Source organism: Rhea pennata, chromosome Z, assembly GCF_028389875.1.
Source record: "Rhea pennata isolate bPtePen1 chromosome Z, bPtePen1.pri, whole genome shotgun sequence".
Classification (NCBI taxonomy): domain Eukaryota; kingdom Metazoa; phylum Chordata; class Aves; order Rheiformes; family Rheidae; genus Rhea; species Rhea pennata.
Window position 1 is genome coordinate 67,352,191 of NC_084702.1, and position 72,089 is coordinate 67,424,279.

Here is a 72,089-nt window from a genome sequence, read left to right on the forward strand (position 1 = left end):
AAAATATAAAGAATATGGCATCAGAATATGCTGAAATGGGAATTTTGGTTTGTGTCAAAATTAGAGTATATTATTTTCCCTTCATTGCAGTTTTGCTGTCTAGTATATACACTATTTTCTTAAAAAACTCTGAATCCTGCTGTTCTCAGTAGGAGTTGCATATTATGGCAGTGCTGTTGGAAATCTTACTTAGAATGACTAAAATGTTTTTGCAGGGTGTCAGCTTCCAAGTCATCATTAATGTTTACAGTCTCAATAGCAGCTTGTATTGCTATAGTAACCCTTAAAGGAACATTCCTAACAGAAAACTAAAATAAAAGGAAGACACATTTTTACCAAACATTCCTAACACAGGGATTGTTCTTGGGCTATTTTAGTAATTTATATTTTAAACAAAGGCGCCCTAAAGAAAAAGAGGGTCTTTTATACTAGCAAATCAGTTTTATATACTGCTGGCTGATGGGATGTGACAGAACTTGGATAGATGCCCCTTTTAAAAAAATATAACTTCTGTCAGCTCAGATTGAAACAAGTATGAGAATGGGGTTAAGGAAAGTGAAGTTTCTTGCCAGCAAACTTTTTTTGTGAGGAATTGCATGGCTATTAATACCAAAAATAAGTCTACTATGATCTTTTTGTATTTACCTCTAGGCCAAGTTGTAGAAAAGAAAGATATCTTCTAACTATTTAGTGCTGTGCATTTGAAAGAGATCACTGATATAGTAGTCTATGTTTTACAGCCTAGTTTCCTCAGCCTTAGCCACAGTATATGTGGTAATCTTTTTCCCAAGCATAAACAAACTGTTTAAAAATTAATATTTTTATAGTCAGATTTATATAGATGAATCTGTTCCATGTTTCTCTATTTTTTGTCAAAAATCCGGATTTATTTCATAAAGTAGTACCCTGGCAACTTTCATTTGCTAGGAAAATCCTGAATCCATTTTCCAAACCACTCGTCTGCTAGTAACAGCAGTAAGTTCTTATCTTCCAGGCTGTTGGAATGTTGCAGCCAGGGAAGGTTGACCAGCTCTGAGCATTTTCAGATTTGTCAAATCATAAGCATTTTTTCATGTTGCGTATGTCTTTCTTTTAACAGTATTTGACATCAGTTAAGACAAAGGGAAGCACAAAATCTAATTTGCTTTGTAAAATATCAAACTTTTTGAAAAGCAACAAGAGGAAGCTTTTTATGAAAAAAACCTCCAGCAAAAGGAAGCCTAGAGGAATGAGCATGGTCCGAGAAATAAGAGTCAAATCCTGATTCTCACTGATCTTACAAGCATCCTACAAACTTTATACAGTTTGAACTCATAAGATGTCTCTGCCCTAGCTTTCCTAACAGTCTGAGTAAAGCAAAGTTAAATGACATGGTCAAAGTCACAAAGCAAGCGAGCATCAGAACTTCAAGAACTCGGGTGTCTAAGATGAAAACACCTCGAATGAAACCGGAATCATTTTAGGCTGTTAAAGCTCAGTGCCCTGAAGACTTGCCCAAACATGCCTGTTTATTTCGACTTTCAGATTGACTTAAATCTTCTCCCTAAATCATGTATTACTTGATTGGCATATGAATATCCTAAAAGTAATATTAATTTTCTACTAGTTACCATCTTTGTTACCTCAAGGATAATGTGATCATGAGTATGGAAGAATATGATTTTCCCAAGGCTCTCTTAGCAAATGAGTGAAATTTACTGCTTAAGCAGATTGATTTCAGAGTTTGTATAAAAAACCTGAGCTCTAAACCCAGTTTGGATGTGAAGTTATTTGTAGTATAGACTATACCTTTGAGCCCTAGTTTCTCTCTCTAAAGTGCATGCAATAAAAGCAATTTACATATGAAGGAATCTGTGACTACAGAATACAAATTTGATGTTCTATGTTAGGATGGAATTGGAGCTCATCACTTTACAGAAAGTAATTAGTATGTACTTCACTGTGTTATATTATGTCTTTTTGACTAAAAGTACAAGGTACACATGATAGAAGAAAGGGGAAGATGAACAGATAAACCAAACTGTTTAAACCAAAATTCCCCACAGGACTACATTGCATATTTTCACCCTCCATTTTTTTTTAAGTATTTATGCTTCCTCATGAGTATTCTTATATAAAAATGCCAGACCTTGCCCTTAAAAGTGAATTACTTCTCTAGGATGTAATAAGTGAACCAGGATGACTTAACATAGGCAGGAAACACCATTGAGGAAGATGTCTGAAAGTACATGAACACAGAAAGGCTGTAACCAAAGCAGCTTTCTTTGCAGACAGTAGAAGAAATAATTGTGTGCATTTCTTCTCCTGGATGACTGAGCCCAAGAGCATAGTTTCCTGGCTCTGACTATTTCTGAGCTAAATACAAATCTGATGTAAGGAGCTCAAGTAGATGTACCTAACACCTTTTTCAGGCACTAGTGTACACTTGTTTAAGCTTCTTAGACACCTACTCAGCTACCTGGCCAAATTCAGAGGTGAGGCTGAATTCTTAGTATTTGGATAAACTTACTCTATCTCAGATTTCCTCCTGCTTAATCTAGTAAATAACTACAGAGCCACCATTTCAAATGCAATATAATCCATATTAGCAAGAATGCATATGCTTGATTATGTTACATCTGTAGATTTTACTACCTTATTCTAGATTTGCTTAGATCCAAATCAATGTGAGAACTCCAATTTACATAACATGAGGGTTAAGAACAAGTTGTAAGGTGGATACATAAATGTAGGGAGTTGTAAAGTGTGCCAAAGACATGTTTTAATAACCAGAAAAGCAGTTGGACCATGTTTATAAAGCTATTTAGACAACTAAAACACCAAGGTTTATCTAGTGGGATTTGCAAACGGAGTAAGCAGGTCTACTGTCAAACTCCAGCTGACAATCCATGTAAGTCAGGAACGATGGGCCAGACCCCAATAGAAGTTCATATATTCGCATGCTAAGCGTTATGAAGTCCAGAAGTCACACATTAACTGTGGACTCAAAAACCTTAGCCAGAATATATTATACACACAAACAGAAGAAGCTACAGCCAGCAAACAGGAAACACTGACAAGAGGGATGCACTTGAAATTCTCCCTTTCTTCCGGCAATAGCACCTCTGCAAGAAAGAAACGCACCGCCCAAACGTCCTTTCCTGTATGTAGGAATATGTGCATGTACACATTCTCATCCTGGCCACGGACAACGGCCACTCCTCTTTTAAGACAAAGAGAGGTCACTGCTCTCCTTCTACAGAGAAGCTTCACAGTTAGAGAAGTTGGCCTGGATATGGGCATTTCTTCATCCCAAGTGTTGTCAAACATGGTACAGTATGTATTTATTTGACAAGGGTGAGGGTATAGTACTCTTTCTCATGAGACGCTATTGCCTACCAGCATATTTTTCACACAGAATTCATGATTATTGTTTGACCATAGCAGTGCAAGCACTGAGTTAGAGCAATCGAAACATCATTGCTGCTTCGGCCAGAATCTGCCGGACCCTGAGCTGAGCAGAGTGCAGCAGAGTCATGCTACGAACAGAGGAGCCATGTAAGCTGTGCGCCTTGCCCAGGTTACGTGATGTAAGGACATACCTACCCGCCATACCGGCACACATCCACACCCAGTCCTGAGGCAAACTGGAACTGTAGGCGAGGGGTGAGAGGGAGATATGAAAAACTGCTGAGCAGCCCCCAATGCATTCCTTATTCTAGAAGCCTGCATGGGCTGATGACTATGTGAGTAGAAACTCAGGGCTGGAGAGCTGCTGCGCTATGATGGCAGTGCATGAGCTTCCAGGGCTAAAATTCCCCTTTTCTTCCCAAATATCTCTGTCTGAAACACGGCAGAGGTTAAAGCAGCATGGGAATTCAGCACTTCTCAGCCAGACATTATCAGTCATCATTTGGGAATTTGGAGAGGTTAACTTAAATTGTCATCATGTATTACTGAAGGCAATTTAAAATAATTGGTTTTACCTTGCATTGCAACCGGTTAAGGGCACATACACAGTGAGTGGTTGTGCCACAGCTGAGGAGCAATAGCTCTTACCTTTCTAAATGGCTGAGCATATTTCCCGCTCAAATTCCTGTGACAGTCTGAGTCTGAGAGGACCAAACTTGGGCCTCAAAAACAGGCTTTAGATTAAATAATTATTGAAGTCTGTTCTTGATTGCAGGTATAACTATTTCCAAGACAGTGATGAGGTCCATTGATGACCCAGTGTTTGCATACTAAGGCTCTACCTGTGGACTTCATTTCCCAGAGCTTTACGGCTAGAGATACAGTAATACAAACTGTAGATTTTAATGATTTTAAATTAGCAAGGATGCTTATTGCTTCAGATATTCAGTGGACTTTATCTTTAACTGAATTTATAAAAAGAAGTGGTTAGCAAGTCCAAGTCACATGAGAAACTTGGCTGAGAAGTCCAAAGGCTAAAGTACAAATTCTTCCTTCATGTTTCCTTTGACATACTTTGCCTTTTCTCAGTTGACAGCAATGAAACTTCACTGAAAATGTACCCTCTAGGCCAGTTTTCCATTAATTTCTATTCCCATATACTTCAAAGTGTGAATTCTCTAAGGACAACCCAAGCATTTGAATAACTATTTAGTTCTTTTCAGCCTTTTTTTACACTGAGACACAATTTGCAAGTCCTTTAATATTCAGTCACTTATTGTGCGTCTGCAACATCTGTAACAGAGCATTGAAGCTTCCAGGAGCAGACGGTTTACCTTATGGCAAATTCCAAGGCAGTATTTAAAGTTCAAATGAAATTCCAGCATTCAAAGTGGGAGGTTTAAGAAAAAAAAAAGTCCCAAGTCTGTCAGTGAAAAGTTTAATTATGGACAAGATGACACACACACAGTAAAGCCCATAAAGGCAGCAACACCGCTGTGGAAGCACATTCCAATAAAATCTTAAAAGATTACTTTAATAATAAACCATGCATTCTTGAGCAAGCCATCGCAGGATTAGCTACCACATTGCTTTGCTGCAAGCAGATTTTTCACAAACTGTTATTGATATTGCTTTCAAGGGACTCATGTTTCTAAAGTTAAAGTTGATGTCTTCTGAAGGTCTCTGCACTTTGGTGTTTTTATTTCATTCTGCTACCCCAGCTTCCACCCAGACTGGAATCCCAGTGATCTTAGTGACTGTGGTTTCAGCAGAGTTAACATCCGGAAAAGCAATAGAAAAACTCACTGAGGTGAAGCTTTCCAGCTGCAACAGTGAGATAATTTTAGACCTGCTGAAAAATGACTTCTGTTTGTGAAGCGCTAAGGCCAATACTGTTCCGTACAATAACTGGTTAACCTTAAAAAAAAAAAATCCTTGGGTAGGGCACTGAACCTATGCCAGCAATAGTAAGATCAGACACAACAAATTTGAGAAAAAAAATCATCATCCTGGAAAACATAGCACTCTCTCTGCTGTAATCTTTTAATAGCCAGGCTTAAAGTCATAACAGCCACTGTCAATTTGATTTTGCTTTTACTGCAGTGAAGTAAAAATGCTTTTACTTTTCATAAAACATAAAGTATCCTCTTTAATTCTTTCAGTGCAGATAGAAGAAATAACTGAATTCCTGTGGGGCTTTCTGCCTAGATTCCTCCTACATTTAGAAAACAATCCTATTACATATGTTTAATGTAACATTTCTGAATTTTAGCATTTAGCCCAAAAATGTGGGACATCAGGGGAGCTGTTCAGAGTTGAATTACAAAATAGATAGTGCAGCTCTTTAAGGCTTTTACTCTCTAATAAAGCTGTAACTTTCTCCAGTTAGTTATTAACCATTTATCAGTCAGTAATATTTTTTTTCTGTAGAATATTAGTAATATCTTGATTGCTGGTAGACAGTGAAGGGCCTCTTGGAATTTCTATACTAAATGTAATTTTCATTGTATATCCACAGGGCTGTTAAACTCTTCTCTCCTGGCAAGTGAAAAGCATTTTTCAACTTTTCTAAATTTAACTACAAATAGTATAAATCATATCTGTAACCATCAATAGTCAAAGTACTTCAATGAAAAGTGCCTAGGCTTTGTGTTAGGCAAGGCACAATATTAATTGTGGTTATGCCAGCAATGGGGTGGGCTGCTTTGAAACTGCTTTGTTACTACATCATGCTTCAACTAGACACAGTCTTATCCTTTACTTTAGGCAATCTGTTTAACTCACTTCCCCAAAGTATGCTGAGCAAGGTATTATTCCTTAAAATGTATCCTGCCCCAGAACCGAGCCCTGCTGACAGGTCTTTAGTGCAAGGTATACAAAACAATGCGTAGTGCACTGCAAGTTGTACAAAACCAAAATTGTTAATCATGAATACAACAGTGTTACAAATTATTTGGATCTAATCCTGCAAATACTGGCATGTGCTTAGCCAGCAATCTGTTAATTGCAGCAAATACCTCTGTACCTATGTAGCATGTACTTCCTTCTGTGTCTACTAGGCTGGTGGGTAAAAATGTCTCTCGTGAAGCCATTTTGGTTAAATTTAGCGCTTCTGAAATGAAAGATTGATACAAGCAAATAAGTCATGACTATTAGCTTTTGCAACTATCAGCTTTTAGTCACCTCAGGAGCAAGGTTCTTACTACATTTGCTATTTCAGGCCTGAGCAGCCTGTTACAAAAGAAGTGTATCACACCATACGAAGAGAACTGTCATGTCATTCGGTAGGTTTGGGTGTGAACAATCACCAAATGCACCCAACAATTTTGAACCTGCAATTTTTTTGGAGTAAAATCATTTTGTATTAAATACTTTCTCCTTACATAAATGCTTAAAAATACACATCATCTGTATTACAACTGTAGGAAAAACATTTCTCTTGTGTCTCCTTTTATATTAGGTATTGCTGTAGGGAGCAATATCTCAGTTTTGAACAGAAATATTTTGGACTGTTATGAGAAAATAAATGTTAGGCTAAGTTTACAGCCTTGAAAAATAAGAAGTTCTCCTACAAGGACAAAAATGTGATTTTTTATCAGAGGCTCTTTCATACAAGTTGGAAAACAGCGGTACAGCACTGGGAAACAAAACATGATAGATGCCTGAATAAAGACGAGTGGGAAGTACAAAGGTCAGGTCTGGATGTGACCCAGAACCTGAACTGCACTGACCCAATACTTTGCTTCAGCCAGCCACGGATTTGGGGGGGGGGGTAGTATTTTGGTTCTGATGTTTTTGCAAAAACCAGCTCTTGGTCTGGGCTTGGATTTTTTATCACCAGCACCACCACGGCCGCGCTGATACAGGCGCAGCCACGCACCCTGAGCGCGCGTTTCAGGCCCCTCTGCGCTGAAGACGCGCAGCCACCTGCGCGCCGGCGCGCTGCGGGCGCCGCCGCCCGGCCCCCGCCTCCCCGCGCAGCGGGGCGCGGGCGCGGGGCGGCCGCCGAGGGGGCTCTGCCCGAGCCGCCCCCGCGCGGGAGCAGCCCGAGCCGCGGCTCGGAAGGGGTTAAGGCTGTGAGCACCGACACGTTGAGGGGGAGTAGCCAAGACCAAGCAGCAAAAACATCATAGCACATTCCTGGGTAGTCCTCAGCTGCCAGCATCTGATTAAAACCATATCTCTCGCTGTGAGTGGCTAACTAATCTGCAGGCGAGAGTACAACCGAATATTTAACCGGGCCCTCGCTCCCAGCCAGGCTACCGGCTGCAGTCGTCGGATCATGCACGCAGTGGCACGGATCTAGCCCGTAAGTAGCTTTGCAAGCGGGGCTCGGATCTTGCAAAGCCCCCGGGGGCTCCGGGGCGGGCTGTCACCGGGGCAAGGCGAAGGCGGCCCGGGGGCCGGGGAGGCGCCTTTCCCCGGGGACGTGACGCGGGCCGCGGGGCCGGCTCGCAGCGGCGGGGGCTCCTGGCGCTCCCCGCGGCAGCCCTGCGCCCAAGGCCCCGCTTAGGCTGCGCCTCGCTCTTCCTAAGCAGTAAGATCTGCGGCGTTGGCAGTGCGGAGCCGGGGAGGGGGGGGGCAGGAGGTGCTCGGAGCCCGCTGCTGACTGGCAGCCCGGCTGCCCTGGCCGCTGTGCCGTGGGCTCCGCCGCGTCCCGGCTGCGGGAGACGGAAGGGGATGGAGAGAGCAGTAGTGCTCTCCGGGCCGGCGCAGGCAACGTGTCCGGGCTAAGATGGGGTGGAAGCTGCCTGCATCCTGCCCTGGACTCTAACAGCGCCAGCTCCCTGAGGAAGCTTGAGCCCAAAGCAAAATAAACGTGTTTTCGTGTGTGTGAAGAGGAGGGGTTTAAGACAAGAAAATTATGTTTATAAACACTAAACTTTACATAAACATTTGAGATTAAAGAACCTCTCCTCCAGAAGAAGAGGAAGCGGTTAAGATGCAGTGAAGCATGTTGTTTTTTGATAGAGCATCCCTGCCTGAGACACCTTTACCTGCTGGTGAATCTCAAGATATGACTTTTGTTCATAGTAAACAGGTACAGCTAAAGAGTTCCAGGATTAATGGCAGCAAGTCCTCTCTTTTGTCAAAGAAGCTCAAGAGCTTCTCAGCTGGTGAGATTTCAAGCCTCTAATGCTCATCTTATGATGACACTTCAGCTGGGTGTTGTTCCAAGGCAGTGCCTTTGCTCTGAGGAAAAATGCAGGTGTTGTCAGTACAGCTGGACTTCTCGAACAGAGCTTCTCCAGAGGTTGGGTCTAAGATCTCTGCTCCTCAGTGCTCAAGTAATCTCAGCATGCCTTAATAGGGAAGTATAAAAACTTACTGTAAGGTAGGATTAGCTTGAGTATACTTCTGGGGGGAGAGGAGGAAGGGAAGGATTAGCTTGAGTACTTCTTTTTTGGGAGGGGGGAGAAAGGGGTAAGAAATCCTTTTCATTTTCTCTCGATGAGGTTTGTCTTAAAAGGCTGTATTTTAACTCAAAATTCTCCTGTAATTTCTACAAGGGAAGAAAAACAATGTTGCACAAAATGGATCAGCTCTGAGCACATGTAAGCCTAAGGACTTGCATATTACAGCAAGAAATGAGCATAGGTATGCTTAGGGATTGAAACTCCTGTGTAGACAGGCAAAAATCAGATACAGATTCAAGTGAAATAAGGTAATTACAAAGTTATGTATTCTAGCTGGCTGGGAAGTCCTGTCATGCATCAGTAACTTGAAAATATTCTGTGGTATCTGATAAGTCTTCAGATCTGCTTCCATCAGGTGATCACAGGACCTTTTCAGGAGGAATACAAGGCAATAGGTGGCTGACTGGAGGGTCAAAGTAGAGTTCAAAACACATCTCACCTGGCTGTGAAGGGAATTGTCTGGAGGTGTCCTCCATCATGTCTGTTTAAAGAATTTCTGCAGTTGTCTTCAACTCAAATGGCTCTTGATGCATAGTTGAGCTTCTAAAGCTCTCAGGACACTTGGGGAATTTGGTCCAGTCTAAAGCAGTAATTTCTATTAACAGAAACTTACAAGTGTTTGCATCTGAGGGTGGAGATCTAAGTGATGAGTATGATGCAAGTGTTAAATGAGCTTCAGGTGACACCTCAAAGTAGAAGCTTAACTAGCAAGCCTCATGACTTGGAGAGTAGGAAGGTTCAGAGTCAAGTGGAGCTAATTGACAGGTGCTCTGAGCCTTAAATAGAAGAGTTAGTTCTGATAGGGGAACTCTAACAGTGTCTTTCTGTGTAGTCTCACTCCAGATAGTAAGACTGGGAGAATGACAAGTGCTACTCTGCTAGCCTTGTGAGTCATGATAATGCTCTCCTCTCTTGTGCTTTTACTTCAGACGATGCTATTGGCCAAGCACCAGCAGTTGTGCACAGCACCAGCAGTTGGAAGGATGGGCCAGATGCCAAAAATCTGGCATTGGTTTCCTTCTGGGAAGGTAGAGATGGTTATCCACTCTAATATGTGCCTTCTGCTAAGTTTCTAAGTATTGCTATACATCCTGAATATACATCCCACTTCCTCAGTGAGAAGAGTACTGCTTGTTAAAGTACCTGGATAGCTCAATTACTGGAACCAATGAACCAGTGGCTGCTACGATTGTACTTGTGTAAGGCTTTTACTTCATGATTGGATATGGTAAGAAGCATTCTAAATAGATGAATATGATATTAATTGTAGAGGGTGGCAAAAAAAGGCTTTATCTTTATGGGAAAAGCAATTAAATGTACTTAGCCCCAGGGTGAGGGTAATCATGGGCTAGTGTCTGACCAGAATGTTTAGAATTAAAGCTGCAGCCTGAGATGTGTAGTAAATAGTGCATCATATGCCATAGTCATTTCAGGGTTTTTTTCCCTCCTCTCTGTTGAGGCTGTTCTCATCTGCTGAATATCATACTACTGGGACAGCTGGGTGGCCTGTTAGGTTAACCCGGTTCTTGGGAATGCTTGTGGATGGTATTCAGCATAGCTAGTAACATGTAAGCACTTCAAAAGCACAAACTTCCTTTTACAACTAAAGGATAAATTCTGTATCCAGATAAAGTCAGTTTGTTCTGGGAACAGTACTGACAGAGCAATTCTACTTACTTTCTAGGTTCTGTCAAAAGAAATAATGAGGAGATAGAAGGATTATTAGGAGAACCAAGACTCCTGTATATGCAGGGAGGAATGCTAAGAGATCTTAAGCTTCTACTGTGCAACACAAATTGGCAGTAAGCTGCTACTCTCTACCTTATGGCTGATGGACTCTACAGGAATGCAACTTGGAGTTGTTAAAGGATTGGGTAGAATATGGTATCTGAGTACCAGTAAGTGGGCAAAACAAACTGACTAGGAAACTGGTTTTGAGGCTGTACCTGGGTTCAAGGGTCTAAGGGTTATAAAGAAGCTAGATGAAGTATAGCTTACTAGTGGCAGACCTAGTCAATAAACAAGATGTACCAGTTTAAACTGGATTAGCTTGTTCATACAAGCTGGCCAGCTGAGTGCTGAACAAAGCATCTTCCCCTGTCTAATTCTTGTCAGCCTAGGTCAATGGGGGCATAGACCATTCCAGTTTCAGCTTTACTGAAGGGTTGTGCCTTGCATATGCTATGGCAGGCTTGAGGGTTAAGTTCCTCAGTTGCAATGTCCTGCAGACTTTTTTTATTTATTTTTTTAAAAAAAAAACTTATAATAAAGCACTGTAGCTGGTGTATGTCACCTTAAATCACAAAGCTTTCCCAACGCTGAGGGCAGTTAAGGACAACTTGTTGGCCCTGGAGCTGAATTTCCTGCCTCTGCTAGTTCATGTTGCATCCTTAAGCATTGAGATGGGGGGGGGGGGGAAGTGAAATATTTGAGGATTATCTCTTTAAGAGAGCAACTAGGTCAGGGAGACAGGATACCAGACCTTTACCTTTACCCTGGTGTTCAGGAGGCTTTGACATTGTCAACTGGCAACTTGCTCCTCTAGCAGAGTATACTGAACTCTTAATGCCAAGTCTCTTCCTGCGAAAATTCCATAACACTCCTCTCTTGTAGCTTAAACACATAAAGATGAGGCTTCCTCCCTGGAGAGGAACAGGATGAGTAGTGAACACTGAGGATATAGCATTAATGTTGCACATCTAGCTTGCAGAGTAACTTTCGTGCTCCTACTAAACAGGAATATTTGTGCTTTAAAGGAGGGCACAAACACTGCTATGGAAGTAACTTTCTAGCACTTTAAATGCTAGATCTATATGCAGACATCCAGCCTGGCCTGTGAAAAGGTGAACTCCAGAGCAGGATGGAAGGCTGACATCTGGTCTTGTCCTTGCACCTTCTGATGGCAATCAGACATCTTATAATCTGACACGAAGATCTCCATTCATCTGAAGAACTGGAAAGTTAGGGGAAGCCTTTTGAGAATTACTTCAGAATTTGGGTTTAGGAGCAATGTAAATTTCCTGTAGTGTAAATCAGAAAGGCATGTGTATGTACAGCTACCTACAGGCAAACTGACTGCAAAATAGTCATTTTGCAGTAGAGACCTGCCTACCAGTTCAGTAAGACAGCTACTGAACAAGCTGCTGTGTAGTCTTGAACATTGCATGTTTAGGTTTTTTTAACCTCTAGTGTAGATCTTTCTGCACATCCTGCATAGATTCCATAGAATCAGTAAGGTTGGAAGGGACCTCTGGAGATCATCTAGTCCAACCTGCCTGCTCAGCAGGGTCACCTAAAGCATGTTAGACAGGGCTGCATCCAGGCAGGCCTTGAAGATCTCCAGAGAAGGAGACTCCACAACCTCTCTGGGCAACCTGTGCCAGGGCTCCGTCACTCTCACAGGGAAGAAATTCCCCCTCACGGTCAGGCAGAACTTCCTGTGCTTCAATTTCTGCCCATTGCCTCTTGTCCCGTCACACAGGACAACTGAAAAGATCCCCCCTCGGTCTTCTCTTCCCCAGGCTGAACAGGCCCAGCTCTCATAGCCTGAGCATAGGTCTCTCTGAATGGCAGCACACCTCTTGCTTAGTTATCCATTGCCTCTTTTGTTGCATACACAAGTGAGGCTTGTAATGACTAATCTCTTGAAGGTAAGAGTAACCCTTGTAACAAGCAGTGTGCTTCATACTAATGAACTGAGGACTCATACTACTAAACTGAGCACTGAATCTTCTGTGGAATTTACCTTTATAAGGCACAGACTCATCTGTCTTTCAATAGTGTGCCAGGAACACAACTCACACTTGCTGCATGAGTCAGTCATCACTCTTGTGTCCAATGACTGCTACAACAGCTCACGTAACCAAAGGTTAGCAGTAGCCGGGGGGAGGTTTTATTTGAAATATCACTGAAATTAACGCTTAAGGACAGGTTTCTGGCAGTTCGTGGGATCATCAGGCTGGGTAAGCACTTTCTGGATAAAAAGATTGCAGTAGTTGACCCTATGGTGATGACTGATCTTAAGCTGCATGAACTGAAAAATACAAGTAATTCCTGTTTCTCATGCAGATACACTTGTGAACAGGTAGAGAGAACACTTATAATTCAACATAAACTATGCAGAGCATGTGCAATCTCTCCCAGTTCAGCTTGCACACACCCAAACTGCAAAGAGGGATAACTCTGCCAGCACTGGACAGTTAACAACATGCAGCTGAAATAACCTATGATAACAGCTTCAATGTGTCAAGCTTCTGCCCTGAAGACGGAGATGAAGAGCACAGCTATTGGCAAGAGTCCTTGGCCGTGCTAATTAGTAAGAAGATCAGAAACAGTCCTCCTAGGCAGGAAAGCTAGGAGTACAGTTGGAATTGTGGTGTTCATTGCTGCATTGGTCAAAAACTTTTGCTTCTGGGTTGCTTGGTATGTCCAGTGAGTCTTGACAAATAGTATTGATAGAAAAACTGAGTGGTAAGCACTAGAGGCACCTAGGCTGAGATTCCCCTCCTTGTGAGTAGACAGGTGATGCTTTCCTGAGTAATAGTTTGAATAGACAACTGAATCCTGTCTCGGTAGTCTGACTTGCAGGGCTTCAGCACTGGAAACTGAGATTAGTAGCATAAAGGAGTGCTGCTCACATATTGAAAAGCATGCACTTTCTCTAGAAGATTGATATGAGGAAACTTGTTGTGGAAGCTTTCTTGTAGGAACTGCAGAAGAAGGCTAGTGGACCTCGTGTAAGTGTATGATGTAAGAATAAGCAATAATTATCAACAAAATAGATCTGTAAGAAAAGAGTTCAATCTTTCCAAAAGAAGAGTCTAGTTAACTTAATGGCATTGCTGATATTAAGAGTGAGGGGTTTGTTAATCTGTGGAATGGACTAATAGGTTAGGACACTAAATGCTGAGCATGGGGGTTGGGAAGATTACAGTATGAACTGTGGCAAGATATTGCAGGGTTCCCAGAACAAGTCTTCAGCTATCTCAGCTGAAGACTTTTTGTCTAAACTTCAATGCCCAAGGATGTCCAGAGACCCAGCAAGCCTGTCTAAAGGATTATGACAGTGCTAGTTCTCTCCATCTTGAGATGAAGTTTTCTGTGGGCCAGAGGGCAATAGCTTATGAAGAACACTCTAAAAGAAGCAAGAAAAGTACAGTCCTTACCAAGTTATACCACAGCAAATTGTTAATCAAATATGTCTCAGTATCTGGTCATGAGTCCCACTGATACTTCTACATCTATTCTAGGTATACTAGTACACTGGTCCTGTAGCAATTGGAAAAGAAACCCAATAGAGCCTACTACTATGGTAGCTGGATTAAGAAGTCACCAACTATCTGATCAGTAGTGATGTTCTCAGATATGGTACTATGGCAAAAAGTACCAGTCTGATTGCATCACTTGAACTGAAGTGGTTGCTCAGTTCCGGCTGCTAACTTAGTATTTTCTTCACTGTAATTCTAGTGATCCAAGTATGGAGAAGATGGTTCTCGGAATTTTAAGTTTTTAGGTTCTTGCTTAAAACTATACAGTACAGGAGGCTAATGCACTGATACCATGAGAACAGACTATTCTGTTCAGCTGTTGAAATATCATTTCAGTGTATCTGCCAGTTGTTAAGATGTCTGGGTAGAGGTTCACAGGCAAGATCCTGCACCAACAGTGGTGCTTGCTAATGTGTGTAGCTGACATGCCTCATTAGCTTATTAAAAATCTTATCTACCTTGCAGTAAGAGCTGGAGGGAAGGGAGCAGCATGAGGAAGGTATTCCCTGAGACATCTATTACCACACTTCTGTCCCACTAAGCAGATGAACTATCAGTAATAAGAAAGAGGGAAGGCAATATTCAACAGCCTTGATCACATACAGCTTGTCCAATTCTGCAGTAAGTACAGCTGTAGCTGTAGCTTATTCTACAAGGGAACTGTTGGTAAAAGAGCCCTTGACACAGGGCTGTCTTAACACCTCTGTAAAGTATTGATCTGTTCTCCTCTAAGTGAGATGACACAACATTGAACAGGGCTTAAAGCATGCTGCATGAAAGAAGCAGGAAATATAATGGATAGGGGAAGGAAAGGAATATCTGAGCAGGTACCTAAGTCAAGTCTTATTAATCTATAAATACTCTAGGTTAGGCCAGACAGTTGTCCTGTTGGTGTTGGGGCCTAGCCAAGCAAATAAATTTGTTCTTAAAAGAAAAAATCAAGTACCTATGGTCAAAACTAAGCAGCTGAACAGATTTTTGATTTTTAGACTAAAACCACTGACCTTGGCCTCCCTCCTTGCAAAGAACTGCAGAAGAAACTGAATAGTGGGTATGTTGCAAGTCTAGACCTTATTCTGAGGGGATGATTGATAGCTTCCCCTGTCAGACAAGCTAGGCTAATGTCCCTTGCTCTCTTACAAGACTAAATGTAAGGCACTTGAGTTAGACTTGGCAGCACAGGAGCCTGTATTTTGTTAATCTTCTGGCAAGTGATGCCATTCTTGCATTCCAGACATGGCATAACTGTAGAGAAATAGTACCCAAGCTGTCTATGAACTCTCTTCAAGCAGATACTTGTTACTTCTCAATGTGAACAATACATAATGAATATAACCCTACCTGGGTATGGTTAGGCTAATAGCTTTCATCTGTGTTACCTGTTGGCTAGGCTAGATCCTAACAGACTAATCTGGTTGTTTTCAGCAGAGAAAGCAAACTAATAGTACTGTTTGCATTAGATAGGAAATTCTAGTTACTTGCTATCTAAATCATAGTAACCTTGTGTTTAATATATTAGACTTATTCATAGGCTCTTGTATACTGTTAGATGGTGTAGAGTTATGGCTGTTTTTGTAATGGAACAAAACATATTTTAAGTGTTTTAATAGTGCCACTCAGGGCACTACCAGCACAGCAAGAGCAAAGCAGAATGTGATACATCCATATCTAACAAATGGGAGGAGTGGCTGATACACCTGAGGGCTGTGCTGCCATTCGGAGAGACCTGGGCAGGCTGGAGAGCTGGGCAGAGAGGAACCTCATGAGGTTCAACAAGGGCAAGAGCCGAGTCCTGCACCTAGGGAGAAATAACCACAGGCACCAGTACAAGCTGGGGGCTGACCTTCTGGAGAACAGCTCTGCAGAGAAGGGCCTGGGAGTGCTGGTGGGTGACAAGTGGACCATGAGCCAGCAATGTGCCCTTGTGGCCAGGAAGGCCAATGGTCTCCTGGGGCGCATTAGGAAGACTGTTGCCAGCAGGTGATCCTGCAAGGGAGGTGATCCTGCCCCTCTCCTCAGCCCTGGGGAGGTCACACCTTGAGGACTGTGTCCAGTTCTGGGCTCCCCAGTACTGGGGAGCCAGGGAGCTACTGGAGGGAGTCCAGCATAGGGCTATAAAGATGATCAGAGGGCTGGAGCACCTGCCCTATGAGGAACGGCTGCGAGCGCTGGGCCTCTTCAGCCTGGGCAAGAGAAGGCTGAGGGGGGATCTTATCAATGTGTACAAGTACCTGAAGGGAGGGTGTCCAGGGGACAGGGACAAACTCTTTTTGATTGTCCTGTGTGACGGGACAAGAGGCAATGGGCAGAAACTGAAGCACAGGAAGTTCTGCCTGACCGTGAGGGGGAATTTCTTCCCTGTGAGAGTGACGGAGCCCTGGCACAGGTTGCCCAGAGAGGCTGTGGAGTCTCCTTCTCTGGAGATCTTCAAGGCCTGCCTGGATGCAACCCTGTCTACCATGCTTTTGGTGACCCTGCTGAGCAGGGAGGTTGGACTAGATGATCTCTGGAGGTCCCTTCCAACCTTACTGAATCTATGATTCTATGAAATCTCTGTGCATAGCTGTGACTATAGGTCCGTCATACAGGGGCTCACATGAATGCACTATTTTTCTTTAACAAGTAGAATCCTGCTAGGCAGGATTGTCCATTATTGGTAAATATATCTGGCTTCTAGCTTTGACTCTTGCTATGCATTTTTGTGTATTGCTGTCAGCCTGCATAGTCTTATCTCCTGTGTGCAAAATTGAAGTCTTGAAATATGCTCACTTGAGTGGAGAGCTTGTTTATCAACCTCCTGAAGACAATTCTTCTGTTGAATTTAATGGCTAGAGATGTTTCCTGGGATGCATTCTGCAAGTCCTGATACAAGCTTCTAGTTAGAAGAACATGACTAACCCTTCAAAGGAAGGGGAAAAGAAAAATGGGCTGGGGGAAGTGTGTTCAACAGTGTTGTTGCTATGCTTCCGGTTACTACTTATTCCCAACAGGATATATTGGATTTGGCAGTAAAAGCTACTCTTATCCTCTCCTGGCCTCTCAGATTCTAATTTGAGGTTAATATTTACATGCAATAACTCTTTAAGCTGAATCATGTACTTGCAGTATCAAGGGACAAAGAAGGAGCACAAGCTGTGAAAAGGACAAAGTATTGGACTGCTGAGCAGATGTTTAGTTTATCATCTCTCTTGGCTCTGACTTCTCAGTGTTTCTAACCTCTTCTCACACAAGCTTTCATCAATATTAAGGCAGTTATTTTTGTCTGCTGTGACAGATGAGGAAAAAGCATTTCTGTTGGGAGAAGATTGTCTAGCTTTTAAATCTCATAACAGATTACAGCCATAATGAAGATTCTCAATCCCTTTTGCAACTACACAGAACTAAAATCTGACTATTGGGGTAGGCAACACTCTGGTGCATTTGCCTCAAATGAGGGAGATCAAATGCTATTCAGCTCAACTATGTGGAATGTGCTTCAGTCCTTTGTAAGAAACTGGTATTTCAAGGATGTCTTGTCACTGGCAATAGCCTTCCTTGTAGGGAGTTTACAGAATTCTTAAGCATCAAAAGCAGAGTCTGCCTGAAGTGTTAAGACCAACTTTCCAAGGGTAAATGTGTGGAAACTTCCACGCTAATACTTGAATGAACTGTTGCCTGACTGAAAAGAATAGATTATTTCAAGCCCTCTACATAAAGGCCTTCAACTATGAAGTTGTTACTTTCTTAAGGACTGACGAGTGCTCGCTCTTCACAAAATTATGCCTATAGGAAAGAAGGAAGGTGGCCAACAATGGTCTGTTAACAATACCTTTCTGGAGTAAAATGAAATATAAATGGGTGAGCAAAATATGGTGCATATCTACTGATAGACTATTCTCCCAGGATAGTAACATCAAGGGGAAACCTGCAGTTTAAGACTTCAGAGATAATGCGTTTAGCCTAGTGATTAAAATGGACCATACAACTGTGGAGTGAGTAGTGGACTAATAAAGGTAGACTTATCTGTATGGAGAAGATTCAAAAGATATTACGTAGCAGTTTAAAGACATAATTGCTGTGGGAAAGATCTTGCTTTTGGCTATCCCAGTATTAACTGAAGGCAGAACTGTCTTTGAGCTAAAGCACTTGCATACAGTGCTGGCTGGCTTTCTTTACAGATACACCCAAATTCTGAGTTTAACAGAAAAGTTCTGGTCTCATTTCCTTACTTGGACTGTGGGAATAAGGTAGCACTAAGAGACTGAGTACTGCAAAAGGAAGCCTCCAAACAAGAATGAGAACTGTAAACATAAATTTGGCTTATGTGGTCTACATGTTATTTATATGCATCTATGCAAGTAACCAAAATGAAGTTGTGTGTGGCAAAAACCTTGTGCTCTAACATGCTGTAACTTAGACCTAAGGCATAAATCTAGTTTTAGTTGTAGCTGAGGCTCCAGTAGTCCAAAGCAGACTAGATTACTGCTCACTCAAGCTACAGGGATTTTTTTAAGTGAAAATTTAAAGCAAAGCCTGAGGGGATCATATGCTAGTCTTGACTACTTCTTACATCTTAACTAAACGGTCACTTAAAATATTAACATGGATTAAAGCAGCTTTTGCCTATCCCAGCATTCTTATACCTTTGGGGCAAGGGGCTTACCTGCTAGACTGATTCTTAAAGCTATTGAGCCCCTCAAAGGTATAAGACCTGTTAGGCCACAACAGTCATTTATCAGGAGAGATGAGCTTTGCTAGATCTAAGATTTAAAAAATAGGAAGGAGTGTGTCCTGTAAACAAACTGGCTAGAAGATTTTCAGGTTTTCTCAGATGGAAGTATTAATGTGAGAATAGTTGAATCCTTGCAAATACTCCCTGTCTAGCTGTGGAGAAGCTGACACTTCTGTGTATCCCTGCCACTGTCTTTCACCTCAGTTCTGTGCTGTGTGGTTCCAAGCAAATAAATAAATGGTCTGGATTCCGCAGATACAAGTGAATAGAGTTTAAAGATGGCAACCTGAAGTTCTGCTGCTTCAGTTGTCGAGGTGAGGTCCTGCTTGTGCATATTTGGCCCTTTCAAGGATATCTGTTTGTATTTAAAGTAAAACTGAGATGCACTCATCTCGTTGTATATAGTCACAGTAAGTAACTCCCTCATCTACATCATCGAAGCAGGATCACTTGCAGGCAGAGCTTAAGATGTCGTTGTTGCTGCTGCTTTCCAGAATGAAGCTGGACAGAACACCTTGGAGAACATGTTTTAGCTCCATTTGTGTCCAGTCCATCTGCATCCATTTTCCTAAAGAAGTAACCTTTCAGATGGGAGTAGGTAAACAACTACTAAATCAGCCATAATTCTGCTTTTTCTTCCTCTCTATTTCTAAATAAATGCAGTGAAGAGGAGTCATAGTAGTCCACTATGCCTTTTAACTTAGTGAGGTGTGTTTGGGATTTTCTTTTTTGGGGGGGAAGAGAGGGAAATTGAAAGACTTTTAAGATTATTTTGGATCACTTGTTCAAAACAGTTGAATTTCTTTCCTGGAATAGATTTCTGGCTTGCAGCCTAAGGTATTTCTCTGCTTTTACATATTTAGAGTTCTTACTTTCCATTATTTACAGAAGCATGAATAAGACTTAATGGTTTCTTTACAGTATTCTGGTATCATCTTCATGAGTGTTTTAGAATGGATCCTAGCAAATGTTTCTTGCATTCTTCATCATACTGAGTCACTGCTGGCAATGCTGAAGGAGAATATAGCAAAATTCCTGAGGGGCCATAAATACTTTAAAGGGTTAAAAATAAAAGCTTGACAGATTTGAACACAATAATGCAAGTACAGCCTGTAGATGTAGGTCAGTGATCTACTGATAAAGTATTACTGAGTGAGGGTTCATCACCTAGTGGCCATAACATCATGGTCTTTGTAGCATGAGAAGAATGATCATTGATTCACTCTTTCTATATGATCTACTGCTAAAACTTTCAGGCTTCAGTAGGCTTCATTACTCAGCAAAAATGGACTAACAGGTCTAACAACTTTTTTTTTAAGGTTAAAATATTATGCCTGCCTACTGATTGCTATTTGGATTTAAACCACAGCAAGCATAGCTGACCACCATTTCACCATGTCTACTGAAGCTGAAACTACTGCTATTAGCAGCCAGCCTGAGCAGCAGGCTCCACTAAAAGCACAACCCTCAAAGAAGGAAAAGAAGAAAGGTAAGGAACCTGTTTAAGGAGATCTTTACTAGAAGAATTATTCTTCCTGCACTTGCCTAAAACTGTCTCATTATATAGTGAAAATAACCCTGAGGTTTCAAGCTGACTGAAGGAATGAGTAAACAAGCTAGTAAAATCTAACTGGAAGACAGGCTTTAACCTTGAAAGCTTTTCCTAGGTTTTAGTTCTCAAGATTCTTGTGGTAGTAGTCCTGCTCAGTGAATGAGTCATTAACAAGCCATTGAGATGGAGAAAATGAAAGGTTTCTGATAAGGCTCCTCCTCTCCCAAGACCATCCAGGTAGTTATTGGTCTGAACCTATGTTCAGAGACTCTTGCCCTTTCTCCCCAAGAGGGAGTGAGGTGGGCCATGCTGCACATAAATTTGAATGTATGTTCAGAGAAGCTAGAGAACTCAGTTGATGAGACTGAAGATCAGATGGTAGATTTCAGATAGCTTAGGTCATGTAAACATCTCAGTACAGAAAATGTAGGTATGCCGTCTGAATGCAGTGAGTATACAGAGATGAAAATGAAGCAATTCTGAAAGGTAGAAAGAACATGGGAATTGCAAATAAAGCTAAAATCCTGAGTGATTGAGATGGAGATGCTGAACTTGTAGAGCTTACAACTTGATGGAAAATTTTAGCATAGGGATTAGCTAAATTGATACAGGCTAAGAAGAGATGTGACCAAACTAGAGCAACTAGATGATCAGTAGATGTGACCAACTAGAGACTGACATCTGAAAGATTTATTCAACATTCAGTACAGGCATAAGAAGTACTACTTTTGATTAGTGTTGTTACCTAGTGATCATACCTACTTGACTGTTCTCTATAAAAACAAGTCTTCTGCCCATCATGTGACAAATGCTTGTCCTAAAGTCCCCAAATATTAAGCACTGGACTCCACTCTGAACAGAGGCTGAATTCTGTAAGAGCATTGTGACTTTAAAGGATTAAAAAAAATTACCTCAGTGCGTACGCACTGTTGGAAGCTCTAAGATTAGGGTAAGTTATGGTCGAGATACAGTTTTAAATACATACTAATAGCTGGTGGTTTGAGTTTTTTTTTTCTTTTTATAAAAACAAAAAACACTTCTCAAAGCCACAACATAAACTTCTTTTTAAATTTTTCTCTATCTCCAGGGTCAGAAAAGACAGATGAATCTCTCTTGGCTAGATTCAAAGGTGATGGTGTAAGATACAAAGCTAAACTAATTGGCATTGATGATGTCCCAGAAGCAAGAGGAGACAAAATGAGTCAGGATTCAATGATGAAACTAAAGGTAAAGGCTTGAGCTGGTAATGCAGGGAACACGTTCTGTTCAGCCTCCAGAAATCAGATCAAATGGTCACTTTGCCAAAACTGCAAATATGGTTTAACGGTAACAGCAGGAAATAACAGCACTACCCTAAAAAGAAGCTGTTTCCAAATCTGTAACCCCTTGCTCAAAGGACAGTGGCCTTAGAGAGGCATGATGAGCTTTATTTACTATCTTGGAAATGCTCCATAATGACAGATCTCTTGTTATCCTTCATACTGGATGTCAAAGTGTGGACTTGATCACACTTGGATTTTTACATGGGGGAATGGAGAAATCTCTGCAATTTCATAGAAGAACACAAAGCACAAGCTGATATACTGTGGCAATGGTGACACTTGGTGATAAATCGTAAATCACAGCAATGAAAATTATACTTTTGGAAAGCAAGATTCTCGCAAAGCTTCAATCAGGTCAGGAAGCTGCACTGACCAGGTAAGGATGCTGCTACTGCAGCAGTTTTGTGAACTGAGATAGGGAACTTTTAAAGCTCTTAAACGTTAACAAAGGAAAATGAAAATCTGGTTCTTCTAACCCAGTCAGGCCTGTTGCAAGAGTAACGTTATTCTAATGGCAGTCATGCAGGGGTACTGGAATAGCACTAATACACAGTATGAGTTCATGAGAAATGCTAAGGAAGCAAGCTAAAGCACAAAATCTAATAGAACTCTCATCAGTACTTCAATGTTGGTTCTCCTCAGGGAATGGCAGTGGCAGCCCGTTCCCAAGGTCAACACAAACAGAAGATCTGGGTGAACATCTCTCTGTCTGGTATCAAGATAATAGATGAGAAAACTGGGGTAAGAAATGACTCCATTATCTTAATGTGCCTTACAAAGTGAGAAACTTCAGAGTTAGACCAATCTGAACTAGACTGCCTAATGGCATCATGGAGGCCAGCCCTCTATAAGACTCTGCAAGTGGAATAGGCTGTAATGTGACTGTCTTTCTGGCAGGAGACTCCAACATCATATTGTGGTTTGTCAAAAACTGAAAATTTAGTCTTAAACTGGAAGCATTCGATAATCTTTTTTATCTCTACTATAGAGAAGGGCAGTTAGTGTTTTCTGCAGTTCAGGCGGATTTTTTTTTTTTTTTTCCTGATTGTAGGTCATAGAGCACGAGCATCCAGTGAACAAGATCTCCTTTATTGCTCGAGATGTAACAGACAATCGTGCCTTTGGCTATATTTGTGGAGGAGAAGGCCAACACCAGTTTTTTGCCATAAAAACAGCACAACAGGTATGAACCTAAGGCCCTTCTCATTTGCTGTAGCACAAACGCTTAACATCTGATAAGTGTCTAGAATTTTAATGGTAGCCCTACAAGACATAGAGTATCAGCACAGATAGATCAGTCCTTTCTCTAGAGAAGGACAACAGGCATTGACTGTACAGCAGTGGCTTTCACCTTGTTCAGCTTAATCTTTGTAGTCCGGAATAAAAACACTTAGGTGGCCTTGCTTTTTCTGATTAATCTTGCTGAACTTGTCCATCTACCATAGAAGTCATTAGTGGAACTACTGTCATGGCTTCCTGTGGCCTGGTGTAGTCAATGAGAATGCTAATTCCCAAGTCAAACATCAACACATTCATTCAACATTTATAGGAGGGAGCACTGGTGGTAACTCTGCTAACGTAGGTTTCATGATGCTTTTTCTCTGGCAACAATGAAAATCAATGCTAACTCCACTGCAGTAGTGCTTTTAGGACCAATGGATGACATGTCTCATCCTCCTAGAGTTATTTCTTTGAGAGGGATACTGATCCTATTGTGATGGGCTTCCTCCAATATAGGAATCTTGTATGCAGGATTTTAAAGCTTCTTTTTATAAAAGGGGAAGCTGAACATAAGCAATACTGTAAATATTTCTCCAGGTTCAATGTTAGGGGGATGACAAACTGGAACTTTTCTAGTGAGATTCACACCAAAAAGTGTGGATACCCTTTGCATTTTGGGGGAAATATGCCTCTAGTAAACTCTAATCCTATGAAGCCTTACACTGCATGCTTTTAGTGTTTTTTTTTTTTTTTTTTTTTTTTGGGGGGGGGGGGGGAGGTGATGGGGGGAAGGCAGTTAATAATAATAACAGCTAGGCTTAACAGAAGGTACAGTAACTCTTCCTGAGGAGCTGGTAACTGTTCTAGGCCTGTTGTGCCTCACTATCTATGGACACTGCATGGTCTCTTCTGTGCAGACACTATATGGCCCTTTAGACTCTTGGCTTTCTTAGTATCTCAACCTTACTGTTGCACCACTTAGGCAAACTTGGCTAATAGGACTTCTACTGAAGCAAGTTGCAGAATAGTACATGGCCTAAAATCTTTTTTCTGTCTACCTAGGCTGAGCCTTTAGTTGTTGATCTTAAAGACCTCTTCCAGCTAATATATAATATGAAGAAAAAGGAGGAGGAAGACAAGAAAAAGGCAAGTAAAACTTTGCAAACTAATATATCTTGTATAAAAGTAAAGCCTGTTGCAGCTCTGACTTGGCTTGTGGGCTCTTGTGAGACTTGACTTTGAAGTTTCTATATCTAGAGCTGGGATTGTTTGAGGCCAGTGATTAGTAGCTCTAATATCAACAGTTTGAAGACCCTGTGTATATGGTAAGCTATCTAAAGCAAAAGGCTCACAATATTCTGCTTGACGTAGATGCTAAAATCCTCTTTTCCTCTCCAGAGTGAAGAAGTCAGTAAGACTGAGGTAAGTTGAACTTCAGCTTAGCTTCACTTGAAAATGTATGATGCTGTGATACAGCTAGTTTTGATTTCTCTATGCTGCTATTGTATAGAGGCAATATTAAATGCCCAACTCCACTGGAAATAGAAGTAAAAGGGATCTGTAGAATTAATAGAGCAGTGATCTCCCATATTTGCTTTCTGTATCACTTGTTCCTGTAAGCCTGAAAGTTCTTTGCTTAAGGCAAGTTTTGGTGTTCCTCTCATCACTGACACTGTCCTCCTATTCCAGAATGGTAATGAAGCACTACCTGCTGATCAAGCTGACAAACTGAAACTGGTAGGTGAAATTGTAGAGCTTTATGTTGATATCATTAAGGAGTTCTTAATTCACCATCCCCACATTAGGTGGGAAATGCACTATTTGTTGGCAGTAGACCTGCCTAATGCTTAATTCTTGCTCATGCAAGAGCAGATGCAAATCCTTTCAATATTTCTGGTTTCAAGGGAGTTGATCAGATGGACTTGTTTGGGGATATGTCCACGCCTCCTGATGTGAGCAGTCCCACAGTAAGTAGAGTCTAGATAAACTGTCTTAAAGTTTCCCCAAAGAAAAGATGGTCCTAATGCTAAGATCTGTTTCATTTTGTTAGTCCTGACTTTTGATCTCATCAAGACATTTGCCTAGCTATAATCAGTGTATTTGTATCTCAGAGCTATAATAGTATCTACTGACTAGAGTAGCTAATATCACTCTTCACTTATCCATCAGTTTACTTGAGACTAATTGGCAGAGAGACAATTCTCTATTGATAGTCAGGTGTCTTAAATGTGTACTAGCAGCACATGCCTCTACTGTGAGGCTTATTACAGAAAGCTCGGCTGAAGGCCCTTAAAGTTGAAGCTTGTTTTAAAGGCAATTAAATCCTTACATAAGTCCTTCAAAGTAGACTCCTGGCAAGCCTGATAGTGGCCCTAGATCAAGATGTGGCCTTATTCCATAAAAGCATGAATTTATGACAGCTCAGTGTGACACCAAAAATCCTACTGGCTTACTCCGGCAGTAAAAGCTGTATCACAATCAGTAATGTTGCAATAGGTATCACTCCAAGTGACTCAGTCTTGATGCTTGGTCTACTACATGCTTGGTGGAGAGACAGTTTAACTTTTCCATTCATGAATAGCTTTCTAGTCTTGCTCTAAAGGCAAGAATGTGCTAACTTATGAAGTAACTTTGTCTTATCATGAATTCAGGTTGATACAACAAAGGACTAGAACTCAAATGGGAGTGCTTGACTCCCATTTTGCTTAATTAGGCAAAAGCTTAATTAGTGCTTAATGACTCTCCAGTCTCTAGACTATAAAACAAGGATCTCTTATCAAACTAAATCTTAAAATTGCTGTGTTTTAACATCAAGTTTCTGAAACTGAGTTGAGTTGATGGTGTTTTGCAGTGCCAGTCTGGTATGGCTTGTAAAATGAAGCTTTTTTGTGACTTCCATACTAATCCAGTATTTGCTGTCAGAGTGAAGTATTAAGAGACCAATGTCTCTTCATTTACAGATACTTTTCTTTGAACTTTTGTACTATGAAGCAAGGCATATATAAAACTAACTTTATTTTTCTTTCTGAACAAATAGGAAACTAAAGAGATTCTGTTAGTGGATCTAAACTCTGAAATTGAGACCAAACAGACTTTTACAAAAGAGGATCTCTTCTTGAATGGCATCACAACCTCTCTTCCACAAACAAAGCCACAGCCACCTTTCTTGCCTGAGACTTCTTTTTCTGCCAATCTCAGCTTCTTTCCCACACCTAATCCAGACCCTTTCAGTGATGATCCTTTCACAAAGCCAGACCAATCTGCACAGCCTTCATTTGATTCTCTAGAATCTGCTGATCAGAAGAAGGAAGGTCTGAGTACCTTGACACCAGTGGGTAATGGTGCTTTAAATGGTGATATTGACTACTTTGGTAAACAGTTTGACCAGATTTCTAATAGAACTGGCAAACGAGAAGCACTCACAAGCCAGTGGCCATTTCAAAGTAAACCACCTGCAACAAGAACCACAAATGGGGTACCAGAGAGAGAACAGAATGGCTTCCTTAAAGCCCCATCAAACCTGTTTGTGGAAGGGCCTTCCAAAGGAGTATCTCTGCAGAATGGAGTAAAGCTGGATTCTGAAAGCAATGTCCAGCTCATGTCGCATGAATCTATAACAATTAGCCCACCACCACAAAGTACCAAGCCAGGAAGAGGAAGGAGGTCTGTCAAGGTGAACATTGTTCAAGTAATTAATGGTGAAATGCATGCTCTTAGAGAAGCTGGGTGAAGGAAGCTTTCCTTTCTCCGTGCTATGTAACTGGCTAAGCAGCTTCATAATACAGCTACTTCTCTTCCACCCACCATGCTTTCTCTAACCTCTCTGCAGCCATGATATTTTCTAACCCTTAAGAATGCTTTGTAGTAGCAGTGATCGCTAAATTTATATATATACCTTTTTTTCCCTTAATGCTGCCATACTTCTGTAAAGGTCTGGTAAGTATGCTGCAATGTACAGGGATACTTGATCTAATGCCAGAACTTGTTATGATAGCTGTGTGCCTGCCCACCTGTGGTTCCATGACAATGGAATGCTAGTACTAGTTTACTAAAACCTACGTAGCTTGACAGCATCTGCATCCTGAAGGCAATCTTGACTTGTCTGTCTGTCTAGACAGCAGAAGTAGCTCCAGGTCAGTTGCATTTCCCCTGTACTTAAACAGTGCAAAACTCTTACTAGCCATGACACAACTCGTATGTACCATACACACTGACGCAACTTCAAATATTACAGCTTTATCTCTGCAGGAAATATTGCAGATTGAGCAGAAATGTTCATATGGGAGCCATAGTTATTATGCTAGCAAGTGATTTGGCTAATTTAAGCCTTACTGTTTGACAGTAACTACAAGTTGATGGTAGGTTATGCCTGCTTAATACTGTGTGCATTAATATATGCTCAGACTGAATGGTGAGGCTTGAGACTTGCATACTTGAGCCCTAACAGAATACACTGAAGTTTGCTGCTCTGCAGTAGCTATCACAAAAGCTTGTGTAGCTCCAGACTAAAGTTTTGATCTTGTTAGCAAAGTGCCTGGCCAAGCTCTCTCACAACAGCTTTTCTCTTTCCAGACTGCATCAAGTGACCTGTTTAGTTCAGACTTGTTTGCACCAACTACAGAGAGCCTTGGTTTGACTTCAGTGGCACAGCCAGGACCTGTGCCAACTAGCCCACTGGACCTCTTCAAAGCAAGTCCTACCACAGCACCTCCACTGGCTGGTCTAGGTTAGTTCACAAAGTGAAACTCTTGCTCCAGTCTAATATATCTGTTAATACCAACATAGTGGTTCTAGTTCTTTACTTCATGTACAGTACTTAACCCATGCAGCTTTTGTCTACCCTGGACTGTAAATTCTGAGTAGAACCCTAAACTCTGCTCCCGTAACTGGAACTGAGGTTTTCCTGGCTTAAACTTCAAGGACCGCTTGCTGATTCAATTGCACGAGATTCAAATGTGCCAGGCAAAACTGGTGAGGCCAGGATAACACTGCTGTGGTCTTACAGACTTACCTGGCAGTAATTGTACAGTAGATGCTGTAAGGACTAAATATATTCTTGTCTATCAACCTCAGGTCCATTAAGGACTAAAATGGAGCTCAGTGAAAGGTAGACTTCCCTCCTCCTCCTCCCTGCCAAATGCCTTCACTTTAAGTGTAAAGCAACGGGTTTTCTGCCAAGAGTACATACAACATGTCTTGCTGGTACTCACAGTGGAATCAATGCACTTCTGCTTAGAGTTCTCAGGTTGCTGAGTGCTGTGTAACAATCTCCCTCCCAGGTGGCTTGCCAGTAACTTCATCACCATGGAGTGCACAGACCTCTGCCTTCACTCAGGCTGCATCAGTCTTTCCTGGATCTATGATGCCTGCTCAGCCAACAGGATTTACTCAACCACTTGCCTTTGGTACTCAAGCAGTGTCAAGCTGGAACCAGCCAGCATCTTTTGGTCCAGCGCCCTCTCAGTCCCCTGGTCTGTGGGCACAGCCAGCACAAGTTCCATCTACTTCATGGGCACAGCCATCCAATTCTGTAAATCCTTTCCAGAGTAGCGTATTTCCACCTTCAACACTGCCTGCTCAGACACCATCTGTATTGCCTTCCATGTCAACAACTACTAGTCCACCTCAGCCACCACCTAGAACTGCACCTCAGAAGGAGCTATCCAAGAAAGAGAGTGATGCCTTTATTGCTCTGGATCCACTTGGTGATAGAGAGATGAAGGATGTCAAGGAAATGTTCAAAGACTTCCAGCTGACAAAGCCACCTGCAGTACCAGCAAGGAGAGGAGAGCAGCAAAGCCTTTCAGGTGCTTCTGGAGCTTTCGGCAGCTATTTTAGTAGTAAAGTAGGCATTCCTCAAGATAGTACAGATCATGATGACTTGGAAGCTAGCAAGCTGTCTGCCAAAATGACTGGTAAAATCTCTTCTGCTTCTATAACTGCTCAGGGAGTGGGATAGCTGATCACTAGTCTTATCTGATAATAACCAATAAATCATTTGGTCCTGAAATGGAGTATTCAAGGGTTGTTCCACTTTTAACTTAACCTCCATGGCCAAACACTGACACCTAGTGCCTAAACTACTTGACTAGACTATGCAAACTAACTAGATCTGCACAGTGTTGGAAGTCTAGCATAAACGCACTGAAGTGAAAATAGGACATAAAATTACTGGACTACTCAAAGCAATGTCTAGTAGAGTAGCTTGAGTGTTGCTATACAAACAGAGCTGAGTACTTGTCTGAAAGTGTTTAGTAATGCAGCAGCATGTCTCTTCTATCTAGAACCTCCAAAGCCTGTTCCCCGACAGAGTGCTCTGCCAGCTGATGGCCTGTTTGAAAGTCAACCTAAAACAGACGTTTTCTGCACCTCTGCTGTAAGTAGTAAAAAAGCATACTTTTCCTCATGATAAGGAAGTCTGTGTTTGAGGGCCAGACCTTTTTGGTTTTAGAGGCTACAGAACAAAATACTGTGCATATCTGAGGCTAATATAATCTAGCAGGGCATTACTTGCAAGAAGGCTAACAGAGCATGATTCCATTTGGCTTGGATTTGTAACCAGTTTTCCAAGCTGGGAGGCCCTACTGGGGACTCGCCCACTCCTGAAGGACTGTTGTGAGCCTTTTCTAGAACAGACCATAAAATAACATAATTGTAAACACATTCAAGGTATGCCTTTTGCCTCCACAAAGTAGACTTAAGTGCAATCTACATAGAGCTTTCATTCAACAAATGAAAGGCTCCTACATTTGGCATCCTCCAGGGGAGGAAGTGGCTTAACCACGTAACTCTGTTTGGGGCACAGCATTTGAATGGACGCTCTGGAGCAATTCCAAAATGCTGACTTAAGATATTTAGTATTTGGCTAAAACAGATCTCATAGTGACTATACTGGCTCAACTCCAAATGAGTATTCATTAAGTATACATGGCCTTCCTAACAGATACCTCAGATACCTTGCATCAGACTAATAGATAACTGCTAACATGGCTTCGGACTGCTTTTCTCAGAGTACTATATTTGGTGCTTACATAGATGCTACTCTAGAGTGCCTCCTTTCCAGAAAGCTAGTTCCTGTTCAAAACACTAATACAACCATGTAGAATAAACCTGGTGAAATCTGAAAATGTACTAACAGGCTATGGTCTTTCTCTTAGAAGGAATCTCAAAAACCACCTTCTGGTCTATTTGGTGATCCTTTTGGCAACCCATTTGCATAGATCAGGTAAGTCTTCCACTAATACAACAACCTACCTCATCCTTTGAACTTGATTCAGAAAACTTTTGGCAAAGAGCTGTCTAGACAACTACACTAGCTTAACTTGAATGCCCCTTTGAAGTACTGCAAGCACTTACCCAGTTCCTAAAAACACTTTTCTAGAATACATCTACTCAGACTTGTACAGAGCTTCTTTCTGGATTAAAACTAATCAACATCTCTTTCTTGGAAATAAGGATCTTAAGTTCTTCTATGGACTTAGATTTCAAAGCACTAAGAGGTTTAGATTTTCTTTCACTGAGGAAAGCTACTGAATAAATGTGCTGCACAACTCAAAAGGAACTGACTAAATTCCTTCAGGTATCTATTCAAACATGCTGTTAGCACACATACAGCATATAGTTATCTCCTAAATATTCAGGGTTTATATCCCAAGCGAGAGTAAAAATATAAGTGTAGTTATGAGAGCCTTTGTCACTAGAGACTAATGCAAGTCTGAGAGAGGTGTGTATATTTTTTTTAACTGATGACGAGAGAATATGAACTGCCAAACTAGCAATTTTATTCCTATTCCATATTTCTAAGTCTCTCTCTCTCTCTTTTTTCTTTTTTTCCCTCTCCCCTGAAATACTAGCTTCCAACAGGAGCTAAGTGGTAGTCTTCATCACTTTAGTTTTTTTCTCTTAAAAGCTCTAAGCTTGTTTAAGCAATAAAACTATTACTTCTAACCATCCTAACATAAGTCTTTTTCATCATACTAGGCATACCAGAAAAGGACAAATGGAATAACTGGACCTCTTCTCAATGTGACTTTTCTACTTGTTTCATTTTGCTGTCTGCCACTCTTGCTGCCATTCAACAATGTCTGTAATCTAAAATCCACATCCAGGTGGATTGAAACATGAACCCTGTATGAACATGCTGTGAAGATGATTCAGGGCAAAGCAAGTGGGAAGTTGGACTCATGCTGGACATCCCAGTTCAAATTGGTTGATGGTAATTTTACTTTAGTCTCAGTAGTCTTCAATGGAAGAGCTTAGCAACACTAAGTCATACAGTAGTTTTGTAAACATGGTCACCTCAATTCCTGTTTCTGTAGCACTTACTGTCCTATAATATAGGAACTGAATGTACCTGGGAAAGAAATGCTGCCTTCACATGAGGGAATTGAATTAGTAACTAAAATTCCACATCCTCAACAACTGGGTCAGTTGCATGTTACCACAACAGCAGCCAGTTGTAAAGTTAGGTGGACACTACTCACTTCTAATTGGTGACTGGACGTATGACTTGGTCTCTGAGCCACAAGGAGGTAAATTATGTGGTAGGGAAAAATCCAATTCTCACCTATTCACCAAGTGGTAAAAATAGCACTCTGCTACAAGTGTGTAATAAAATGACTAAACCATGGGGCTGTGGAACTGTGAACAAACTTGGTCCGTAACAGTACTCCTAGGGTCCCATAGTGCTGGAGGTCTATGCTGTGGAGTCAGATGATCTGATGCACATCTTGCAGAGCATCCAGGTAGTCATGGACACTAAAAACTGTCTTGGTGCTAATACGGCTTTTCTTTTTTTCTTTTTTTTCTTTTTTTTTTTTTTTTTTTTTTCTTTAAGGAGGGAAATCTACTCAGATACTTATTGGTTGATTTGTTTTCTCTGTGCCTTAAGGTAGCTTGGCAGACAAATGGAACAAGCAGATAGGCTTCTTGCTTACATTTCAGTGAATGTCCCTGATATGCCTCAGTTTGAGTTGTCACACAATGTAGTGTGGCTTGTTACCAGTATTTTAGAAAACAAAGACAATCATGGCTTCACTCTATGCCTGGATTCTTTGTGAATAGATAAACCACCTCTATGCCATTAATGTGAGGTAGTTCTCCATCCCTTTGAAAGCAGTGTCTTTTCTTGTGAACCTCTTTACTAACAGACCTTTAAATTGGTTGGTTTATAACTGACTGTAACAGCTATTTTCTTGGCCAGTGCTGATGGCTGATGTGGGAGTCTTTCTGTTCATATTAAGTATAAACTTGAAATAGTATTGTTAAATGCCTAAACAGTTGCTGAACTGGAGAGTTATAAAAATCAACTTGAAGACCGCCTTAGTACCCAATTCTAGTCCCAGTCATGCAATTTGTCTTGTATATAAATCTCTTTTGCACTTTCTGTAATGCAAAAAAAGCTATGAATTATTTGTCCCAAACTGGAAATGCAGAAACTTACAGATGTTACACTGTTATAAACTGTAGTATCTCAAGCAATGTTACTTAATGACATTAAAAAGAAGCAACTCTTCATAGCAAATGAATGTAAGCGTGGCTGTTGATTCTGTCCTGCAAAACACAGTCTTGTGGCCTAGCTGACGCTAGGCATTCAGACCCTGCTTAGAATAGTTTCTGTCTTGCTGTTCTTACTCTGGCTATCTTACAGCATGGTCTTAAGTGCTGCTGTAACTCCTTGGGTCAGACCTGTTAAGTACTTGCTGCCCCACAGTAAAATAGAAAATCTCATCTCTGAGTGATCTCCTAGGTTGACTCACTCTACAGTAATTCATCTCATTAGCCAATGGACAGCTTGAGTTTGTCAATACTTCTGAGCCTAAAGATGCTTTCTTACCCCATTCTGCAAGGGTGTAGAAGTGGGGCACGTCTTCAAAAATTTCATTCCTTCCCATTTGATGTAACTAACTTACCTCTTACAAGCACTTGGAATAGACAACTGATGCAGGTGGAACTAAATTAAGGTGGGGGAAGAATATCTAGCTCATTCAGAACAAATTTCTTTTTTTTAATGAAGATGGATTAATTATTAGCCATTAAAAACAATGTTTTAGACTAGGCTCTAGTACTGGAGACTGACATTGTCAGGCTGACAGTTATAAGACTGGAATACAGAAGCATTTGAGCTAAGCACCTAAATGCTTTTGGCTAGCCAAGATAAAATTAACAGCAACATTGTAACTTGGTAGTGATTGTCCTGACAACCTAGCTTAAACTATTGCAGAACTGAGTTGGGTCAGAAAGACCCAAAGATGCTTGCCAGTCTGCCAGCTTAGTTTGATTGCCCATTCACTTCGACTCCCCTCTCTTAAAGAATCACAAATGCCGTTAACAGCTTCAAGTGATGCTATGTACAACTATTAAGAAGCACTACAGTATTGCAAGGGTCGGTATAATTGTCCTGGTCTCTTGTTCAACACAGGAGTTTAGTGCAACTGCATTCCTTAGATTAGCATTGCATCTGCATCGGTTTTACATTCCTCTAAATGAAGCTATCACAAGTTAAAGATTTGTTAGAGAAGAAACACTGCCTGCCCTCCTCCACTTAAAAAGGTGAGAGTAGGAACAAAACTAAGTCTTTGATCTGCTCATAGCATTGTGAATTTTTTTTTTTTTTTTTTTTTTTTTTTTTGCTACATGATCATTTTAAGCTTGAGTCTAGATACTTCAACTGTTAAACAGCAGCTTATTCATGAGTTACTTCTGTCTTGTGACTGTTTCAAACACGTGATGCCTTAAGTCTGGATTATAGCAAGCTGCTAAAGAAGAATGCCTTCTAAAAGCTATCCTGTGGTTTAGATCTTGGTGACAGTGAAAGCTAGAAGAGTTTAAGCTCTTTCAAATAGCAAAAACGCTGCTTTTGCTTTGACTTTAAAGAAAAGTTAGAAGCTGAATTTGTTCTTGTAGGGAACAAATGCACCATAAGTGCTTGTGTGAGTCACTGCAGTAACTGCTTTTACTAGCCAGATAACTGTTTTCCAATTGAATAGAAGAATCTTTTTCCCTGTGTTTAAAAGATACTAGTAAATTAAAACATTTGTTTTATCTTAATTATTTTATGCTATTTCCCAGTCTGCACACAGGAAAAAGTGGACTTTAGAGCGCTTACGATAAATCAGTTCTGCCAGTAACTGAGGGTTTTTTTGTTGTTTGTAAGTGCAGCTTTGTTTGTTCTCTTGGTAATAAATAACAAAAGGAACAAATAAAGAAGTTTAAAATTCAGTTACGACACTTCTCTACTCAGCTGCAAAATGAGAAGCATGCGTGTTATTCTGCAGCTTATATCTGTACTATACGTTTCAGAAGTGGCTGCCTCACTTCTGGGGGAAAGCAGAAGGTAAGTGTCTCTGGTCTTTTGCAGGTTTCCATTTCTCCAATATAGAGCATAAATCTATAATGCAGACACTTCCACTGGTAGCTTATTTGTATATCCAACTAAAATGGAGAAGCTTTCCTATCTTTCAAAAAGAGTCAAATGGAACTTTTCTTATTTTATATGTACAGGGTACAACAAAGAGGGCTGAATGCCATTTAAGCTATCTTCTAGCAAGAAGCTAGAGTTAAGCAGCAGTTCTTTTATTGCCTGTTGAGGGTGAAGTATAATCTAATCTCAGTCTGCCTGATGTCTTTCTGAAGATGCTCAATTTTCTGCTGACAGTAGTTATATTAGTACAAGTCTCCTAGCCTAGCAAAGAATCTCTGGTTCTTTGATAGTATAACTCCCCCAACCTCACCCCAAATACAGTATCTTTAGGAGGAGAATTGGGGGCTTACCCCTCACATGCGCACACACGCTCTATAAATTAGTTTGTTTATATCATATGAAAACACAGGAATAGCGACACTGCCTGAAACTGGAAATCTGCCTAGTCTGCATCTTACTTATAAGAATGGCAAGTACTAAATGCTGTAAGAATGTGCAAGAATCTCATAATAGCTAAATGCATCATAAGAATAAACTTGGATCTCTCGACTTAAACTGCGGTATGCATAATATCTTATGATCATGTGTGAATGTTGTCTGAACAACCAAGCACTGCCTCATGCCTATGTCTAGGCCTGAGGGTGGCTTTTGACGTTGTCCGAAGTACCCAAACAGAGATGGTAGAATAGCTTTCGGAACTATAATACTTAATGCTTCCCTTTCATCTTGGTGTTTTGAAAATTCTTATTGCTTGAACATCTAGATCCAGGTATAGCACAAATCTGATAAATTCAGTTAGAGATAATCCACTGGAAGAGATAATTATTACAGAGTCCATAGCAGGCACCATGAGCCAACTGCTTGACTACATACCATACCAAAGTCCATGCTGCTGCATTGCAGCACTGGCAATTACAGTTGGTAAAAGTATGCCTTCATACGATGCTATTATCGCCAGCTAAGAGTCACAAAACTCCCTAATCAGAATTGGTAGAGAAAGTATTTTGATTTCCACACTTGGCTCTGAAGTTATTCCTCGCAGCTACTCCCTTCAGTGACATTCTTCGGTACCTAAGCTACTTTCACCTCTTGTCTTATTTATATTGTTAGTCTTAATACCTCTTTTTCAGTAATTCAAGCCATTCTCACTGGGCTTAATGTGCAGGTGACAAGCTTGTCAATTTTGCTCAAATCTAGCTCTTCCTTCCCCCCCCCCCCACCCCACACTCACCAAGTGCTTTTATTAAGTAAAACAGTCTTCCCGTGAGAAGACTGTTCCTTGGAATTTTTGAAAATCTGAACCATCAAAGCTAGGTTTGCAGCCAATCATGTGAATCTTATGCTACAGTCTGGAGGGGGACCAAAGGGATGTGTACCTCATGCAAAAGGCATGTTCAAGTAGAGGTTGCTCAGCTGGATTTATGTGTAAAAACCTATGTCATCTGAAAGTCAGCTTAGATAACCGTCATCTCTGGCTTACAGAAAGACAGTTCCTGGCAAAACCTTCATTTACACTGGAAAAACCTAATTCAGCCTTTCCTGTCTTGTTGAAGACTCAAAATAATGGTTTATAGGAGCTTTTGGGGAGCTGTGTTAGCTTGTGGCTGATTGCTCCTTTAGGCTCTCTTCATACATACTGCTCTTCTTGTACCCTTTATCTTTTTGCATGAGGATTTTGATTGCATTTTTAAGACAATAGTTTAAAGGTTCAGAAGGACATTTCTAAGGCACCTAAAACATTGAAATTGACAGGAATGAGCTATGAAATGCCTTTGGAAATCCCACTAGGTGCCTAACTCTATCTTACACTCCTACTATATTAAAGGACAACTAGTCCGTCTTCTCCCTAAAATGTTAGAAAGGATGTTGCTACCCTTCAAAGTTTACAGTCCTACATCAGTAAGTAGATATAGTAGATATATATTCAGTGATCTTTGCAGATACAGGAAGTAATAAGCTGTTTTCCACCCGTTTGCAAGATCAATGGAGGGAAGAAATAAACATCTACTGGTTACCTTCAGGCTGAGCTGCAAAAATATGTAGTAGTACATTGTACAGCAGCTTTTCAAAGTACAGTCTGTCTATTATGATGCTATAGTAAACTGTAGTATTGTTGAAGTATTTGTGAGATGAACTAATTATAGATAAAAGTACCTGAAGAGGCCAGGGAGCAGTTGGGCCATATCAAACTTCAAAAATGTTTGAACTTCTTAGAATTTCCTAAATTGTAAAATCATGAAAAAATCTATGGTGGAAGGGCCCTCTAGAGAACTTCTGGTATGATCTTCTGCTGAAAGTGGAGCCTTAGATTAGGTTATCCCGAGTCCTATCAAGCTGTCTTGAATATTTCAAGTGAGGAAGATTCTACTACTTCTCTGGATAACCTACTGCAGTGTTTAATTGTTCTCATGGTGATGACTTTTTTTTTTCTTTATAGCCAGATGGCATATCGTCTGAATCAACTTGTGCATGTTGCCTCTATCTTCAGTGTAAACATATTCTAGGTCAAAAAGTTTCTAAGACATGTGGTTTTCTCTTTCCCTACCTCATTCCCCTCCCCACTAATCTTTATTATAACACAAGGTAAGTGCAACTCCACTGCAACTTCAGGTCAATGTATAACTTGAAAAATCTGTATCAGTTTCCTAGTAGATCTCATTTGTTATTTTGATGTATGTATGCTTAGTCAGTCTCTGAAATACATGCACCTCAAAAAGTGTTTGGGGGATCTGTAAGCCTCAACAGTACTGGAGAAAGAAAGCTAGCCACTAAGTGTGTGTATGAAATCAGAAGAAGAGTTTCAGATTAAGTGTATTCTGATAAATTTAATAACAGTCATATTTGGTCAAAGCAAAGAGCCAGCAGATTCATTAGCCTGTTTCTAACAGTGACCGTTACAGGATGTTCAATGAGAAGAATAAGAACAAGGCAAGTTTTCAATGTGCTAACAACAGTCAACGGGTTATGGATTTAAGTGCTCAGAGTCCAGCATGTGTTCAGTGAAAGGGAGTTCTGGGTAAAATGGATTTCTCTTAAGGCTGGAACTGGATCCTGGGCCAGCTACCCCAATACCTGGTGTTTTGCGTACAGCAAAGCTTCACACTTCCCTGCCAGCCTAGAGTTTGGAGGGTCCCTATTGTAGACAGAGAATTCTTCATTCCTAGCTTGTCTCGTTAGAATCCCACGCGTTGAAGGTAATGTCCCTACCCAGGCTTAGCTTAAGATCAAGAGGCTTCTGGGAAGAGAGTTGTTTAGAAGCAGCAGGCAGTGCAGTGGGAGAGCATGGTATGGATACTTCCAGCTGCAGCTGCTGTATGTGTTTACTAGTAGTGTGACAGCAAAATGCCTGAAGCATATGAGCCGGTCAGGGTGAGTTGGGTGTATAGAGGGTTGCACAGCATGTAACCACTGAGCTGTTTAAGATTCAATGGCTGGAAAGAGACACAGGTCTATTTAATGTCTCAGTAACATCTTAACTAGTTATGTAACCTTAATATACAATAAATGGCAATGGAAGGCTGAACTGACTGGTGTATCTTTTTTGTCCAAACTTCAGATTTCTCAGTTTCATGGAATCAGGTTAAATTTATTTGGTCACCTGGCATATATTTACAAGAGAAGAGGGTCAAAGAGTGCAAGGCAAAGCCCTGCCTGCAAAAAAAAAGTGCGTACATCAGACTAGGGAGCTGCAGATTTACCAACATGCTAGGCTCTGCAGAGAAGGTCCCACTGTAGAGACCTCAGCATTGACCTACAGGGTGCAGAAATAATTATCATGCAGTTGATGAATATTCAGCATGTAAGGCCAAAACTGAATAAATTACAGAGAGCAAACCAGGCAGGTTAGACCCCTAATGCTCCCTCACTCCTCTGCTTTGCAGCATTGTTACCTGTGAAAATAGGTCATCTGTAAACTATTGTCCTTGCTTTTTAAAATGGACTGGTTATTCTCCAGTGCATCTAAAGTAAAGTTTCTGTAAAAGTTAGACATTACAAATAAAGAAATTCATGTTTTATAAAATTATGCCCTTTCACTTACTGAGAGACAAGAGTTTCATGGTATTTCAAGCTGGGCATCAAAATGAAGAGTCGCTCTAGAAAACTAGGCATTTGACCAAAACCTAACTGGCAATTTATCCAACTCAGCAAATTGAACAAGTAATTAGTTAGCTAAATGCCTGTCTGCTTTTTCCAACTATATACATTAGCCTATTAACAAATAGTTCCTTCATTTATGAACTTTCTTTCAAATCAGGAAAGCATTTAAACTTATTTTTAAGGGCAACACCATTAAAGTTAATGAATTCAAAAATTAAGAAGATCTATTTTAGTGCTTTGATAACTAGGGATGTGTTACCAGATCAGCAACTACGTCTTTAGTTCTAACAGGGAGGACATAGCTGTTGCCTTACAAAGGAACTACAGACGTTCTGCATGTATTACTGTTTCATTTTACTCAATTCATTGCACCACATGATTCACCAGAAGAGCATGAGTATGGACAAAGATACAAAAAAGGGAAAGGACTGGCTTATTAAGTCTTTGACTCTTTTTTTTTTTAAATAAAATTTATTTTTAAACCAGTATGCAAGAGATTATAAATCTAGATACCACATATTGCTACGAAAGTGAAATCAGGAAACAGCTTGAAGATGCTCCTAAAACATTGGTCTATGGTTTGAAAACAAACTCAGGCATGATTTCAGCATACTGCCCAGGACTATGTTGGAATGTTTTGTCTGACAGCTCTTCAGAGAAAGCTTTCCACAGGGAGACAAGAGAACTGAATGCTCCATCTCCGATAGATTGTAAGTTGAGCAGCTGGAGTGAATGGGGACCCTGTGACCCATGCACATATCAAAGGGTAAGCTATAGCTGTAAGTCTTTGCTTTAAAGTGACTTTCGCAGGGACTTCTGCCTGCCTTTTGGATTTGGGAAAATATCAGATTGCAACTCTTAATACACGCCAAATGATTCATGATTTGATGAAACTCATAATCATTGGAGACCTGAACTGTAGTAATAAGGGAAGGCCATATCCAGCTTGCAAAACTGGTCAAGCATTCTCATTCAAAATGCTTTTTTAATAGAAATAATCTTTTTGGGGGGTCATGGGGATGGTTCTATTAAGAACCTTATTTTTTGATATGTTTTTCCTTTTTAAATAAAAAGTGGTATTTTTGTGAGAACCAGATCTTGGCTTTCTCAGGGGAGTTCTTCCTATGAAAGTTCAAGAATATGAAAGACATCTCCTTGTTAATTATATCATCGTTTTGCCTCATGAAGTTGCAAGAATTCCAAGTCCCAAAAAACTCTGCTAATTACTAGTGCCCCCAAAGTATCTAGTGCCTACTGGTGACAGATAAAAATGCAACAACTTCCAGAGGCAGACTTACAGATTACCTATATTCATCCAAATCCGTGAAATCTATGTGAAATTAATGGACTAGAATTACCTTCTTCTAAGCATAGACTTGAAATCATATATGATGTAATTTTTTCCTTGGATTTCTTGTAAATAGCATAGTGAAAAATAAGCATCTCTATATGCTTGCTAAAACATTGTTAATAGTTAAATGTTACTGTACAAGTACTTCTCAACCAAAAATCTCACCAAAGATCCTTTGTTCTGCAAAGTTCAAGGTTCAGCTGGAAATCCCTCAGTTCTGGCATTTCTTCTTGCTAAGAAATGTTAATACTGTTGCTTATCTTTCAAGTTTCGGTCTAGAAGTATTGAAAAATTTGGACAGTATGGTGGAAAATCATGCTTGGAGACTTTGAGAGATGCACAAAGCTGTAAAACCAGCCAAGTCTGTCCTGAAGAACCAGAACCAAATTGTGGGGCTGACTTTCAATGCAATTCTGGTAGGTTTTGCTTTCACACCATAATGAGTTATGCAATAACTCGGCAAATTATTTTTTACTTAGTCCTACGAAGAAGCTCAGTCAGTATCCATTGAAGTCAACAAGCATAAACAAAAAGAGAGAGAGAGATGCTTCGGTGCTTTGTTTGTTGGGGACAATTTCCTGAAGCCGTGCCTTAGCAGTAAGGTTTAAATAGAATCTCTGATGTGTATGGAGGTGGGTTGCAAAACCATGAGGCCAAGACCAGAGCATGAACAATGCTTGAGAAGGGGTGCATTCCCCCTCACCTCTCATAATAATTTGTATCTGTGTTTAAATTCCTTTCCTGCTCTTTCTGTTCCATGGTTAAAAGCTGACTTACTATGAGTTTCCTTCCTTCCAGCATACTCATACCACCTAGAACCCTTATGTTTTATGAAACATAACTGGGAAAAACTATAAAAAGTATAAGTTTGTACAACCATACATATAAATTAATTCCATCTTCAAGACTCATCACAAATCAAAATAAGAAAGGAAATGTTAATGGTAATAAAATAATCAATACAGAAAAGGATAGATGCTAAGTGGATTTTGAGTCCCAAACCATTGTCAGTATTGTTTGTATCTCAAATACTATGGAGTCCATGTAGAGAAAGAAAAAATACAAAGTATATGTTTAAGTAGTAGTTTAAAGTCATTCTGTGGCACTCTACAGGCAAGGTAGCTGATAGGAGTAAGTGTCTTTTTGTTATTCTAGGGCTAAATTTACCCCAAATCTTTAAATCATGTAGAAAAAAAACAGTCTTTGCAAAATCTGCAGTGAAACCCTATCTGACCTCAAAGGAATTAAGCTGCTTTAGAACACAACTTGATATAGTTCATGTCCTCCCAATAGCAACAATTTAAACAAGTCAGAATAATTCTTTGTTGATGCTGACTTAATATTTTCCTGTATTCTCATAATACAATTTTTAGTAATTAATAATCAAAGATGAGTACAAAAACAGTCAAATGAAATAACTTCTTACAAATGAGAGCAGTTCTCCTGTCACTTAGGTTTTCTTAGCTATCCCAGTAAGCTAATAAGCCAGTTTCATAGTCCTTTTTTTTTTTTTTCATCTGAAGGCTGCTGAGAGTAGGATTCCAATTTCTTGTGACTATAATGAAAATATATGTCTAAGAGGCAAATCTTAGTAAAGAATAGCTGCAAGGAGTGTGGTATTTAAAGTCTGTCTTAGAAAAAGAATTTATTCATTCAATGTTTTCTTCTTTGCTTAGGTCGATGTATAAAGCAACGTCTTGTGTGTAACGTAGATAATGACTGTGGAGACTTTTCTGATGAAGATAACTGTGAATCAGACCCACGATCACCATGCCGTAATCATGATATTGATGTGTCAGAAGTTGGCAGGACTGCAGGGCACGGGTAGGTAATGAAGAAACATAATGTTAGTTCTGGGTCTTGTGAGGAGTCTAGGACTCTCCCAAAGCCAACTGAAAACATTGGGGTAGGCTGCCATTCCCAAAAGAGGAATTTGAATGATGTTCTTGTTTGTATTCAGAAACACTATGTGACTTTGGAAGAACACCTAACTCTGGTTTTCTTTTATGCACATTGGGATGATAAAATACTTATCCAGACTATGGATACTAAATAAATCATTAATCATTATGTTAACAACACATATATTGAAATTATATGTATATGCATACAATGCTAATATATAAATATAATCTTTATATTTAAACCATCTTTTCAAGTGATCTTTCATAAAGAATTAGTTGTTGTCAATTATTTCACCAACATGCATATCTAAGAGGCAGAAAACGTATCTTGATTATTTTACACAATAGGCTGCATTAGTGTGCAACAGCAGCCTGCCTGCAACTTTTTTTCTGTACTGAATTCTTCACTTGCCCAGACCTGTGTTGTTTACAGGAGCTTTCATCATTAATCTAAATTGAAAATTCATTTTTTTTTTCGTCTCAGACTCTGATGAAGCTCTTTAAATAACATAAAAGTAGGACACAGTGTATCTACAAATTGTAATAATGCAGCTATCCAAATTGGAACAGACCAAAGTAAAAGTATACCACAGCACCACCTTGTGTTTAAATGAGAAGGATACATCTCCGTTTCATTTTGATACTATTGCACAAGAGCCAAAATGCTGCCTTTGTAGCATATGGAAGTGAGCCAGGTACCTAGGCGTTTTTAGAAGTAGCTACTTTATTATTTCTAGTATAATCTATTACTTTAGTCTCTCATGAGAAAATGTTGTACAGATGTGCAGTTGTGATGCTAACATCTTTGGTGAATCGATAGCCATTTTCTATACCCCATTAGGTATATGAACGTGTATCAGACATAAATACTGTGGCCCGGAAAGCTCTCAGTGTATGAAACAGACATGGAAAGGCAAAAAACAATATGGACTCCCACAAGAAAAGCTGATTTAGAAGTATGTCTTGTACATGCGTACACAGGCATACAGAGCTACAAAAACATCGATGTACCCTCTTTTCTGGATGTATTATGATCCAAATTTTCCTCTCACCTGCCCCAGGAGATTCTATTAGTCCACCAGATCACTCCCTGAGAGAAGAGACCAAAGCGAGGAGTGGCTGTGTGTTCCTTCTGCAGGTTTGATGAGTCTAGTGTATGTTTGATATTCAAGTTCCTATTAGCAAACAAATTAATATAAGAAAACAACATAAAAATGGCTGTTGAAATGTCCATTATGAACCCATAAGAAATGACTCCCAACAAATATATTGTTTAAAAAGAAATGTTTTCCATCTCCTTTCAATTCCAAAGGTTCTCTGTGTTTGATAATTGATATATATATATTTGTCTATTTTTCATTCATAGTCCTTTAAGTGCTTTACAAAAATGTATCACTATCTCCATTAAATGGATGAGAAAACAAGAGCACAAGGGGTGAAGCAGCCTGTAGCGGTGGAACATGGTTCTCCTGATCATCAAAGAGTCAGTTCCCCAGCTATGTTCTCTCTCTCTTACAGAATATGTATTTTTCTGGTCATAATACTATTGTAGAGAGGCTATGGGTGCTGACACCTCCTTTTCTGAAGTGCAATCTCTCTTGTGTTTCTGTTGTAGAATCAATGTTTTAGGGATGCAGCCAATGGCCAGTCCGTTTGACAATGAATTTTTCAACGGCCTGTGTGAGAGAGTGCGTGATGGGAACACGCGGACGTACTACCGCAAGCCGTGGAACGTCGGTGTTCTCGTTTACGATGTAAGTCCTGTGCCAGCTAGGATGTGTTCAGCTGAAGCTGAACCTTGACGTCCTCTTGGAAGACTCCACATATATTTTGAGTCAGGTGCTCTTTAGCATTAAGCTTTTGGTAAAGTCCAGAGGGCAAGAGGTTGTGCTATCGTTTGCATTAGCAATTAAGCTGAGTTGCTCCAAATAATTTCCGTTGCATTTGATGTGGTACTTGTGCATAGTAAGTAAAAGTGTCTTTCTAGAATGTATATAATATGAATAGAAGAGAAAAACAGATGTAGAAAAACTTTACATTTTGTAGATGTAAAGAAAGGAACATGATACCTTTTACCAGGTACCTTGAAACTTTTACTACATTTTCAAGGACGCACAGAAGTCTGATAAAAGGGTAGCAATAACATCCTGATACCCTTGTCCTGCTTGGATTTCTTAATCTTTGCTGATTTTCTCTGTCCTATTTAGAAAAACTGACAGACTCTAAGAGATTCATACCATGACTTTCCTAATGTTTGAACACCCAAATGCTGATAATCTTAGAAATCACAATTTCAGCTGTGTTTGAGAAAGCAAAGTATTGTATTTACTAAATATATCGTCTATCACTATAAGCAGGAACTTCATAGAACAATGACAGTTTAAACAAGACCCTCCGCAAAACGAGCAAATCTGACTCAGATCATTGCTTGTATTTGATTTTGACGCAGAATCTTTTTCAGTTCTGCTAAAATATGCAAAAGAAAACAACACTGGAATAGGCGATATGAATTAGCCATTGTCTGCTCTGAGTAGGCTAAATCAGAATTCTAAATCATTTCAGATGTTGAGTTCTATTAATAAATCTTGTTTGCATTCTAGGAATGAGCTGGAGACTATTATTCCTTAAATGTAAGGGAACTGTTGACACACACAAATTAAGTTGATGTTACATGCTGAGACTTAACATTCACTGAAACATTGTCACTGCGGTTTTCTGTTTACTCTTGAACCACTGAGCTGATCCAGATGAGGTGTTTGGTGGAGAGGGGTGGTATTTCCATTTGTTTTTGTTAGAGCACTAAGAAAAGATTTGTGCTAAAACCCAAAACTGAATATTTCTGGCTTTTCTTCATAGCTTGCAAAAGCAGAAATAATTAAAACAGAACTGTGAGGGGAAAGGGGGATGGGCTTAATCTTAGTTATATCTGATGAATACTAAGTTTTTGGCATTAAAAGATGCTTCTAGGGAAAAGAATAGCTATTTAAAATTAAAAAAATGAACACAACAACCACATTTCTGCCATAAAGGCCGTTTCTGATGCAATTGCATGAAAGTTGGTATGATATTTTTCTAAAATATCATTAATTATTTCAAACTTATAAGTCTTCGGGGATTCTTTACTACTTTTGTCAAACTAAATTCAAATGCTTTCACAGAGTCCAGCTTTCTGGCTATTTTTTCCACTGAGTTGTGGTTATGGATATTCAACATGAGATGCAGTGAACAAATCCAATTTTAGGCTGGTTGCTCAGGTGTTTTGGGAAACAAAACAAAATTTTTATGTTTGACTACCCAAAAACTGTAGAAACTCAAATGATTGGAGATGATACTTTTGAAATCATAGTCCCTTACACGGACCACGTGGCTTCCTGCTGTCCCCCACTGTAAGACCGGGCATATCAAGCCATATTACAACCAACAGAGCAGTGTGCAAGTGACCTGGGAATCCTCATGTTGGGACACAAAATACACTGTGTCCACACAAAGGATACACACGCAGGTCATCCAAGGAAAGGCCAGCAAGACAAGCTTTTCATTAGAGAAGTTTTCTTCTTTCTGTATGGGGACACCTCTGCATGGCACCTTCATTGACTCCCAGTGTCTCTCTCACATCTTGATATCATGCTGCACGTGATGCCTGGCCAGAGCAGGGCAGAGGCCCTGCAGATGCCTCAGATGCAAGTGGCGGGGAACAGGGGGAAGGAATGTTAAGAAGGGCACATGTGACTCCATGCTCTGTGCCCAACGCTTGGCAAATATGATTACATGTCCAGAACATCAAGCCTGAGGTGTTTTTTCCCTTGGAGAAATCAAAATTAAAGACCAAGAGAAATATGCTTTTCTTCCATCCAGGGGGGAAAAAAAAGTATCTTTTATTCTTTTATGAAGGTCCTAACATTTTAAAATATAGACATGCTACCACTAAGGCATTGCACTCTTGTTTTCTTCTGAAGTTGAGACATCCTGCTCAGATTACATCTCCTTTTGGACAGCATCATCTGTCCACGCAGTGAGGGATTTTTTCCATAACAGTTTCTGGCCACAGTGGAGCTTAACAGAAGCAGCCAGCCTTGGGAGCCTGGATCTCAGGAGAGGCTGAATACACAAGCAAACCACATAAAAACCCCCATGAGGTTTTGGGAGAACCAAGATAAATCAAATTATTAATTTAGCTGAATCATATTCTCTAGCTGAGTCAAATTATTTTGAGTATCAAGCAACTGCTTTTTTAACTTTTTCAATGAAAACTGAACATTTCCAAGGAAACAAACCAACAGTTTAGTAAAGATTGAGATTTTTTTGGTGAAAAAAATAATTTTCTACTTCAAAATGCCATGTAGCCTTTATTAATACTATTTGTGGAATGACTTTGCTATTCAGAAAAAAAAATAGCTCTTTGTGTTATTCTATTTGCTCAAAGACAGTCCAACTAGCATACAAAGTGACTCAGGTTTCCACTTTTTATGCTGATCTGCTGTGTTCATATTAGCACTGTTCTATGCGTATTTTTGTACTGATAACATAGATAAAGCATACAACTTCAAAGTGCTACACAGATTTTCTATTATTGCTTTTTTTAACTACTTATGCATTTTTTTCATCATCTTTTCTAAGACAAAAGCAGACAAAACCTTCACAGCTGAGTACTATCATGATCGGGCAGAAATGATCAGAGAAGTTTACATGGAAAAACAAAGAAAATTTAAGGCTGATCTGTCTGTGAAATATAAACCTACTGAAGCAAGTGACAGAACTGCAGAAGGAAATTTCAAGTATTACTACAACAGGAGTTCAATTTTCAGTTCTGTCCTGCAAACCAACACAGAAAGGGTAAGTTTAATCATGCTAATATGTTTAATGCAGTTATTTTACAAACACTAAAATTTACATAATGTCAGGAAAAAAGCAATATTAATCTTTCTAAATATTCTAGTGGCCTACTGCTTTTCTGACATTCATTCACAAAAATGAAATACTGGCAATATTAGAGTTAAGACTTCAGAGGTGGCTAAAAGCGTAATCAAATCAAGCTTTTGCTCCTACTGTTTCTGTCGACTAGCAATCACCCTCATCTTCAATGAGGCCTTGATATTAGGAAGGGGCAGAGATGTCTGGCCTTATCTTGATTACAGAGCAACTCTGATCTAGTGCAGTGTGGGAAAATTAGATCAAGTCCTGGGATAAAAAATTGCCAGCGAGTAGGCCTAAACATAGGTAAGCGTAGACAAGCAAAATAGATATGATAATAACCCAAAGATCGGACCTCAGCCAGTTAGGTATGACTGTGCTAATAAACTAGCCTGATCCCAGAGGCATGGGTATTAGCACTGGCATTTGATTATCCATCTTATTAGCACCCATGCTCGCCTGTGCCAGCTCTACTGCTCTCAACCAACACTATGCAGGCTGCAGGCAACTACAGAAGCATGGGAATGTTCCCAGTAGGCAATCTGGACAAAGCAAGCAGATTTTGGGGGTGCATACAAGCCATGCCTCTCCACTTGCCCTTTGAAAGAGAGAAAATGCTCTATCCCATTTTATTTATTAGTACAGAAGTAGGCTTAGCAGAATATATCTGGCTCTGGTAATTCAATCTTCCCAGTTTCTTGTCAGCCTTTTTTTTTTCAGGACACCTTCAGAGACCAGGAGGTTGCATGGATTTAAAGAAAAACTAAGATAAATTTTATAACTGGTTAGTTAAAATAATACTGAATACATACATAATGAATAAAATAATCTAATACACTGGCAGTGTATTGATATGGGTTGTTTCTTGGGGCAGAAGGCAAGATGTAAAAGCATCCATCTCTACAGATTCAAAAGATTTGGCCTTATATCTCAGGAGGTATTTAGGCCACTAATAGTCTTAGTGATCTGCAGTGCAAGTTTTGGCTTCAGCTCCTTGCTCTGAGATTAGTTCAGAAAATGAGTAAGAATCCCAGCAGAGGTCTATCACCGTAAACTCACGTTACTACAGGTTAGTGTAATAGGAATCCCTGGCCAGAAAATCCTGCCAGGGCTTAGGTGCGAGTCAGAGCCTGGAGCAGCCTGGGACCATCAGTACAGTAAGAGATTTTGTACGTGCTGATGACAGAAATACTTGCACTCACAAAAATTTCCTCACTGAAATTTAGCTGCCTGAAGATTCCTGCCATTCCTAGGCAACATTTGAGTGGGAGGTTTAAGATCTCTTATGTAGTACCACCTGATGTGATGATCAGTTGCTAAATCCCTCTTATTTACTTCCTATTAGGCACTACTGTGAAGGGACCCGCATAAGTACTGCAGATAAAAATGGAGTTTGGCAGGCTTGTGTTCTTTTATAGCCTTAAGTGTTACTGTTTCATAAGATGTCCTGTATTATATAGAGCAGATAGGTATGATATAAAATCATCAGCAGTATAATTTATGACTATATAGATTATGAAACCTCAAGTTAGAATGTATGTATGGGTCAAGTGTCCAAAAGGTTGTTTTTTCTTTCCCTGACTAATTTTCATTTGATGATGCTGTTCTGTCTTTTTGTTTTTAACTGGAGCAGTGCCTTTCATTCAGGCAGTCTGAGAATGACAGAAGTGATTCTAAAAAGAGAGAATTTAGTTCTGTTCTAATTACAAAGGCAAAACTCCAACTGATCTCAGTGTGTAGGCCAGAACAGCTTCTATTATCTGGCAAGCCATACAGAATTATTTTTCTATGTTATAAAATTAAGTCAGGAAGGCACTTCCTATAGATAGTGTACTTAGAAGACCCTGTCATCAAATAGATCACAAAGAGTTTAATGAAATTAGCAAATGGAGAGCTTTGCAAAACTGGAAAAACCAAAATTAGCTAAACTTCTTGCTTCTTGCCAGTTAAAATACTAGATGACATTTTAGAGAACTTACTATTTCATTTAAACAAGTTTGTCCCTGTTCCAAAATGCTAGATTGAATACAATATTCAAAAGTGCTAGAGTTTCTTTATAAGTAAAATAGAATAGATTTTCCTGCTGTAATGCATACCCAAATGGCATTCTCATCTCCTGCTTTCTTCTTACTGGTGTATTCAGAAACAAACCTTTCTGCACGTGAAAGGAAAGATTCAGCTCGGAAGATTCCAAATGCGAAGTCGTGATGTCCGTCTCACAGATAGTTTCCTTGAAGATCTAAACTTTCTGCCTTCTGAATATGATAAGGGAGAGTATTTCAAACTCCTAGAAGATTATGGAACTCACTATGCAGTCTCTGGAGCTGTGGGAGGAAAATATGAACTTGTGTACGTGCTAGATGATCATACTATGTCTCAATCAGGTATGCGTTCTACTGGCCTAGCTCTGGTATGTAGATTATCACTGTCACACAGAGAAATGGATGAAGACACACTCATGTATTTATGGAGTTTTACTGAGGATAACACAGTTCAGTGTGTGCCATCAATAGCATCAGTACAGAATTACACCAGTTCAAGAGATGAGTCGTCTTTTTTTTTTTTTTAACTTCCAGCATTTTTATTGGAAATCTGTATTTTAAGTATGACACTTAAAAAAAAAATCTTGTTAAATAAATCTATTCAAAATAGTCACAATAATTATTGGTGGGATCTGATTCACAAGAGATCTGCAAAGCCTAGGAAATCTGGCTAAACCTTTAATTCATTTTGCCAGTCGGTATCATCTTGTGCTACAATCACTCTGGGTATGTCAGTGCCACAAATAATGGATAAATTGAAGAACTTCCTGGAAATCACATGATACAGTTGACCATGTTGAAATTGTTTCTATAGACTTTAACATTCACAATGGAATTTTCCTTACCCTGGTTAAGATAGGAAAGCAGTAAGTTAATTCTCCTTCACGTATGTGGTTTTGTGATGGGTTTAAGTGATCATTCTGAAGCTGATTTTGGAGGTCAGAAACATTTAGAATACTATTGCCATGTTCAAAATATTCCAAGGGATATGAGGCAAAGATGCCACTTATGGATTGTAGTATTATTCTTTTCAACACCTGGAGATTGTGTTTAGATTAAGATCTAAACTTTAGATCTAAACTTAAGCAAAGTCTCTGTGAACAAAAAGAGTAAAGTTTCAGATCAAATGCCTGAGTTTAATAGACAGAAAAGATGTGCTGGAGCTAGGAGAGGATACAGGAGGATTGGAATTTAAGGGAAAAGAGTGCACATAGGGAATTAGTGGTGTTGATTAACTGTATAGGTAAAAGGAGGGAGAAAACAACTTGTTTGAGGCTGGGAGACAGAAGCTGAGAGAACTTAATAATTTAGCACATAAAAAGAGGAAACGAAAAGCAGAAAAGAAAGACAAAATATCTTCTTTCAAGTAAAGAAAGGAAAAGATAAATGAGTTTTTGGAGAGTCTTAGAATTTTCCTAATCACTGCAGATCTCACTTGCCTCAGTGTAGTCACTTCAAATGCAATCAATCACCCTCAAATTCATTACAGGGAAGAGGAAAAAATAAAAGAGAAATGAGAAGAAGAAAGCCATAAAACATTTTCAATAGCCTTGAAATTTATCCTAGAAGAAAAATATAATCACATTCTTTATGGCCATTCTGTAATAATCACCTAATTATTTCCACTACCAGGTATCACCGTAGAAGATGTAAAAAAATGTCTTGGCTATCATTTAGATGCCAGCATAGCATATAAAGGATTGAATGCTGATCTTGATATTAGTGATGATAAATGTGAAAAGATTAAGGTGAAGGACAAATGTAAGTATATCCTTACATTTTGCTTAAGGAAAGATGATGTCATTTTATTCCCTGTTTAAAACTGATACGGTGATTGTAACTCCATGGCCCCTAGACAATATGGGTTCCTGCAGCAGCTGGCCTTAGACATTCAGTCTATCCTGTAATTGGCCCTTGGATCCTCTTTCTCCAATTGCCTCACACACACAAAACCAAGCAAACAGGTCTCAGCTGACCCCCACACCTTAGGGTCTCCAGCTGTTGGTCTGGACCCCCAGAAGCCTTAGTAGCCAGCTCCTCAAGCTGACTCACTTACAGAGAAACACACATACCCAGCACAGATTTATGGCCACTTTGATATTTGGCTCCCAAGCCATTTATCCTTAATCCTAATTACTCCCATACCCCCTAGACAGTGACCTCCTTCAGTCTGTATGGCAATCCAGAGAGCTTTTCCTGTCGTCTGCCTATATAGCTGATGCTCACCCGGAACAGAACTGGGAGGGGCAGGGGCTCCATTCCTCTGATTAGGATCTCCTGCTTGTCATTCCTCCCATGTGCTCCTTTCTGTGTTTGGAGATGAGCCTTTTCTCACAAAACAACTGCAAGAGGAAAGGAGTGAAGGGTTTGCTGTTGAGCACAGGGGAGGCAGTTATTTCAAGCTTGTGTAGTGCTGCTCTATTTTTATGTTTTAATTATGAAGTGCAAGCTCCTACAATTACAATTCTTGCCCTTTCCTGGTCCAGCTCAGGTAATACAGTAGTATTACACATATTTTCTTTCGCTTGTTGTCAAATGGTTAAGATCTCATTCTAACCTACACATTTCTTTTACCTTCAGGTATAGGGTTTTCTGAATTAATTGCAAAATAGAAAATTCCTTCCCACATAATAACTGCAAACAAAGACATATGGAATTCCACTATGACCACTAAGTGAAGGGTTCTTCTATCTTCTGTCATTTTGAAGAACTGGACTAGTTGTGCTAAAAGAACAACTATTCTTCAAGTTTTATGGATGTTAAACTCTTCTTCTTTTCCTCTCTGCTTTCTTTCTACAGCACAATATAAAGACGATGCAGTCATTGATGATATCATTTCCTTAGTTGATGGAGGGAAGATTGATTTTTCAGTTAAAATAAAGGAAATGTTACTTCAAGGATTAAAAACAGTTAATGTAGAGGATTACATACAGTGGGCTAAGTCATTGGTTGATGCTCCAGTAGTGATAGAGCAACGGGTAAGTATAGTCTATTCTAAGCTAGGTTTCTTGTAGTTTTAAGGCTTTTATTATGAGAGGCCAAGTTTTTCATTAAGATATTTTCTTCATATTGACAGATCTAGCCTTTTTCTTCAGATGTTTACCTTAGTATCAAAAGCACTCAGAACTATTGAAAAGTCTGTTACTTATTTTCTTCTACAGCCTTCTCCAATACATACGCTTGTTCCAGTTAAGATGAGAGATGCATATTTAAAGAAACAAAATTTGGAAAGAGCAATTGAGGACTACATTACCGAATACAGTGTGTGCAAATGCGAACCTTGCAAAAATGGAGGCACAGTTGTGCTGGTAGATGGAGCCTGTACATGCATGTGCTCTATCTACTTTAAGGGAGTTGCTTGTCAGATTCCCAGATCTATGCTAACTAAAGGTTAGTAAATATTTCAGACAGATTAAAATCAGCATGTTTATTAATATGAACAATATCCAGACAAAATCAGCCATCACAAGACATAAAGATGTCATAGTAGCCACTTACATCTACTGCTGTCAAATCTCATGGGTAAATAGTGTGGCAGTTAGTGTAAGTCACTAGGATCTTTCCATGAAGAGGGTGCTCATTAGAGTTCGGTGCCCCACATACACTGCTGTGTCTTAGAATGACATTCCAGATTAATTTAAGTAAATAGGAACATTACTAAAGCATGGTGGACTAATAGTACAGAATCAGGGTGTAAATAGAGTTCAGAGAAAAACACTCCCACAGTGTCATAAACTGGTTTGTTTTCAGTTTCCTGCAAAAGCACTGTGCTTGCTAATACATGATCATATTTCATACCTACTCAGCTAGCTTAATGTTAGACTGATCCACAAAAGGGAAGGAGATGAATGCAGTTCTACAGCTGACCTTGTAAAAAAATTACTATGCAGTAAATTCGTTTCCTACAGCCAAGTTTTTGAAGTACAGATGGCAAAAACATCTGATACTCCAGCAGCTTCCTAGGGTGACATAATTTTGAAACCTCTGGGCACTTAAGAAGTGCCGCTGACATGGAGTTTTCAAAAGTCAAGTCTGTGCAGATGGGATGCAGGCTAGAATATACAATGATCTGTATAGTCACCATAGCTGAGAAAGCAAGAACTGAACCATGGTCCACCTTGTCCACCCTCAAAAAATCTCCCCAGTTAATGCTATATCTGTCATTGCACAGAAGGCAGAGATGCTGCACTAATGTTAGTACGGTGTCTTAATAGCAGTCGTCACTGATGGAGGCTGGAGCTGCTGGAGTGCCTGGTCTGCCTGTGTGAGTGGAGAAAGCACTCGAACTCGTAAGTGTAATAACCCTGCACCAGAACCTGGTGGCAGACCATGCCAAGGAGAAAGCATTGAAAAACGGCCCTGTGAGGAAGCAAAATAGTTATGCAGCTCAAAAATAGGTAAGCAGCCTGTCTTAAGTACTAATGTATTATTGTTGTTTAGAATAAATGGTCAGCCAACATTTGGGGCATTCCAGTGACAATACTGAAGATGTGACATGGATAAACCTGGTTACATGTTTCATTTAAATCTGTGACTTGAGATAGTTTTCAAAAACATCCACCTTGTTCCTCCAATTTGTGAATGGCTACATTTTATTTGAATGTCTTGATGAGTAACACTATATCACAGAACTTTGGTAGTTAAGTGAAGTTCTGAATAAAAACATACTAAAAACCTGACCCTTGAAATCCAGATAACACCTCCAGTCAGACTCTCTATCAAAAAATTTATGTCTTGGGGAAAAGGAAAGAGACACATTTTCTAGTCATGATATAAAACACTGTTTGGGAGTTTGTACTTTCATGTTTGGTAAGTACACTTAGATCCACCAGACTGCTGTTAGAGCAGTATAGAGCCTTTTATGTTGGAAGAAAATTGGGGGTTTAGAAAACTTTTAGCAGCAAGATTTTATCAATTTTTATTTTTGCAATAACACTGTAAAGCAAAAAAACAGGAAGCATTCTGAGGACTGATGCTCTAGTCTCTAACATGACAAGATGGTCTCAATTTTCTTCACCTGCTGAGCACAAGAAACTTGTGTCCCCATGGATGTGAGAGCAAAAGCCCAGGAGGAAGTGTTTGGGTTTTAGGCTTGATGGCTTTTTCCCTGCAATGCCACAACAGGAAAAGAGGTGGTAGGATAGGGAAAGGATCTTGTGCGTGTCATCTTTGAAACATCCTGATGGTAAGCCATGCAAAATGACCTCCACCTAGGACAAAGATACGTATCAGAAGATTTCTTCTGTGCCAGCTCTGTTTCATCTTCAGTAGAGTTCAACTATGTGCAGCCCTCTACTTGTGAAGCATCCTAAAGAAAACTTGGCGAGTGGCACGTGCTAGCATTCGTGGAAATAACTAGCCTTACATCAGAGAATTGCACATTGCTTTCAACAGCACCTCATCTCCAGGCTGTCAAAGCTACTCTTTTTTTATCTTTATTATCATAATTTATTTCAGGAGTTGGAAGAAAGGAAACTGAGGAAATAATATGATACAGAGCTGCAAAACCATGAGTGACATAAGAAAGATAAATATAAGAACTAAGGGACATTAAATAAAACTAGCAGTAGCATATGCAAAACAAACAGAAGAATGGTCCTTCACACAGTGTGCATAACAAAAGTAAATATGCATTTCAAAAAACTCAGGACAAATTAATGTAAGGCTCTCAAACATACAGATAATAATGCTAGCTCAGGAAGACTTTGAAGTGTCAATTTTAGGGGGATGGGGGAGTATTCTGGGGAAATATTTCTTATTTACCTGTTCTGGTACATTCCTCTCCAGGCCTCTGCCTGCTATTAGAAACAGGGTGTAAAGTTAGACTTTGACTAACGCAGTGCAGCTGGCCCTATTTTAAAAATCTCACAAGCTGCTGAACTTTATTTCTGCAGTATGTCACAGACATATTTATACTCAGTCACAACAGTAAATATCATTATGATTATTCATGACACATACATATGCAGATATGTTTCCTCCTGTGTGGCATACTAAAAGCGCTTTTTAAAAAATTAACCTAACTTTGGCTCCTGAAATATCTGATATGTTGAGCACTCACTCTTTCAACTGAAGCCAGTGGAAGTCTTACATACTCAAGGCTTCTGAAAGTAACAATATATGTTTTAATTAATTCTTCATAAGAGTTAGTTCATGTTACAATCATATTTAAGAGAGAGTGGAATCATGTTCCTGGCAAGCCATGAGAGTACTAATTCACTTAAAATGTTGAACAGTATATGCAAATGTCTGATTTTGTTGCAGTAACTATATGCTATCACTTCTTCACTATTCTTTCTTCCTTTTTAGAAAGCAGTAATGAATTCCAAGACAATTTTACAAATCAAAGTTCTTGCTGGACAGCTAGATATCCCAAAGCAATGGAACACCATGATTTACAAGCTCCTGCAGCTTAAACCATCGCTAATCAAAACAAAGTAATAAATCAATAAACTTTTTAACGGAGGTGAACTGATGCAGTGGGTGTTTTCCTTCTTTTATTTGCCTGCCGCTGTCATTAGAACATGAATTATCAGTCTTTGTTATTCACTAGCATAATGGAGCTCCCTTGTCAAAGGTTTTTTCATAGTTCTTTGTGGTAGTTGTTTTCAAATGCATTTTCAGGAAATCTAGTGTAAATATCAGAAAAATACATAGTAACTTCAGCTGACTAACGGTATATGATTAGTAAAGAATCAGAGAGAGTCACTACTCTTCATAAACTGCCCTTTTGGATTTATTTCCATTGCCACGTGTCTTATGTCTAATTCAGGCCCTGATTCACTGATATTTTTAAAGACATTCAGCCTTACTAGAGTTGTTACTCCTCTTCCTCAGAATACTTGCTGAAAAGTTTGCTGTTGTATCTTGCATTAGTCAATATATTACAGAATTTTATTTGAAATCAGAGGTACATCACAAATTTACACAAGAGTTGTTGTATTACTATATTTTTAGCAAAACTTTCAAAGAAAACAAGCTGAGGCAATTTTACTGTTGCACCTGTTTGTCAGTCTGCCTTAATAACTTCTTAACCTGATGGTCAACTGCAAGAAAATTTGGTTGTAAGTGGGGAGGAAGGATAGCTCTTAAAGATACAAAGTTTCTAGAAGTTTCATGGAAAAATGCAGCTGGGTTAACTAGACTGAAGGAAAACAGCGTCCCTATTTAAGAAAAGGCACTACTGTAAACTAAGCTATTCTAGTAAACACCAGAAGACCAGCATGGAAGCAAGACATAAGAAAACAGATTTATTTTTTAAAATTAGGAAGTAACAAATATAAGGCTGATCAATTTGGAAAAACAGAAAAGGTAGAAGCCACCAGATCAATCACATCAGTCCCTTGTATACATGCAGTCTGTGTCTGGAAGAGTCGCCTAGAACCTTCATTCCTTGCCTCCTACCCACCACAAATAAGTCTGAAAACTCTTACCAAAACATCAAATGCTACAAAAGAAAGCAGGAGAGCAAGAGTTCCCAAGACCCCTATGGTAAGAGGCCATTTAAAAAGTGAAAGGGTACTGATGACTGAAGAAAGTGAACCATACTCTGTGCTACAGAGGCAGACTGAAAAAGGTCTGGTTCCCGCCACCATGAACAGTTCTCTCCCAACCACAGAAAGGGAAACTTGTCTATTTAGCATTCCCAAGTGTAGAGATGGGATTTTCTAAACGAACAGAGCATCACTGTGCCTAGCACACCTGCAAGTCATCCTGGGGCATTTCAGAAAGCACTAGACCTAATGCACATGTGCTTTACTGCACTGTGCACCTGGAATAAAGCTATTCTTGGTGAAAGATCTGATGCTACCGTAGTGTGGGAGCAACAGCAGCCTTTATCAAGAGCAGAGCTACCAGATACCAGGAAATGGCTAACAGACAGAGCAAGTCCTCAATAGCTGCACATGTTTATTCCTGTGTTAGAAAGAAAAAAATTAAAAAAAAACAAAAGTGGTGATACTGGGAATAGCTGAGGGAAACCTACCACAGCACTAGATGTAACCCTCACTGTGACCAAAGTATGCTTACCAAGCACCCAAGTGGCTTTCCAATACAGTTAGGATCTCACATCTGACAGATTTTGTTCTTAATACTCCCCACTCATAAAAAAAATCTCTTTCATAAGTTGTTCATGTAGCATCCTCAAACCTTTTGGTCTCTTGCCTCTTCAATGCTCTTTGAGAGATCATTCTTGAACTCCACGCCCCCTAAGATATTTTTTTTTCCAATTCCCACTTTAAATATACTCTCAACCTATTTACACCCATTTGATTTCAATTCTTTAATTTTCTGTGAAAATATTATTCCTTGATACTTAGAGTCCTCATTGTATCCTCTTTCATCTGCACTTTCTTAAGCTAAATAAATCAAGTTCTTTTGGTGTCCTTTAAGAAGCCAGCAAGTCCTTTCCCTGCTCATCCTCGCAGACTTCACCTGCAGCAGTCTCAGTTTAATTTCATGCTTAATCAACATAATTGACTAGAACTACACGCTATAGTCTAAGCAAGCTCTCTTCAGTGCTATGTACAAATGCTTTCCCTGTACCTCTTGAAAATCATCTGTCTACTGGGCCCTAGAATTACATGAGCTTTTTACATGTCCATATCATGTCAGTGACTCATGCTCATTTTCAGTCAATGAATGCATTCAGATAACGTTCCCCCTTCATTGCCTCTCCAGCTCAAAGCAAAAATTCTTGTTCTTAGCCCTAAGTGTATGGCTTTATTATTAAGTTCGGCTTGCTTCCTATGCTCCAGTACACAGTCTTCTCCTCCTTTCTTTGTGGTGACCTGATTCTCCCCAGTATTAGCAGTACCATTCAGTTTCCAGTCTAGTACAAGTCCAGCTCTTGGCCCAAGATTCCTGGCACAAGTAACAAACAGAATCAGTCCCAAGACCTGTGCCTGCAGAACACTGCTAGTAATCCCAGTTAAACTCAGGAATTCCTCTTCTGCTTTTAAATTAATACTGCTTTAACCAGCATCTTATCTACCTTGAAATAATTCTGACAGTCTTTGTCCTCTCCCTAGTTTCATCACTTAAAATTAATAAAAGGGCATTATATAAAGTACTGTGCTTAAATCTAGATAGATTAATTTCATTATCTTTGTCTAAAGTACCAGTTAAAGTATTTTTAAAGGATATTAAGTTTTTCAGACATATTCCATCATTAATGAAACCTACTGTTAATGTAGCTTGATATTCTCACTTTCAAATTTTTCTTTCAAATCTATTCTGAGTTGCACAATATTATTCTTAAGCAAATAAGCCTGTAGCTGCCCCAGCAATTTTGTGCTTTTTAGAAAATAGGCAATATGTTTGCTATTTACCACTACAAGTATTTGTGGTGGTTTTTGCTGTTATCACTATTTTGATATATAGTCTATTTGCATAGTCAAAGTTTAATGAAAGCCAATGATTTGGGGCTTGCAATGTCATGCAGCAATTGTTTCAGTGTGCTAGTACTGAGATTATAAGGAAATTCTGATTTCATCACAGAATACACTTTGTGTCTTGCTTGTGTCACAGATGTGGCATTTTCTGTTACTTTACTTAATCATTTACATTTGTTCACCACTACTTCATATCGACAAGCTTGCTTAATGGAAATTCAAGTAAGTTTTTATTTAGTAGATGGACAATACCCAAAATTCATCAGTGTTTCCCCATCCCCCTGCACGTGGCTCCTCTATTTCCTTCCTCCATTTCTTCATCATTCAGCTGGCTGAGGAATCTCTGTTTCAGCTCTCTTCTTTAGACCCAGCTCAGTGAGATATATGGCGATACAACCTTTTTCTCTTCACTTTTTGTGCATAGAAAGTTAATGGCAGTGTACAATTTGAATCTAATAACCTACTTGACCAGAACAACCCTACCTTTCTGGTCATATTGATTATAAAGGGCTGAACAGTCAAGGGTTAACAAACAGACATACAGTTTAGCTTATTAGATGCAGAAAATGGCTTCAGATTTTAAACATCTATGAAAATCTGAGCAAGAAGGAAAGGTACATGGAGTTGGTAATGAAACTTGAATACAAGAATGTTCAGAAACTGAGAGTATGAAAGACAAGAACAAAATGTATTTACTTTTTGAATTCAGGCAAACATTAGTGAAAAAATAACTATATAATTTTCTCATCAGCATAGACCAATTTTTCATTATCAACTTAGAGGTCGTAAAACGAATGAATGCACATTCACTGTCATTTGTCCTTCACAGTACAGCAGTGTATCCCAAACAAATGCTGTTAAAAATTCTGTTAGGCCTCTGATAATATGCAAAACAAGGATTTTGCTGATATCTTTTCCTGTGAAGGCTGGATAGACCACATACACTTTCAAAAAAAAGGAAGTGCACAGTGAAGGACAAAGAACATTTCTGACTCTCCCTAGTACAGCACATACTCTTTAGCAGACTTGTAGAGACAGAGAGGCCAAAACTATGGTAAGTACAGAGCTCTATTCATTTACTTTTTATTATGTGGCTGCATAAGATTTAGTACTAAAACTGCAGTGGATGTGACCATGAAACTTTAAATGTATTTCTAATAATATGCAACTTAGTTCCCTGCAACTGACTTCCTGCTTCTGAGGGTACGAAGAAACATTTCAGTTTGTTCATCATGTCAACCCAACTGGTTTGTATGCACCTTCCTGATTCTACCATTCAAAATTAAGGAAGATACAGCAATTTCTTTCAAGGCTAAGTAGAAAAATTAGTTTGTGTATTTTCAGGAATTCTGTAGTCATCTGTCAATGTGAAACAGAACAAGAAATGAGAATGAGACAAGACCTTTAATTAGATTTCCAGGAAGCTGTTGCTTATATCTTATTTTGATATAGAAAGACTTTGTAACTAAAAAGAAACAACCAAGATTTATGTTTTTTATGTGTAAATTTTCTGTATAAATAAATATATATATATATATATTTTACTATTTTTTTAGAATTTATTTCCTTAAAGAGACAGTTCTTTAAAATCTTTATATATGTAGGTGTTTTTATAAGCATTCTACTAATACTGAATCAGTAATTTCAATGCAAGTGATTTTACAGATGGAAAGTATGAAATCTGAATAGCTTTTTAGACAATCTTTGTCCTAGAAAATGTGTTTTTTTGCAGGAAACTCCTGGAATAGCTTGTATGTTTCATTGAGAATATGTACCATGATAAAAGTAATCTTTCCCTGCAGGAAATATTACAGAAGATATATTCTTTATTTGAACCTGTCAGTTTTGCCTCAACAAAAGAAAAGTATTTCATGAAACTTAGAAAGGAATCCAAGCTATAGAATCCACAGTTATCATAAGAAGAGAGGTTTAACTTTGTCCATCGTAAACACCACAAGAAAAATGACAATATGAAAATGGACTGAATGCAAAATAAAGTTTACATTTAACAGAACATTACAAAGTTTGGAGGGTTTTGGCTAAATTTGTCTCTGTTTTACACAATGATCAAATTCTTCCTGAATCTGAAAAATGGCATCAGCAAAATGTTTAAATAAATAACAGTTGAGGTATTTAAAATTTAAACTAGATACTTCTTATTCAATTTTTATTTACATCTATTGTAATGAAGAACACTCCCACTGTGCAGTATCAAGTACTCAAAAGCAAATTGCTACACTCGGTTACACCAATAATTCAGTTCAAGTTACGTAAGTTATACATCCATAACTGAGACCTGAATATGGCACAATGTCTCTGCCAAATTAGCATCTCGTTGTGCTGTTGCCTGCTGATTTCCTGTTGTTGCAGAAATTCTTTAATTTTAACTATTGCTAGTCATTCAGGAGCCCAAATATATATATGGAGCCTTTGTATTTGCAAAACCCTCCATTAAAATTAGCAAGGCAAACACACAGTTACTCTACTGGCACGATTCAAATGTTTAGCTGCTTTCACAAAAAGGTTTGTAAATATGCAGATAGGTGGAACATAGTATTTGTGCTGTTGCCAAATGCAGCTTGAAAGTAAGCAACAACCAACAGTGTCACTTTTTTCTTCAAATCTTTTTAAAGCTTCAGGTTGTTTTCGCTGAATCCAGATATGACTGACAATTCAAAGTAATACAAACTATGAATTCATACTCATAATATATTTTCCTGACAATGTTATAGCACTGTGTGGAGAGAAGTGCTTTCATCTCTGCATCACAAGCAACCCAGAAGCCTCACCAAAGCAGCAAATCATATTCTTTGATGCTGCAGGAGTGGAAATTAATATTATAGCAGTATGAGAAGTCAGGTAGAAAATATAACAGCAAAACAAAAGAAGCATCTGAATAAGGTGAAGTAAGGAGTAATATAGAAAAGGGTTTTCTGGCAGTTTTACAGAACACAGAGGTCAGAATGGTTGGGAAGACAATTTTATTCCTTCAAAAATGCCAGTGGACATTTTGAGCATGAGACTGGGCATAATCTAGCTGAGGATGGCTCTGCTTTTGCTGCATACAGGAAGAGATGGAAGGAGCAGAGCTGGGTTTTGCAAAATCCCAAGATCCAAAGGATTACCAAAACAGGGAGCTCAGTATTTAATTTCCAACAATCATAAGGTAGCCAAGTTCAAATCAAAAAAGTTAGATAATACTAGACCAAAAAAAAAAAAAAGAAGAAGAAAAAGAAAAACAAGAATTATACTAATAGCATATAAGTACTGAGAGGCTATCCATTTAGGAATCTACAACATTCAATATCCTGATTTGTTTTAAACAAACTTGTTCCACAGAAATCACTCTTTACACATTGCCTCATTGATACACGAGATAAAAGATGCTCTTTTTTAGAGGTTTTGAACAGGAGTTTGATATAATCATGGGGTTTTTGTTTCCTTTTTCTGCTCATCATGCTGCTTAAAGGGAAAACAGTAAAGGATTTTCATGTAGTACTGCATTGACAGTTCCTCTTTTACTGCATCTTCAGATAAAAAAGTACTCTCCATGATCTGACTTTATTACTTGGTATGCTTTTGAATTTAATGTTTAAAGATCCCAAAGAGTTGAGATCCCTGCGCCTAACTGTGAAAAGTGTAGAGGTACACAGTGCCTTCAATAAACAGTGTATCATTGAGAGGTTTGCCTCATTCATTGCTTAGCAGAGCCTGAGTTTGCTCATATTCAGGAATATTCAGTACTCTATCTCCCTGTGCTCTTCTTTGAAAGCAGGGGAAAATCTGCTTAAATTGTCATGCTAATTGCACAGCTTAAATATTAGGGAAAAAAAAGTCTAAAGTTTAAGGATAACGAAGAATGAGAACAGGTAGCTTGGTCAGATTGTAACATCTTTGTCACTGGAAACTTTTAAGAAAAGGTTAGGCAGATCTAACCTTTTGATTAACCATTTTGGGAACGAGACAGAGGTTGTGAACCTCTTGATTTTCATTCCTTCATTGAGGAGGTGTTTATAGTTCTGTAACAGGTGTGAACATCTCACAAGCATTGTCTGGGCTCTCAAGAAAAGAAATAAAAGCAAGGAGAGGGAGAAGCAAATAAAAGACACATCATGTGAAAAATTATGGTCTCAGACTTTGTGTGCTGGTTTAAAAAGGCTAAGAAAGAAGTTAGAGACACGTAAGAAGTTGGATGCCTACATCCACACTTGAGATGTGGATGTAGGTACCCAACACATACCTAACTTTGAACGTGCTTCCAATTTTGCCATGACAGTTCTTGTGGACTCATTTAAAGGCTCATTTCTGCCTAATCCTCATTAGATTCAAAACAGAGGTATATTTCTCTATCTCATCAGATTTAGCAGGCCCATTTGGAAAAGACTGCTGCATTACCTTTATACAGCAGTTCAATGACTAAAGCAGACATATGAGAAAGAGATACTTCTGGTCATGCCATAAAGCACCTAAGCAGCATTTGAAGCAGTGTGTGGAAACTAGATCTCCCCACTTCTAAGTGAGTGTCCTAATTGCTATGCTACAGAGACACTTTCCCCTTCTCTGAAATGAAGGATCCTGACTTCTTTCATGCAAAGTGAATCACTGTCAACAAAAGAGGTGGACAGTCCTACTATCAACCATTATTCACCTTTTGCCTAGCAGTTAGGGCACTCTCAGAATACCTGTGGTTTTCCTGCAATTTGGGGGGGGGGTGGTATTCAGACAACTATCTACATCTAAATGGAAAAAAAACCCGTTGTCTTGTCTTTGAAGAGAAAATACTCAGTTTTTCAAAGTGCAGGAATGTCTCTAATCCATCACTGGCATGGGGAAAAAAAGCTGGTATACGTGAGGGATAAAAGACCATTCTAACATCATTGATTTCATCAGAAATAAAAACACAAAGTCCCTTTATATATTTCAGTACAATGTTAAAGCCAACTTTCATATCTCCACAAAGTCCTACTGATTCTGCACAAGAACACAAGTCCATGACAGTTGGTTATGTGACAGACTGAAGGTCTAACTACACGTAAAAGGACCAGTCTTGCAAGGTATCCTGTGTGAAGTCACCTCTACCTTTCTGCAGAGATCACTGAGGTCACTGGACTTCAGACAACCACAGAAGTCAAACAGGTCCAGGTGTCTTGCAAAATGGAATACAGCAGATTTTGAAATTTTTTATGAAAAATACAACTTGCAATAACAAAACGTTCAGGATGCTGCTAGTCTTTGTGAGGCAAGATCAATTTTCTGTGTGTCAGGCCAAAGCAAAGTGTTAAGTAGATTACTGAGAGATAGAAAATATTTTGTCCCTAATCTTTAGGCTACTTTCAAAAATATTATAAATATAAATGAACATCTGTCTCAAAGAAATCCAAAAATTCTTTTCTGCTCACTGTATACACATGAAGGAAAACATTCTAATGGTAAAGCTTGTCCAACAATGGAATAGCAGTATATTGTCCAGCGTATATTCCACGACTTAATCTGTGCATACATAATGGCCAGGGATGGCTCTAACTGGGCAAACTGGCCCCACAACGTGTTCAAAACACCCCAGGCTATGGCGTCCCGTGTATCCTATAATGCCTTGCTGCACTCACTGCAGCCAACTTGAGAGCCCCATGACATTATTACAGAAACTACTGACAAGCCAGAACCAGACACCAGCAATGGCTGTGCTCAGCCCATCCACCCTGAAAACAGGCAACAGTTTGGCGTATTTAAGGCTCTGACCTTCTTCACTACTGCACCCTGTAATTTGGACAAAACACAGACTTGACGCAGGTTCAGACCCCTAACATTCAGCACAATGCCTTTGCTGAACTAGGATCCTCATTCTTTATGGATTTTCCTCTTCGTGGGGAATAAATAAATAAATAAATAATGAAGTAATTCAGGAGAACTCTAACAGGACAAATCTGAAATGAACAAAAATAGCAGCTGCCTCTAGCAGAATCCCAGAATCAGTAAGGTTGGAAGGGACCTCTGGAGATCATCTAGTCCAACCTCCCTGCTCTAGCAGGGTCTCCTAGAGCCTGTTAGACAGGGTTGCATCCAGGCAGGCCTTGAAGATCTCCAGAGAAGGAGACTCCACAACCTCTCTGGGCAACCTGTGCCAGGGCTCTGTCACTCTCACAGTGAAGAAATTCCCCCTCACGTGCTTCAATTCCTGCCCATTGCCTCTAACTCTTTTGCATGGGACAACTGAATACAGCCTGTCCCCGTTCCCTTGACACCCTCCCTTCAGGTATTTGTACAAGTTGATAAGATCCCCCCTCAGCCTTCTCTTCCCCAGGCTAAACAGGCCCAGCTCTCACAGCTGTTCCTCATAGGGCAGGTGCTCCAGCCCTCTGATCATCTTCCTGGTCCTACGCAGGGCTCTCTCCACTAGCTCCATGTCTCTCTTGTACTGGGGAGCCCAGAACCAGACACAGTCCTCGAGATGAGGCCTCCCCAGGGCTGAGGAGAGGGGCAGGATCACCTCCCTCCACCTGCTGGCAACACTCTTCCTAATGCACCCCAGGAGACCATTGGCCTTCTTGGCCACAAGGGCACATTGCTGGCTCATGGTGCACTTGTCATCCACCAGCACTCCCAGGTCCTTCTCTGCAGAGCTGCTCTCTACAAGGTGGGGGCTGACCTTCTGCAGGTGCATGGGGTTATTTCTCCCTAGGCTGCAGGACTCTGCACTTGCCTGTGTGGAATTTCATGAGGTTCCTCTCTGCCCAACTCTCCAGCCTAGGTCTCCCTGAATGGCAGCATAGTATCAGCCACTCTTCCCAGCTTGGTATCATCAGCAAACTCGCTGAGGAGGCACTCTGTCCCCTCCTCCAGGTCATTGACAAAGAAGTTGAACAGGATGGGACCCAGTACTGAGCCCCGGGGAACTCCACTAGCCACAGGCCTCCAACCAGACTCCACACCTTGATGACGACCCTCTGAGCTCTGCCTTTCAGCCAGTTCTCAACCCACCTCACTGTCCACTCATCTAACTTGTACTTCCTGAGTTTGCCTAGGATGTTACGGGAGACAGTGTCCAAAGCCTTGCTGAAATCAAGGGAGACAACATCCACTGCTCTCCCCTCATCACCCAGCCAGTCATTCCATCAGAGAAGGCTGTCAGATTGGTTAAGTATGATTTCCCCTTGGTGAGTGCATGCTGACTACTCCTGATCACTTTCTTTTCCTCCATATGCTTAAAGATGGCATCCAGGATGAGCTGTTCCATCACCTTTCCAGGGATAGAGGTGAGGCTGACTGGCAGAGTTGAAATACAGAGAAAATTAAGAGTAGAAAAATTACACAGGAGTGTACAAAAGAAAACCTTACCATGTTCTTGTACTTAAGCTGTGAACAATGGCTTCTAACTTTCAGAATCTTTACTGAAAGGTATGAAATTCTTGAGAACAATTGAATGCATGTGCTTAAAAATGGGACAACTAAGAAATCTGCCAAATTCAATCAAAAAAATGGCAAGACATGTTTTTAACAATTATTTACTGAATCTTTCCTCTGGGCATATGTTTTCTCAGAATTAAATGAGAATCAGAAGATTTGTAGTTATGGCTAGATGACCCTTTCTTTTCTGCTGATGCACCTCAAACAGCTTTTCTTTTCAATAGACACTTGTGTAACAAAGTTTTGGAGAAGTGTCATTATCTATGCAATATTGTGGCCCTTCTCTAAAACTCTTGAGGGCTACAGCATTTTGATTTTATGGCCAGGGGAGTGGTTTTTCTATTCTCCTTGGAAGAAGCAGAAGAAAAATATTCGGACATCACGTCTCCCGGCTCTCATGTTCCTCTGCTGTACAAAGCCTCTCAGATAATAATTTAGAGGCAACCTGTTCTATCTTTTAGTAATTTTTCAGCTATTTTCAAAACCCTTTTGACAATCCTTTTTATCTTTTCAGTATCTACAAGCCCAGCATTCTATCCCCCAATGTTTCTGTCTCTAACACTCACTCCATCCTATCCCTTTTCTGACCTCAGTCTCCAATTCATTTCTTACTCCACCACTAGATTTCCCTTGATCTGAGTGTTTTCTTTGCATGATGTACGTTTTCAGTGAAATCTCTTTTCCTCACCCTCCAAGAGCAGCTGCCAAGGCTAAAATGCATTTGCCCTCAAGAATGAACAGTCAATATACAGACCCATCTCAGCCTACCACTGCTACTTTTCTCATTCCTGCTGCTCTTCTCCCCACCGCTGCCAGCAGCTGCTCTATCCTCCACACTGAACATATCCTCTGCAGCTGACATCATCCTTTAATGGACACCAGACTGACTGATCATCCCTTTCAGATTAGCACTTTTGCATGTGAGATTCAGCATCAATAGCAATATGAAAAATAGGATTTTCCTCATGCACTTTAGCCCTTGGACCAGAACAGCTAGTAAAAGTAGAGGCTTCTTGTCTGCCATGGCCTGTTGCCACAGTGATGAGACAATAAAACAAAACGGATCCTGCTGAATTAGGTTACACCTTCTCACTCCCATATATCCTACTAACCTGCAAATCCAAGTGCCTGCAAATAGAAGAACTGGAAAGGTACTGAATTTGCATGATCAAATTTAAGAAAGCAGCCATAACTTCTCTGTCTCTGAAGTAACGCAGCATCCAGGCAGTGAGCAGACATAACAACATAACAGACATAGCAATAACATGGAGCATTGTCCTGAGTGATCAGGGGCTAGGGCATGACATATGAGGAGACAGAGAGAACTGGATATGTTCAGCCTGGAAAAGAAAAGGCAAAGGATGTCATTGATCTCTTCAAATATCTAATGGGAGGGTGTAGAGCAGATGGAGCCAGACTCTGCTCAGAGGTGCACATGGACAGGATGATAGGCAATGGAAACAAGTTGCAAAAAGGGAAATTGCAGTCAAACATATATATTAAAAAAAAATACAATGAGCAGACTCAAACACTAGTACAGATCGCCTAGAGAGGCTGCAGCATCTCCATCCTTGCACATAGTCAAAACCTTATTGGAGAAGGCCTTGAGCAACTTGATGGAAGTTGGCTTGCTCTGAGCATAGTTAGACAAGATTACTTCCAGAGGTCCCTTCTCACCTAAATTATTTTGCGAGGCTATGATATGTAAAATGAGTGGTTTGCCCGTTAGAGGTCAGTGTTGTGCAAGCACCCAGGAATGTCCACAAAGAAAAACATGCACACAATCATAGAGCTGTATGAATTAGCGTTCCCTGTTGTCTGACGTCTGAAAGCTGAGATCAGGTTCACAATGGGAGAGGGGACACATGGCTACTCATTTCTCAAGTTTCCTGGGTAGTAGGTGCTGAGCATGGGATAAAAAAGGACAGACTGAGGTAAGCAGAGTGGAAAAATCTTGGAAAAAGACTGAAGGCAACTGCTTCTGGGTAGAAGGAAGAAGTATTCTTTTGCAAAGAATTGTGAGTGTAGCACTTGGCTTCAGAATATGGGGTTTATGTGCACTCTCTGCATAAATTGATTAAGACAATTGGACTTTTTTAGCAGATGGAAAACTGACCCACCAGAGCCTGGTTTTCTGCTTTGTTTGGCAGAGACATAGATGAACAGGCTGTTATTTAACTTAACTATCAATGTTGGTTTGTGGATTTATATCACAAGTTGATCAGCAGACTTTTTGACCAATCTACTATCGCTCATCCAAGGTTCAGGAGTCTGAATCCATGGGTAGTCAAAATAAACTTTTTCAAAAGCCTAAAGGATTGGATCATGGAAAGGAGGTAAAGTATTAGGTAAATCCTACTCAGTAGTCCTTAGGAAATTTTTTGCTGAAACATTCTTTTTAAAGCCATTTGGATTAAATTAGATTTTCATTTTTAAACCTTATTGTCTTTGATTAGAACTCCATGAGGATATTCCTGAAGTTATTTTGTGTTTTGAACTGTAGGAGCATGAAGAATTTTGTTGTCATTTTGGTCAGATCATTATCACTGTTACTTATTTCAGGAATTTTACTAAACTAAGAAATCATATGATTTTTTTAAAATTTAACATTCCAGATTAAATCTGTCATCTGGAAAAATGTTTAATGTTTGACAGTCCTCAAAAATGTGTCAGTCACACTAGAAATTTCAGTAAACGTGAGATGATTATATGTAAGCAATCCTGAGGTTTGACCAGTTCTGTGCCTGGACAGATGATCCAGGAAGAGAAGTAACAGAAAGTACAAAAGGATCATATGGGAGACCTTGAGTCAGGGTACTAGCTGGGAGATAAGAAGGGAATAAAAATGTTCTGCATGTGCGTGGCACAGAAGTTATACACTATTTTGCTAGTTCTTTTTTAAAGAATCAAGCTAACCAACCTGAGACAGTACTCAATGAGTATGTTCCCACCTTCCATCTCTTCTGCTGCAACACTAGTTGAAGGACTATACACTCAATCATTCCTCTCAGGAAGTAATTCTCATCCACTGTCTTTCTGTATTTTTAACAATTGCTCCATCCTGTAACTTCAACCATTAAAATGACCCAGATGAAAAAAGTACCCCTTTTCCAATGCTACAGTCCCTTTTTCTTTTCTCTTCCCTTTCCTCTGGAATATTTTTAATCTATGTCTTTTCAGTGATATTATTTATAGAACAGTCTTTAACTTTTATAGCAGCAGAATTAAATGAGGAAAGGAACTTCTTACTCCATCTTTGCCATGAAAACCAGGCTCTGAAAACGCACCTTTTCAAACCACAGTGAAAAATAGCAGAGGCCCTTACACAGGATTCTAGCCTTATGGGGGAAACAGGATAAGAGTGTAATTATGCGGTGTCCTATGCACCACATCAACACTGTGAAAGTGTTACTTTCTCAGAAACTACAACTAGTCAAGGTGACTGAACACTGTAGACAGCATAGGCTCATTTTTTCTATTGTGAGTTTTCCACTGGCGTGGTTAAACTGTTGACTTTTATAGTAGGAGTTGCAGAACCTGTGCATGAGTAGCAAATGGATGAATGATGATTTTAAAGTAAGCAAAAAGGGCCTGTAGCAGGAAAGAAAACATGCAAGGCCTACATGGGGGATTCCTAAACTCTGTTTACATAGTGGCAGGACATAAAGTGTTGCTATCCTCCTTCTTTCACTCTCCTGTCATATACCTTCCCATCTACAATCCAGACCCTGATCCTAGGTCCACATTCTCCTACTGTAAACCTTGTATTACATACTAGCTAGGACACCAACCTGTTCCCCCATCTCCTTACAACACACCTTTAACCCTACAAAGAAGAATCCTAACTGCATCCTGTCACAACATTCCATTTCACTCTGCTTTGGCCTTGATCCTGCATTTTCAGGCAGTACTCAGGGTCTCTGCAGTGACTGAACTCATGGAGCAGGCTAGGAAACAAGGAACTAGCTGTCTAGTTGCACAGCTGATTGTTGGTAGCTGCATGCATGAAGGCTCCCTTCACCTATTTGCTAAGCACAGTAATTGCCTGTGCAGAGGCACTTTATCCTGCAATTCTGGTGGGGAGGAGATAGAGTTCAAGCAGAACTAACCACAAGCAAAGCTAAGGGTCACTGCTATGTCCAGTTTGGAAGTAGTTCCCACAGTGCCAATAGTACACATCGCTTTTCAGAAACTGCTCCATATGGGTTCGTACCACTTTCAGGCTTTGAGAGCAGAGAACCTATAGAGAAGTCTTTAAAGGCTGCTGAAGGACCAATCTGTGAAAGGTCTCAGCACCCTCCTTTCTCTAGCCTTCACAAACTAACTGGAGGTATTAGTATCAGCAATATTTTTCAAGAAGCTTCTCAATGCAAAGGACAAGAAACTGAAAAAGTTTGAAGAGAGATAGACAAAAATATCTAATGCTAGATTTACAACAACTGAAGTTGTGAAACACTGTAAGATTAGTTCCTGCTGTGTGCAGTTCTTATCTGTTGACAAGTTTACCATTAAATGATTAAGAATATAATAGAAATCTTTGTATATACTCCCCACAAGCAAGTACTACATTAGTGCCAAAAAGAGACATTACAAAATGATGTCAGAGATTAATGTCTTACCTACGTGAACATAGTGTTTGATGAGCTCTACATTACAGCTCCTTACTGGACCCTTCTTGCATTATTCCTAGCACACAGGCAGAAAAACAAGAGCTCCAGGAGAGGGTCTTATCCTGGAGAGGACAGAGTTTTCCTTTTTATCCAGCTCTTCAGTGAATCACAGGACTTGGATGAGAGAGGAACCATATTTTCTGAAATCTGTTAATGGTACACAGATAAAAAACACACACTCTTTAGCTGTGTGACTGGCTGCAAAAACTGACTTGACAAAATATACTAAGAAGGTATCATTGCAACACACAAAAATTTCTATTACGTGATCTTAAAGTACATTGAGGTTTTTAACCTGACTTTTCCCTTCACATTTTAGTACATAAAAATACACGTAATACAGCATATATGGAAAGTGAAGTGTTAAAATCTGAGACCATGAGAAGAGACTCTAAAATCATTAATAGCTACAATTATATTAAATAATATTAACTATCACAGAAGCACCACAAAAGGGTGCAGAGGCAGAATGGTGAAAGATTACTGGTAACTCAGAACTTAACCAGAGTTACCCCTTTCCCTGCTGCAGATGTTTTCAATTTTTCAGCTTTTTTAAAGGAAGTTTTTGTTACAAATACTTCCTTGAGAGGACCTGAAGTGCAGAATGATGTCAGCTGCATTTCATTAAAACATGTTTTACTCTTAACTTTGTCAGGGATTGCTTGATTTATCAAAATCAATTATGAAAATCTGATTTTGTGATTTCTTTTAAACATCATTCTAAAGAAAAAGCCACCTGCCACTTCTGATACGACTTGACTATTAAGTGGGTTTTTCACTTTTTAATCTAATGCTAAGGAAAAGACAGAACAACTCTTAGTAGGAAATCACAAGATGACATTAAAAAGACTAAATTGTTAGATCTCAGACCTGAGATCTTTTCTTCAGAGGCTTAAGAAGGAGATTTTCAAGGGCAAAGGCCCTTTGCTACCCAGATTCCACAGAGCCACAAACATCAGCTGTGCGTGCTACGTGCCCAAGTGAGTTGGTGCAGAGTGAGAGCAGGACCTTACCTGCAGCTGGGTACCTTTGAGGAAAGAAGGGGTTCTGTTTTGCGTCTCACCATGAAAAGCAGCTGAGATTTGAAGAACTGGCAGGGGTTTAACATGCAATGGGGTGAGAAAGGAGGGTGTGAAGTTTGGGTGTGAAAGCATGGGGAGCCCAGGGACCCCCCTTCCTTCCCACAGAGTTTGTGCAACTGCTGATGAGGAATTTGCATGTTCTTGCACACATTTGCTTTTTTCCCAGAGCAGGGCAGGACATATGGAGGAGAAAGGGAAGTCAGTATTTTTTTTTTTTTTTCTCGCAAATGCTGTCTGTTCCTCTTGCTTTTCCACTTCTTCCTCCTCCTGGTATCAGCTGCTGGGGGGGGGATGCTGAGGGGGAAGTCAGGCCAGTGGGTAACCCCCTGACTGCTTTCACAAGGGTGCATGTGGGAAAGAAACTGAAACTTTCTTTGAGAAAGCTGATTCCTCCCTATCTCCCCTTCCCCCCAGATCAAGCTTCCTCTCTTCTCTTCTCCTCAGACATAAGGCCATCGCTGACACAGCAGCTGCTAAAATGGCTGCCCCATGCAGGCCTGCCTGGAGAGACACCTCAGGGCCCCCTACGCTCCCTGAGGGGGAGCTGCTGGCCAGCAGGACAGACCCCAGCTGCTAGTGCTCATTTCCCCCCACAAACTGCCGCCACCCTTTGACACTCCTCCTTGCTCCCACTCACTCCAGTCTCTGCCATCTTCTCCCCCAGCTGCCTGACCTGCGCCTCTCACCAAGATGGCCACCAGGACGGCAGCAGGGCCCTCTTTGCAGCCTAGTCTCTCAGGTTGGGAGCTGGCAGCGGTAAATACAGCCGTCACTGTTACATGCACATCACCTGCTGTTTATCTCGTTAGATTGTCTAATTAAGCTGCTGCTGGCTGGCAGTGGCCCTTAGCAGGGCACAAGCTGCGGGGGTTTCCAGCCTGCAGTATGCGTTGGGGCTGGCGAAGGCGGCGCTAAGGGGAAGGGGCGACGCTG

The 72,089-nt window shown here is 39.9% G+C and overlaps 2 protein-coding genes across 2 annotated transcripts; both read left to right on the top strand.

Annotated features, from left to right (window-relative positions):
- The first annotated feature begins 7,555 nt into the window (after positions 1-7,555).
- DAB2 (DAB adaptor protein 2) lies at positions 7,556-32,392 on the top strand. Its single transcript, XM_062599394.1, has 14 exons — positions 7,556-7,699; positions 20,105-20,274; positions 21,425-21,564; positions 22,302-22,400; positions 22,711-22,842; positions 23,943-24,065; positions 24,570-24,617; positions 24,785-24,847; positions 25,918-26,553; positions 27,453-27,606; positions 28,160-28,687; positions 29,165-29,256; positions 30,038-30,105; positions 30,861-32,392. Exons 2-13 carry the CDS (start codon positions 20,181-20,183, stop codon positions 30,098-30,100), a joined length of 2,172 nt encoding a protein of 723 aa, XP_062455378.1. The 5' UTR covers positions 7,556-7,699; positions 20,105-20,180; the 3' UTR covers positions 30,101-30,105; positions 30,861-32,392.
- A 1,601-nt stretch (positions 32,393-33,993) lies between these two features.
- C9 (complement C9) lies at positions 33,994-53,081 on the top strand. The gene is made up of 11 exons (XM_062600008.1): positions 33,994-34,215; positions 39,049-39,166; positions 40,020-40,167; positions 41,428-41,575; positions 43,271-43,409; positions 46,273-46,488; positions 48,710-48,950; positions 50,241-50,369; positions 51,408-51,586; positions 51,770-51,998; positions 52,826-53,081. The coding sequence occupies exons 1-11, from the start codon at positions 34,130-34,132 to the stop codon at positions 52,984-52,986; spliced, it is 1,794 nt and encodes a 597-aa protein (XP_062455992.1). The 5' UTR covers positions 33,994-34,129; the 3' UTR covers positions 52,987-53,081.
- Positions 53,082-72,089: the final 19,008 nt, after the last annotated feature.

Excerpts from the sequence above, each read along its gene's own strand:
- C9 (XM_062600008.1), top strand. The coding sequence starts at position 34,130 with ATGAGAAGCATGCGTGTTATTCTGCAGCTTATATCTGTACTATACGTT. Across the intron at positions 48,951-50,240 it reads TCATACTATGTCTCAATCAG|GTATCACCGTAGAAGATGTA; the intron begins GTATGCGTTCTA and ends TTCCACTACCAG. Across the intron at positions 50,370-51,407 it reads GATTAAGGTGAAGGACAAAT|CACAATATAAAGACGATGCA; the intron begins GTAAGTATATCC and ends TTCTTTCTACAG.
- DAB2 (XM_062599394.1), top strand. The coding sequence starts at position 20,181 with ATGTCTACTGAAGCTGAAACTACTGCTATTAGCAGCCAGCCTGAGCAG. Across the intron at positions 20,275-21,424 it reads AAAGAAGGAAAAGAAGAAAG|GGTCAGAAAAGACAGATGAA; the intron begins GTAAGGAACCTG and ends CTCTATCTCCAG. Across the intron at positions 24,066-24,569 it reads CTAATATATCTTGTATAAAA|AATGGTAATGAAGCACTACC; the intron begins GTAAAGCCTGTT and ends CTCCTATTCCAG.